This window comes from Crinia signifera, chromosome 4 (assembly GCF_055691185.1).
Source record: "Crinia signifera chromosome 4, ASM5569118v1, whole genome shotgun sequence".
NCBI classification, from domain to species: domain Eukaryota; kingdom Metazoa; phylum Chordata; class Amphibia; order Anura; family Myobatrachidae; genus Crinia; species Crinia signifera.
The window spans coordinates 276,058,478-276,130,566 of NC_139220.1; the positions used below are offsets into that span (position 1 = coordinate 276,058,478).

At 44.8% G+C, this 72,089-nt stretch overlaps 1 protein-coding gene and 1 long non-coding RNA gene across 5 annotated transcripts; one reads left to right on the forward strand and one right to left on the reverse strand.

The window, feature by feature from the left end:
- Nucleotides 1-2,010: 2,010 nt before the first annotated feature.
- SEMA4C (semaphorin 4C) lies at nucleotides 2,011-31,237 on the reverse strand. 4 transcript variants are annotated; one of them, XM_083184625.1, is made up of 15 exons: nucleotides 30,943-31,237; nucleotides 11,761-11,890; nucleotides 11,317-11,468; nucleotides 11,151-11,213; nucleotides 10,940-11,038; nucleotides 9,623-9,719; nucleotides 8,568-8,684; nucleotides 8,206-8,357; nucleotides 6,876-7,051; nucleotides 5,599-5,743; nucleotides 5,162-5,384; nucleotides 4,898-5,013; nucleotides 4,625-4,782; nucleotides 4,477-4,544; nucleotides 2,011-4,349 (listed from the first exon to the last, which is right to left on the reverse strand). In XM_083184625.1, exons 2-15 carry the CDS (start codon nucleotides 11,852-11,854, stop codon nucleotides 3,505-3,507), a joined length of 2,505 nt encoding a protein of 834 aa, XP_083040751.1. In that variant the 5' UTR covers nucleotides 11,855-11,890; nucleotides 30,943-31,237; the 3' UTR covers nucleotides 2,011-3,504. The 4 variants fall into 4 exon arrangements, with proteins under 4 accessions (XP_083040751.1, XP_083040748.1, XP_083040750.1 ...); XM_083184622.1 differs by lacking the exon at nucleotides 30,943-31,237 and adding an exon at nucleotides 24,674-24,814; XM_083184624.1 differs by lacking the exon at nucleotides 30,943-31,237 and adding an exon at nucleotides 24,408-24,806.
- Nucleotides 31,224-48,506, forward strand: LOC146075417 (uncharacterized). Its single transcript, XR_014473570.1, has 3 exons — nucleotides 31,224-31,676; nucleotides 32,860-33,064; nucleotides 48,232-48,506. It is a non-coding gene; the product is annotated as an uncharacterized LOC146075417 (long non-coding RNA).
- Nucleotides 48,507-72,089: the final 23,583 nt, after the last annotated feature.

The following is a 72,089-nucleotide window of genomic DNA, read 5'->3' on the forward strand; positions in this document are numbered from 1 at the left end:
GATAGTCCAGCACTGGGGTGTAAATTCACACCAGGCACCCAGAGACTGTTGCCGCTGGATACAAGCTCATGATTATAAGAGGATAGGGCTGGTGTTAATGGGATTATGGGCTATTGATATTGTACATCTAGCACAACATTAATATGGGAGGATAACAGTACCTTCATACCAATCCCTGCACCCCAATGAGCAGCCGCTGTGCCCAGTTACACTGTAGCTATGACACCACATATAGGCAGCTGCGTAATGTGACCAGCACCAGTGAGGACGGTTCTCAGTGCCCCCATTACCTACTCCTCCTCCCAGCCTGCTCTTTGCCTCAGCTCTGTCATCTCACAGTACAGGGTCTCCCTGTAGTAGGTACAGCCACAGCATCTGCACAAGACGTCATCTTACTATGCCACTCCTCTATTAATATATTGCGCCAGCGCTGCCTCTCCCCCTGCCAGTTTTGTATAATTCCTCTTCAGACTCATCCCCACCCTTGTGTCTCTCCAGCCTCATCTCCCATGTTGTTGTAGCTCCAGCACCCAACCCCCTTCTGTCTTCAGCCCTGCATTGCCTATCCAGAATAAGCTAGCCCCTTTCCATCACTCACCAACAGTATGCTCTCTCTCCAGATCCAGCTTTCCATCTTCAAAATCTCCCCAATGTCTCTCGAGCCTTGCTCTATATCACCCAGGCAGCCATTCAGCCCTGCACAGTGTCTCCAAATTTAGCCTATCCCCTACCTCTGCATCAAGCCCCCTGGCTTATAGCCGACAAAAACCATCATCTTTGGTGTCTTGTGGGCTGCTGCTCCCCCCCTCTTCATGCCGGCGGCTCCTATATAAGTAGTGCATGTATCATTAATTCACACCTGCTGGGTCACAATGAAAAACAAACAGAGCTTCTGCAATGACAAGCAGAATGCATGCATAGGTAATCGATACAGCTCTGTGCCTTCCCGACAGCTGGCATCCAATCTGACCTATACCCTTGGTTCCAGTTTTTCTATTTTGCCAGGTTATTGGTGGTGCATACAGCGGTATCCCGGGGTTTTACCCTCTTACACCTCCACTGCCTAAACTTCCAACAGTAGGACTCCAGACTCTCGCAGCTTTACTGACCCTTCCCGCATACTAACCCAGCCCAGCAGCTCCTAAACCTCCCCCCAGTGCCTGAACCAGTAGTAGCCAAATCCAGTCGTCCTCGAGAGCTGCCAACAGGTCACATTTTCCAGACAACCTAGCTGCTGCACAGGCGCACTCACTGACACATTTTAGAAGATCCACAGGTGGAGCCAATTGCTTCACTTGTGAGGAGATCTGGAAAACATTAACTGTTGGTAGCTCCTGAGGACTGGAGTTGGCTACCCCAGGTCTAGACCAGTGGTTCTCAAATGTTTTAGAATCACGGCACCTGATAGGCTCAGAATTTTATCCACGGCACTCCTAGGCCAAAAGTTTTTTATAGAGTAATTCCAAAAAATGTATACGAAATTAAATAACATCTTTAGGTTTATTTATGTAGTGAGGGACAAGTTTTGCTTAATGTTTGTCCACATAATTTATGTTTGGCAGCCACAAACACTGGTTTTGCCTATTACATTGACAATAATTAAACTGAATTGGTCCTAGCCCACCAACTCAGGCCACCCTAAGGTGCCCAAATAGTTTGGGAACCACTGGTCTAGACTAAAAGATGTGCCGGACCATCTACAATCTGTACTTAATACAGACACTTACCCATAAAAAATTATTGTAAAATGATTGGCAAATATTAACTATTATTAAAAGGCCAACAGGACTTTTTCATAAAAACAACCTAATTACTTAAATATTTTATAGAACACTAAAAGTATAAAAGAAAAATAAATACATAATTTAATAAGGTGACTGAAGTGCAATTACCATATATTATATAATATATATTGGACACAGTGCTCCAAATCACAAAGCGAAAGAACAGTGTTTTGACGGTATTAAGTTATATACAGTATTTAAAAAAAAAAAAAGGAATAAAATGGCGCTTGTTTAAATTTTCTTTTTATTTTCTCAATATAAAAATACTTATTTACAGGAAATAAATATATTTTAAAAACAGACAAATAAATTACACAGTGAACTAACGAAGGGAGAAGAGATTCGGGAAAGAGCGTGAGAACAGAGAAAGTTATTTACAGAATTGAATGGAAAAAAAAGATATTTTTAGCGTGCAGATCCCAAAAACAGTGAAACGGATATGTATATACAGAGCATGGCTCTCGTCCCTCCCTTCGGCCACTCGCAGACACACAAAGAACAAGAACAAGGCATTTGGCAGAGGGTATAAACCACACAACTTCTGGCCTTCCTGAAATGTTGAGTGACTGCAGTATTGTAAAGTGTGTGTGTGTGTGTGTGTGTGTATAGGGGGGTTGGGCTTAAAAAAAAGGCAGACCATTCTGTTGTAAGTGTTACTGGAATGACACGGATTCACAAAGAAAAAAACAAAAAAAAAAATGTTTTATAGGATTGTCCCAGCTTTCAGAACTATGGAATAAAACATTGCAAGTGGCAATAAGAAAGTTTATGTATATATAAATATTAATACATCCTCACATTCATTTTCATATGTCCAAAGACAAGTCATTTACACGAACACTCAGCAACCAGGCTGGGCTGCATCAAAATGACGTGATAGCGGTCATTTCGGATGTGGAGGCAGGAAGAGGAGGGGTATCGCTGGGTCTGGAAGGGGAGCAGAGACAATGTAATTATATACAGCAAGAATTGGACTTTCTTTAGCTTTGCCACAAACATGGAACCGCTCTCTCTCTCCACACAGGCTTTGGGCAATGTCTACAGAAGTTGTAGACTTACAACTTAGAGTTTAGCACAGTATGCTGGGTCTTGTAGTTCCACACCAGCTTGTAGGGCCTCAGGTTTCCAGCCTCTTTTCAAATACACAGAAATTGGTCATGCCACAAAAGAGGTTATGTGGGGTTGGTCTCTCAGGTCATTGTAAACGTTAAGCATACAGATGCTATATAAAACAGTAACTTTTTTCACTGCCCGACACCGTAAAACCAGCTGTAAAGAAAGACTGGCAACCAATTGGTTAAGGATTGATCCCCGCACCAGCTTCGGCAGGAAGAGTAAACAGGCTGCCAAGACATCTATCTTATTGCTGCTCTGGCAGAGGATTACAGGAACAGGAAGCTGGGCCGGTCCTCCTATCGCCTCTGCCGTTGCCCATGTGCGCGCCACTTCTTGCAGGAAAGATTCCCCCATACTGATCGCTTTCTGGAGTCTCAGAAATGGGACGTAGAGGTAATGTGACCTGGCACGTTGGGGCAAAGGGGTAGCCACTTAAGTATTCACCTCACTTTCATTATGTCTGTAAGTGGAGATGGTGGGGGAGAGAAAATAAGTTTTGGCTGCATCCCTCCCCCAAACCTCCATTCCCTGAGGTAGTTCAGAATAGTAGGAAAAAAATAAAATAAAAACCAGTGCAAACGTTGCATTGTGGTAAGAGGGTGTGTCAGACAGAGGATTCCTCTGGATTGGAGTCCGGCAGAGCCTGTCTCTGCTTTAGCTTCCACCTCAGTTCTTCATTGAGTTCTCCTAGTGGTGGCCGTTCTTCACTCGCTACCCCACCCAGTGTAAGCCGTATATACCCATTGCTGTTGGAGCCTCGGACTCCTGACAGAAGCATGTGGTTAGGGGAGAGAAGTGGCGGGGATGGCAGTGGCTGGCCAGGAATCCCATTGCCCGACGGAGAGGAGGAACCAGTGCTGTTCTGACACAGTGCATGACCTGGAACAATCTTCAGTGAACCATCAGAATAGTAAAAAGAGGAGGGGTCCCATAGTTTCTCATCGGAATCTGCACTTGGCAGGCATTTAGCCATTTTGGGTTGTGACGGCAACTGGATGGGATACACAAGTGTGTTCTCCAATGACTTAGAACCTTTGTCCATCTCATCCTGTAATTTCCTCCGTAGATAGACAACAGCCAGAAACAGGACCAAGCACACAGCTCCAAGGCCTATTACCATCATCCAAACCAAACCCAAACCATCCATGGGAGCACGAGATTCTAAAGTGAGGGATGGGGAAGCCACCACGCTGAGCTGGTAATGCTCAGAGGCCATGCGGGAACCCTGTTCAGCTGAATAGCAACAATACATGCCGGAATGGTGAGCAGCGACTCCAAGGATGACCAGAGCCTGCAGGGTAAGGTCATAAAGCACAGAGTCGTTTTCATCCTGTGCCAACTCACGACCATTCAAGGTCCATATGGGTTGTGCCAGATTGGAGGTCAGCTCGCAAGGGAGAACAACATTTGTGCCAATGGCCACTGTCAGGTTCTTCGAGGATGGCTTCGCTGGAAGAAAAAAAAAATAGAAAGATTTAAAAGCCATTCAACATTTCTAGCAATTCAACATTTCTAGCAATACTTTATTTATAGTAACTTATCATGGTCATTTAACCAAGAAAGCCAATTTACTTACCAGCTTTCTTACTCTGGAAGTTGCACATTGAGTTGCTGGTGCCTTGCAAGTCCTGAAGCAACACATACCTATGGCGAACATGGGTAAATGTCAGTACATGCCGCAAACACAACCATTCCAAAACGTAAGCATTCCAACCATAACTTACTCAGTGGGCTCGTCAGAATGAACACAGCGACTGATGTTGCGGTTCCAGGCACAGAAAGGGTCACGGGCGAGCACACAATCTGCACAGGAGCGATATTTACTGCAGTCTGCCATGGCAAGCTGTACCAACCCCGACTGAGAACCAGCAAAGAGCACAGACTGGAAGAGAGAGAGAGAGAGAGAAGTCAGACAAAGGAGGAGTAAGCAACCACAATATAAGTGGTCAAGGAAAACACGAGGGCGATGGAGGTAGAAGCTTGGCAAAAGCTCTCACCGTTTGGGTAGAGAGGGCCAAACTGTGCACGGGATATGGTTTATCGAACAATTGAAGTTCTTCAATCAAATGTACAGTGGATCCATAACGAACAGCTTTGTTTAGCCAACCATTCCCTAAAATAAAACAAAAAACACACACAATGGAAGAGGAACTTCAGCTACATACATGGAAGTCAAAGCATCTCTCATTACAAACACATGGTCACACAGGTCAGGGTACAGCAATTGCCCCAGTGAGTGAAGAGCTCTAGTTAAGGCTGACCTGTTCCTATGAATAGGACATCATACAGCTCCCCATTTAGCCCTTGGGTCCGGTGTACTGCAAGTGTTGTGAAGTTGACTCCTTTCCTGACCAGCAAAGGACGCCCATGGACAGGCTGGACCAACTCATCCATAAGTGGGTGTTTCTTGGCAAAGTTGAGCACATTATCAGGTAGGGCCAACGAGCTGTGCATTCCGAGCTGCTTGTGGTAATCTGCGATGCACTGGAAGAGGAGATTACATTCATTATCAAATCCGAAATGGAGCTGGAAAAATATCTATTATATAATGAGAAACCCGGTTATCAATATGTTTATAACTTTCGAGGTCATCAGGAGATGACCAGAGCGGGCCCTCCGTGTCTGTAGTCTCATTGGAGGTCAGAACTGCAAACTATTTAGGTCCCCCCAAAAAATAACATTATTTCACCACACTTACCGATCCAGGTCGAGGGTCTGGCACCTTGTCCGAATAACGGCCCCACTTCTGGGCTTGTTCACGGTATTCCTTGTAGGGGCCATCAAAAACCTTTTGGATGTCTTGGATTGAGTACTGGCAGACTGCGGAGACAGCCACATCACCCCTAAAGCAGAGGGAGAGTATGTAAGTAAGGGAGCACACAACTACACCCAATTGTAATTATTTATAGGTCTTAAAAGAATCATTAAAAAAAACCCTAACGAGAAAAAGACATGTATATACACAAAGGAAAAAACTTTTTTTTTTTTTTTTAACATAAATGAATCCCAAATATACAATTACCAATACAGGTCTACATAGTTTCCTATAATATGTACTAACAGCTATGTACACCTGTATTGTAAATTGTAGATTTGGGATTCATTTATGTAAAAAAAAAATATTCAGTACTGCCCTAACTAAATATGGTAAGCGGATACCCAGATAAACTATCTAACCCGGTGGGTTTAATAGACATAAATTGGAGTATTTGATTATGTGTTCTAGGTTGGATATTCTAGGTTGTATATCCTTGATTATATATTCATGTTTTTAACAATGTTTATTTAATATTTGTAGATTTTTCTCTTCAGCTTATGCACAGTGATTTTTTGTTGTCACGTTGCTATGCCAACGGAAGCGGACCTGAGGGCGGCTGGTGATGTGGTCTCTACGTCATAGGGATTCAGGAGCACGCTGATTGATGGAGGAGGTGGCCCAGATGCACAGGTAAGCGCCATCTGTTGGCAGTAAGTTAAACTACATCTACTAGCTTTCGAAGGATTTGCTTCCAGCGTGCTTACTGGTATAATACATTTGGTGCCCAGCCAAGCAGAAGTATGTGGGCCATAAGGGGGCAGCACAGACCAATCTAAGCTACACTTCAGGAAATAAAATCTGAAAGTGAATTTGCTTCCATGGAATAGATATTGCAGATGTGAGGGCAGTAGCTTCACAGCACAATTTCCAGGCATTTCCAAAGGGTAACGTAACTACAATGGATTGTTTCCTGGCAGTCACACTCCAGATGCACATACATTAATGGAATATGTTGAACGGGCTGTCCCAATTTTCCATCGTTTAAATAGGTCTCTACATGGCAAATCGTTAAATCAGAAAGATGGTTCTTGCAAATTGATCTGTATTTCTTCAATGCTTGTTAAAATGGAAAGGGCTCACTACGCCTTCTGTTTTAGCATATACAATTTCCCGGTGACTGGAAGATCTTTATATAGTGGATAATAATGCAGACTCACCATCGTGCTTGGAAGACAGCGTAGAACTCTGTGGATTTCCAGTGCCCAGTTCTCAGTGTGAAGACCGACTGCAACAGGTTAAAATTAAGCTTTATTTCTGGAATGGAGCACACTAGCCGTGCCTTCAGGAAACTGGTCCACTTTCTCTGCAGAGTGCGAGCCCCTCCTAAATCCCCCTGTAAGACAATTATTACCCTGTTTAGAGGCAGCTCGATGAAAAAAAAAAAAAAAAACAAGCCCCACACCCCCCCCACCCCAAAAAAAGGAATCTGTAATTATAAAATGGGATTACAATTTAACAAATCCAGACAAGTATTAATGTGTGGAGTTTGTATTGTCTCCCCGTACTTGTGTAGGTTTCCTCCCACAATCCAAAAATGAACCCTAGAATGTCTGTGCGTGCATGTACATGTGGTGGGGAATATAGATTGTAAGCTCCACTGGGGCAGGGACTGATGTGAATGTTCAACTATACTCTGTAAAGCGCTGCGGAATATGTGTGCGCTATATAAATAACTGGTAATAAATATATACGAGGAGCAATATTGTGGAAAAGTTTCAAGACATAATAAATAATAATTAAAACAAAAATAAATAAAATCAGTGGGGGCATACATGAGTCTACACGGACCTGAATCCCACAAAACCATAACTGTACCTAAACTAAATAAAAAAATAAATAAAAAAACAAGTTTTAAAATGGTTCTAAAAATGAAAAGTGCAGCCAAAAGGTGTAGATTTTTGTAAAGAAATATACATATTTCCATTCTTCCCCTCAATCCCGTTTGCAACTTGATTTCCTTAAGTATAATTATGTGGCGGAATATTTGGTGCCAATCTGGACTTTGTGAAAGCTGAGGAACAAGTCAGCCAATTACTGTGAGCCCATCTGGTCTATGCCAACAGAGCAAGACCTAGAACTAATCAGTGCACCAGCACAAGTGCATCAGCAGCCTTCCCTAGACTCAATAATTAGAGGTCGGGGCGACATTTATCAGCGGATGATTGGGCGCAGAGCACATTCCCCTGCATCAGCCAACACCCAGGAGCATGGTTACACTAATATTGAATGTAAGCCAGCAAAACTCTCTCATAGTCTGTATATGTAAGGGGGTCCATTCCAGCGGGCCACGCCATCAACGGTGCATGGATAGTATGAAGCTGTTAATATATAAATATGCCTAAACTCGCAGATATAAAGGCAGCAGACAGACTAATAAAAAGTAACAATGCAGAGAGTTCCATCCACCCCCTAAAAGCTTACTGTAAAGATTCTAGATAGAACTTCCTTAAAGTCACCAACTACTTGTCATATTCAGAGGTCACTAACCTTACAGACTCGGGCCACCCGTGACACCACCTGCTCACTGGAGCAGTCATACTCTAGTGCCCGCTCGGTGAAGAAGAAATAGATCTTGTCATCGTCTCCAAATTCATTATCCAGGCTCTCAGGAACATGAGCAGAGCTGACAAAGTTTGCCTCTAGAAAGGAGAAAGGAGTAGGGATATAACAGTGTGCATATATTACCAGGGGAGGAAGAATGATGGTAGCAGGGGGCAGCCGGGAGCACGTTAAAGGGAACAAACGAAAAGTTATGGAGTGCGAATAAAATAATGAAAAATCAGGATATGAGGGGACAATGGCCAAGGTGTAGAAGGAGGGAAATGAGGTATAGGATTGTGGATCCTCACCATTTAGCCATGTTGCCAAATATTCTGTCTTTATACTGTTTTGCTGCCCCGCACTCCGTTGGATCACTGGCTCTGTTCCCAGAAAGTTGAATAATGTAGCCGAGTACAAAACCCCATCTGAAAAAAAAAAAATATTAAATGATATATATACAGAAGTACCAACACACTCACCATTCCTAAGAATGAGGTGCAAACAGCACCCACTTCCCAGGATGGGGTGCAGTGGCCTGTGACCACACACTCTAGTAAATACCCCCCAAGTATAAACGTGAACCCGAAGCGTGGCGAGGGGCAGCGGTACACGTCCTACTACCTTTTCATACCCCCACTATCCACGTCGGCATGGAGTTGATTTTATAAAGTGTGGCAAGCGCAGCGAGACCCGCGAGGGGACGCGGATACCTTCACAGGTATCCGCGTCTCCTCGCGGGCTTCACAGGTATCCGCGTCCGCTTGCCACGCTTCGGGCTCGGTGGCTCGCTGCTCTCGCCACACTTTATAAAATTAACTCCACGCCGACGTGGATAGTGCGGGTATGAAAAGGCCGTAGGACGCGTACCGCCGCCGCTCGCCACGCTTCGTGTTCACGCTTATACTTGGGGGGTGGCGTGGGGGTGCATTTAAGCATTGTAAGCACCCATTAGGGTGCTTATACAATTTATAATCGCATCCCATCGCATTGTATGCCATACAATTTAAAAATTGTATGACATTGTAGAACATCGGCCGATATCGCATGCCATCGGGTGTATGGCATGCGATGAAAAAAATCGGGCGACTAATTATCGTGGGCGCCGTGCTAGAGATAGAGAGATTATATATATATATATATATATATATAGATAGATAGATAGATAGATAGAGAGATAGAGAGATATATATATATTTATTTAAAGCTATGGATGACAAAGCATAAGCAATAATAATAATAATAATAACAATAAAAAGGAGGTGTAAAGTGAAATTTCACTAAAATAAAACAAAAGATTTTACAGAGCACCACCATAGAGCAAAACGGGCAATTCTCCAATTCATACTTTCAGACTCCTACTCACCTACGACGAGACCAGTGTGGCCAGTTGATGGATCGTATGGACACTTCCCCCTCCCATCCTCCAAGTTAACACTATCCAGAGTGTAGGATGACAGCTCCTGAGTAGGAGTAAAGAATATTTGCATGAGGCAGAGTAGAACGCCTGCCGAAATACTATGGCATGGGCATAATGGCTGGAAGACGTGCGCATTTGTGGAGGCTAATACAAATAAAACACAACTTGTAAAAATTGACTTCATTTCTATGTTTATATGAAGGAGTGTGCAAGCCAGGTAGCCTTAATATCATATGTGATAAGGACTGGGCAAGGAGACCTTTTGTAAGAGGTGGTGGAAAAAGACAGAGACCATTGCCTGTGTAAATAAATAGGATACATGGTGGCTTAACTGCAGCTACCTAGAATGGTCTACAGTCCCTTGGCCCCACCCACTGCAGTGGCACATGTCGCCGGTCCCTGTCATTCTGTAGGTGTAAACCCAGAGAACTGTAAAACATGTGTATGAATATATTTAGAGCAGCACATAAAGTCTGCAGCAATTACCATGGCTAAAAGTGGGATATTCACGGTACAGTATGCCGACTTGTAAAACTCTATGCAACCAGCCTTACCATAAGCTTCACTTCCTGCCCATCATTATCAGCATGCACTACACCAGCCCTGTGCTTGGTGAAAGTAGTGCATCTAAAAACAGACCGCTGTGCGCCCACACACACACACAAAAAAACTCTAATTCTGTGTACATGCCCTCGCTAAGCACCACTGCCACCCTGTTATCCCTCACACAACCACAAGGATTGCCATACTCTCCACTAGGGCCAGATGTATCAAGCTTCAAAAAAGTGATAAAATATGATCTGATTGGCTGGTTGTTCATCACTCTCTAACTGCCATGTTACAGGCTGGGTATGAAAAATGAGAGATAGGAGCTGATTGGCTGGTTGTTTATCACTTTTTAAAGCTTGATACATCTGTAAAACCAATCCACATAACGATGCCCCTCCTCATCATCCCAATAAAGAGGATATGGCTCTTATGGATACCTGACACCTTAGACAGTTTCACCCAATAATATAAATGAATACATTAAAAAATTGAGGGGTAGATTTATTAAGCTAGATGAAGTGATAAAGTAACTGGTTTTTATCACCGGCCAATGAGCTCCTACCTGTCATTTTCAAACCAAGCCTGTAACTTCACAGTTAGGAGCTGATTGGCCGGTGATAAATACCAGACACTTTATCACTTCACCAAGCTTAATAAATCTGCCCCTTAGATTTTATCCCGCTGCAACAGTTCAGGAGTAAATTTAGGACTCACTATGTAAGTACACTTGGGCTGGAAGGCGTAGGTCCCGCAGCTGAGGAGGTGAGTCTCATTATATTCTTGTAGGATTCGGATATAATTGAAACATTCCGTCTGCAATAAAGACCATAGTAACGTTAGAAGAAAGAGGGTCTCCGGCTAATAATACTATGCCTAGGGCAGGAGATACAATGTGCAGGTCTCCTCCCATCTTATCCCCTTTTACCTGATTGCTCTTTCCTTTATAGAAGCATTCCGCCTTCCTGTCTCTTGGGGCCTCCCATAAAATCTAGCGGAGACAGAAGCCAGGCATGATACAGTGATTTATGCCACATGGGAACAGGAGGATGGATACAAGTGCCGAAGAATAGTAGTATACTGCATTTTCTTACCGGTGGCCGCAGCTCCCTGCCTATGTTATTCATGTCCAGGGTAAATATGAGCTCTCGTGCACCCACATATAGTGCCCCCCTTTTTTCATCCAATGTTAGAGTCAGATAGTGGGATATGCCACTGTGCCAGGACTGGTGGAGTTCAGCGACACCTAAAATGTATACAGGAGGGGCAATTACTGAACAGCAGTCATCAGAAACACAGTATCCTTGCTTAATACCGCTCCCACCCATGTCTGCTGCAGGACACGTGACTTGTCACACGGGGGTAAATGTAGAATTACAGCATGACAATTACAGCATGACATCACCTCCCAGTGGAATATGAAGCACAAACATATGACATCAGCCATAAAACAGAGTGTGTTCCAATGTAACCGTTAAATCAATCTGCACGCTTCAGGAACGTTTGGCAGAGGGTGCGATTGTGGTGGCCAGTCTCACCTGAATAGCGCACAGTTTTTCGTGGCACCTGATTCCATCCTTGTACTTCTATACTTGAGAATAGGGCCACAATACACAACCACCGTGGAATCATCCCCTTGCCCGGTCCTCTGTTCCTGGGTGCGGGAGTCTGCAAAATGAAGAAAAAAAAAACAGGAGACGTTAATGGCTAAAAATACACAAGCACAAAACACAACACATCCGAAAGTGTTCTGCGGGATCAATTTTCTGAAGATATTAATGGTTGCTTCAATTCCATGGCTCTTTTCAATGGTGAGCTTGGAGCCAAGATCAGCCCAAATGCCTTCCGGTTTCACACATACGGGGAAATGAGATGTGAGTTCTATTGTACATGAGATGTTGCTATGTGAAACCAATCCGATACTATCTATTATCTTTTAGAACAGTGGTTCTCAACCTCGGTCCTCAGACCCTCCGAACAGCTCACATTTTCCAGGTCTCCACACAGAATCACAAGTGACGTAATTAGCTCCCCCTGTGGATCTTTTAAAATGTATCAGTGATTAATGAGTGCACCTGTAGGGTAACCTGGAAAACGTGAACTGTTGGGCGGGTCCTGAGGACCAAAGTTGAGAACCACTGTTCTAGAAGGTGCTATATAAATAAGTAGTCGGGTGCGTCAATAATAAATGATAAATAATAAGTGGGGTCAGGTAAGATTTCCCCCATAAAATCTCTAAAGCAACCAGAGAGATTTTTAGAGCGGATAGTTGGAGGAGTGGATGGGGACCAGATTATGCGCACATACAAATCAGGGAGAGCGGCAGTATCATTAGAGGCTTCCGCAGTGTCTCATCTTTGGCCAAATATAGCCCAGAAGTCCCAACTGATGGTGGTCAGCTTACGATCAGATAGATAGAGCACACGGGGACAGTAGCCATATACGGGGACAGTAGCCATATTACTGAGGGGAGCAGACCAGAAATCCTATGCACAAACTGGTTGCATTTTAAGAAACCAAATGTTACAGTTAAGGCGTTTTAATAAAGTTACTGGCTCAATGTTTGAGTGCTTTAGGTTTATAAGAGCATAAAATATTACAGAAGTCACTGCAGACTTGGTGAGAGGTTTATCCACGCCCCAATGTGGCCGGACACTGACCTGGGTGGGAGTGATTAGAAGAACACAACCTTGGCCCAGACATTGAAAGTGAATTAGTCGCTGGCAAAAAGCCTAATCCACTAAGAAAAAAAGCAAATGTGCATATCTGTTTAAAACGAACTTCTGTGTACATCAACATGTAAACTCAGGTCACTGCCATAGTTTAATTCCATGGTGCAGAATGGAAAATGAGGTAAACGCTTGAGATAAATGGAACAGTGTGCCGTATTCGCTTTCCAATGACACAATGATATTCACCATCTCACGCACACACACAGAAACACACAATTCAGCTCTGTAATAAGCCGTTTCTGGTGCTACGGTGTAATAAGCCACTTCTGACAGCTGCGGGACACGGTGACTCCACTTGATAACCGTGTTAAATTACAATTTGAATTAAAGAGATTAACCATTGCTTGCAACGCTGATCGGTTGCAGAATCACTGGTCTTGCTCGCCATAGATGCAGGGAAGAGTTAACAGAATGACTCAATCTACGGTACAAAAATCAAGGAAAATAAAAAATCACTTTGTTGTGCCAAATGTGTGGAGGAGGAAAGAGCAGCAGAAAAGGGATGAGGGTGGGAGTTAAAACAGGATATATTTCCTGGGATCTAGCTAGCAGGCTGAAGAAAGACACTTCCTCCTGTTATATAGAGGAAGGGGGTGGGGTGTCCTTATGATACAGGCATACAGCAAAAAAAAGGGGGTAGCAAAGTTTGTGATGCTGCCTGTGACTCAGGGGTTAACCCGACTGTTACCTCTATTATTGCCTGAGGCTTGCAAGAAAGTGCGAACCTTCTAGTTCTTGGGAAATTTCAATTGGTTATCATTTGGGAAGCGAGACTCAGACGAGCACAGTCACCAGGCTCCCAACAGCGCAGTCTTCATTACAAGAAAAAGCCAATATACTTTGTTTATAGCTGGTTTTAGTGGAAATAATAAACCTTACTCATGAAGTAAAGTACAATATCCCTTTATATATCTACGGCTGTAATTATTTCCGTTCATGTAATACACTCGTATAAAATATTCATACACTGAGCTGGGTTACACACTGAGCCAACATCATCCTGCTCTGCAAAACAATCACCCTATGGTCAGAGTGGTGTCACAGCCTAGAGGGAAGTTTACTTAAGCTTCTTTAAAAAAAAAAAAAAAAAAAAAAAAGGAGGTGATGTTGCCCGTAGCAACCAGATTCTTAAATATATTTTTTTTAAGGAAGAAATTGAAAAATTATAAATTGATTAGTTGCTATGCACAACATCACATCTGCATATTAGATGCTTTAGTAAATGGACCCCCCCGAAGAGGTACTGTTCCCGGGAAATAGAGGACAAACCATTGCTGCTCATAAACCCCATGGGACATACAGCATTAGATCACAACTTAACGGTTACTTAGTGGCTTTGCTCATAATAAGTAATATCGGTTTCAGACCACAAACGCCGGGTCGCACCTGGGATTAGGACACGGAGATTTGTGCTGCCGGGGTGCCGGGTTGGTGATGTCACACAGGGTGGAGCTGAGCGGTGGTGCGTCAACAAGGGACTTGGGTGGAGGCAGCGTTTGGAGTTGACAGCGCTGCCTCCTCCTCCATACTGTGAACAGGACCTGGGTTGCTCGACCCAGGCTAACCATTCACACTGTATTTGACACCGGTCAGAGCTGTGTTCAACCCTGGTCATTACCAGGGTTGAACTCCTGTGTTGCTCGTCCCGAGGTATCCCTTTCAGACCTCACCTCGACCCGTGTTGGGACCGCAAGGACTCTGCAATAACCCGGGTCTAGAGTGCGGTCTGAAAGCGGTATAAATGGGACCTACACACTAACTAGATCACTTAGAAAATGCCCATACATTGCTTCGTGTGTAGGGGCCATAGGCAATTAATATCCAGCATGCTGGATAAATCTAGTAAATCTCCAGTGTCAGGGCCAGTGTCCTCACTGCAGAACACGGTCCCTGACAGATTATTCAGTAGCACATCGCTATGAAGCGATGTTTGCTGAGCGATCTAGCATCACTCAGAAGGCTCTAGCACGTCTCCCCGTGTGTAGATTCCATAAGAGTCCAGCCCTGATCTTGTCCCAGGTATGGGATCTGCATGCTGGCTGACAGAAATCAGGTACATACAGGGAAGAGTCTGCGGTGACAACAGAGCAGCACCATCCTATCCTACAGTATCACTAAGTCCATACGGACTGCTAGGTGCAGGGCATGTCTAGGGCATCCTAGCTGCTGTTTATGCCAAGTTAGCAGGAGTTTAAGTAATTTCTGAAATCAATGAAGAAGTCTTTTAATGTGGAACACAATAAGTGTGAGATGTACAAAGCCTTCAATAGTGATAAAATGGAGTTCTAAGCCACCAGCCAATCAGCTCCTGTCATTTTTCAAACACTGCCTGTGACATGGCAGGTAGGAGCTGATTTGCTGGTGGTTTATCTCTCTCCATTTTATCACTTTTCAAGCTTGGTACATCTGGCCCTAAGACAATAGAATTATTTTCAAGAGCACATAACCAGACATGTAAAAGCAGGTACATACAATAAAAACATACCACAAATAGCAACGGAAATGGTTTGTCATTAATATGCCTATGTCTGTACAAAACATGCCAAAGCCACCTGTCAGGGGTGCAGTTCTCACAGCATGAGAGACACTGGGTAGCAAAAGCGTACATGTAAACATGAGTATGAACATATTAGGCCACATCAAAATCACTCGAGACTGTTGTTCCAAACCCCCTAGAAGACAACTCATCCCATAATGCCACTAGAACATAACTCCTCAGGTGTGGGGTCCTATTACACTTTGTGCCACTGGTCTGTAAACGCCTCAGCTGCGTGGTCCCTAGTATAATACAGGTGTGGTATGCCGTTCCGATAGTCGGGATCCCGACTGGCCAGACTAATGCTGGGTACACACCAGGACGACAAGGGCCCGATCCCCACAATCTAGATCCAATTCCGATCAATTGGATCTAGATTGTGTGCTGATTGGGCCCTTTTCTGACCTGGTGTGGGCCGATCCGATGCGCGGTCCCGCCGGTCGGTCGTTATTGAGATCCTACCTGCTGCAGGTAGGATCTCAATGACGACCATACAGCCGGGTGCGGGTCGCCATCGGATCGGACCCGCTCACGGTGCACATCGTGAGCCGGTCGTGCCCCCCCGCGTCACCGTGAGCGGGTCGGACGAGACACTGACGACCCGCTCACGATGTGCCTCGTGAGCGGGTCATCCTGTGTGTACCCTACATTAGACAGCGTGGCCAGCTCAACAAAGCCCCTTGTGGGCTCGCTATGCTCGCCACCTATTCTATTCTCCCTCTATGGGGGTCGTGGACCCCCACAAGGGAGAATAGCTAACGGCCGTCTGTTTTAAAAGTCGGGATCCCGTTCGGCACCCGGATAATACAGTATGAATGGCTTCCCCGGTGTGAGGTGCTATATCTCCATTATGAGATGATGACCTATCCCATCATACCGCTGGTCTGTAAGCTTCTCGGTATTGTGGTACCCATTATACCTGCAATATGCAGGGATGTCTCCCAACGTACCACTGGTTGTGTTGTGGTACCATTACAGCTGCAGTATGAGGGGAGGTCTCCCTTCATACCGCCGGTATGTAAGCTTCTAAATTGTGTGGTATCCCCTTATATCAGATATCTGCAATATGAGGGGGATGTCTCCCATTGTACCGCTTGTCGTGTTGTGGTACCATTATAGCTGCAGTATGAGGGGATGTCTCCTATCTTACCGCTGTTGTATAAATATCCAGATTATCAGCCTTGCAAGTACACCAGACGCCGCCCCTGCGAATGCTGATATGCACGCCCCCTCCCCTTGTATGCTGCATTCTTAACATGAACATCCATTCACAGGCAGTGGGGAAACACCCACTTCATTTGATTGTTGCCGACCATCAAATGATGTGGAAGGCACACGCACATCTGAAGCTGTGTACACACAGGCAAAAATCACTGGCAATATGGTCGCTGAGCGACCATATTGGCAGCGATTGGAGTGTGCACCGGCGATAAATCGCTGGGTGTGAGCTCCAGTTTTCAGCCCAATAATGGTCGATGGTCAGAGGAGCATGCTGCGTCTTCCCCTGTCTCTTCTCCCGGCAGTGTGTCATTTTCATCAGCGACCATCCCTGGTTGCTGATGAAAACAGGACACTGAGCAATGTGATTGCTGAGCAATATATTGTCAGCGATCATATTGCTCCGTGTGTACGCACCTTAAGGTTACTCTGAGGTAACCTTAGACGTGCATGGGCATTCAGGAGGAAGTGGGCGGGCAGCTGACATCCGGTGAGGTCAGCTGCCCGCCCCCGGCACCCAAGTCACCGGGCGATTTCCATGGGAACGCCCATGAAACGCTGGGTGTTCCCATGGGCCCAACTATCCTCCGCTGCCCAACGGCCACAGCCTTGGGTACATGCACCCAGCAAACAGTTTGTTCGCCATGGCCACACGTACCCGGCGTATACACATGCGCAGAAGAGCGACTGCGCAAAATATCGGAAATTAGTGATTATCGGGGTGACCGTGCAGTAAGATAAATAGCAACCATGTAAGCACGGCACTTCATGCGTCTTCTTGCGATAAAAACGGCTTTATTTTGCAACGTTTCAATACACGTTAGGTATTTTCATCATACTGCCTGATGAAAATACCTAACGTGTATTGAAACGTTGCAAAATAAAGCCGTTTTCATCGCAAGACGACGCGTGGAGTGCCGTGCTTACATGGTTGAAATATATATATATATATATATATATATATATATATATATATATATATATATATATATATATATATATATATATATCTATATATCTATATATCTATATATCTATCTTATTAAGATCCAAAACCGACTGCTAAAAAAAAAATTAAACGAGAAACAATTATGCTGGAGGTGCCCCATTCCGAACGTGTCACAAGCATCCTCCTCCCTGGTATTCAAACCAACAAATGTATCTCCATTTGCTCACGCTGAGCATATACCACACACACACACACACACACACACACACACACACACACACACACACACCAAATTTCCTCTAACAGAGCACACTGATCTAGTCAGTGCATGTGCTATGTAGAGACATATTACAATTCTTTTGAATGAAGCATAATAAGAAGTATTTAAGATATTGTCATTGGCACACACCATCCTTCATTAGAAATGCTCTAAGGTAAGTCTCCAGCCATGGAGATAGGAATTTCTGCACTGCCATATTAATACAGATTCTGTACAGAAAGGTCTTGTACACTAGCATATGCGGCAGCAAGCATCTCAATAATACCCTTTATACTGTTTTCAGACCGCATATGCCGTATCGCACCCGGGATTAGGACACGGGTCCCGTCCTCAGAGCGACACGGCATATGTGGTCTGAAACCCGCCTTATTGCAGTGTCGGTGATGTCACCCTGGGCTTGGGAGGAGGCAGCACTTGGAGATGACAGTGCTGCCTCCTCCATACTGTGAGCAGAACTAGGGTCGCTCGATCCAGGCACCCATTCACACTGCACTTGACACGGGTAAGAGCTGTGTTCAACCCTGGTCATTACCAGGGTTACACTCCCGTGTTGCTCGACCCGTGGTGGCTCTTTCATACCGCACCTAGCCCCGTGTTGGGGCCGCTAGGACACTGCAATAACCCGGGTCTAGAGTGCGGTCTGAAAGCGGTATTATCCACCTAAAACCCTGGTACAACCCAGGAAACTGAACACAAGGGGTGTGGTATCATGACCCGACAGTTGGTATTCCGACGGACAGTATACAGACATCGGAATCCTGACCGCCGGTACTCCGACAGGGGGGCGAGCCCTTAAGGGCTCACTGCGCTCACCTAGAGGCGGGTCGGTGGCTCGCTGCGCTTGCCATAGGTTCTATTCTCTCTCTCTATATGGACTGGGGACTCCTACTAGGAAAAATTTCCATCAGTCGGGATCCTATCCTAAACATTCGGGCTGTCATCTGGCACCCTAACACGTTTCAGGCTCTGTCACAGTGGCTGGAAACCCTGCTCACCCCACAGGCTGGCCTTGGGTTTGTGGTGAGTCTTCCCTCTGCTGGCACTTAGAGGTAACTTCATCTCCAAGTAGTGGTGAGGCAGCTCCCCCTAACATTTTACTGGGATACAGGTCATTCGTTAGCATTGCACCCTTATTCTGCTCCTTCCCTTATTTTTCAGGGACCTTTTCCGAATAGGTCACAATCCCTTTCCACTAAGCCACAGCCCTGGGTAGACCCAGCAATAACCTAAGTTATTGTGGCACTGGAAGAAGGGTAAAAAATCATATTGCAATTTACACAGAACAAATTTGCAAAAAAAAAAAAAAGGAAAAATGACAGCCAGACATTGCTTTAATTGGAAAAAATATCACTAAATGAAAGCTCATTGGTTGCTATTGGTTTCTGCATACAGTTCATGTTCAGAGTGGGATACAAGCAGTTCTGGAGGGGAGAGATTTTCAGACCTTGGTACATATAAGAAAAGTGGCCAAATTCCAAGGCAGGGCCTCTTAAGTAGAGCGGCTCTTGATAAAAGGCACCAGCCAGCAAACAGAACACACAACAAAATGGCATATACGGCTTCTCTGTCACACAGGAAAACATTTCCCATTTAATGTGAAACTAGGTGCACACTGTCATCCATTGTGTACGCACTAGGTCGCTGACGCTGCATGTTCCCCCACAACATCACCATCATCCTCCGTCGCAGGAAGACTGAGGATATTTCTAGTGAAAACCATGAATCACTACAATGCAACATGCCCCCGCTACTGTCCCCCCCCCCCCCCCCCTCGTCACAGCTTGCATCAGCTATTGTGTATGCACTTACCAATACAGACACCTTTACAGTCTTAACTACAGGAAAGCTCAATAAGATTCTGTGGTTACCCATTCAGCTAATTGTAGTTCTTCCCATGCCATTATCCCCAAAACTGTACCAATAGCCAGGTACACAGTTGTCCAACCCTGCCGGAATGTACACCACACAGATCTCCGATCTGCACTCTTCCAATCTCTGACAGACCAAGTGATACACACACACACATATGAATCAGTATAACTGGACAAACCAGTCTCCGAAACATGCACTCTACTATATTGGTCGGGTGATTCTCTTTTTTTTTTTTTTTTTTTTTTAGCAGGTTGTTTATAAAAAAAAAAAAAAAAAAAAAACACACAACACACCCCAACACACCTTTGACAAGACCAGGAAACCAGAGGTTGTGCGAGTGTACATGCTCTACCAATATCTGGTAAGTCAGAGGTTAAGGTAGATGAAAACTTGACAAGTGTGTACCCACACAGGGATGTTGAAGTCCCTCCTACCTACTGCTTCCCTGTTTTACAAACTTTAGGATAAAGTTGTTGTTGGAAACATTTTTTTATTTCACAATAAATAAACACCAAACCAAACAGAAAACCGGTAAAAATAAATGAAAAATTAAGCCTGAGGTATTGTGATGGTAAAGGGGCAGTATTCAAAACTTGTGGTGTCCACAGGCCTATTGAACACATCTATTTGTCCGCCATGGTTTTGTTCTGTAAATCGGTTTTTTCCTTGTTTTGCTTATCTGTTTATGTTCTTTGTTTGGTCTCAAAAAATTATAGGGATGCCACATAAAATAAGGAAAAGGGAACTTATTATCATGCCTTATTTCCAGTATTCCACGACTGGTCCGTTAAAAGTGTGGCCTTAATAGTGATGGAATCCTACCCAGCCAATCAGAGCGCAGGACTTTCCCCTATTGTCCCTTCATGCACAAACCTCTCACCCCACGTACAATATAGAAGTTGCATAGTGTTACTCAATGCAACCGCAGTGCTGCAGGAAGCAAGGTGGTGGGATTTTACTGCCAGGAAGACACACAGACACCCCCCTCAATAAAGGGAATATCTCACAACAACAAGAAATCTGACACAAGACCTGCAAGACTGACGTCATCCCTGTGGACTAGACAACGCTCAAATCCTGAAACCACGACTATCACAGCACAGAAGTGTGTGTTACTGTACAGGAGCAGAAAGCCTGCAAAATCCCTCCACTCTATCATAAATAATCCCCAGACTGTACTCCCATTGCAGCTGTGCATTAGTCACTCAGATTTCCACAGAATATAAACAGAATACACACAGCATACATCATACCTGTAACAGGTCACCTCAGTCTGCATCATTATATATTAATCCAGCAACAAAAAAACGCACTTACAAAGACCATCCCAGTTGTATTTGTCTGGAAAATCTGTTTCACCTAAACACAGTGGCAATAAGATGTGGGATCTTCGTGACTGGGCCGGAGAAATCTTTACCATACATTTCCCATCCGCATATCGAGATGTTTAGTGTCATCTACATTACACAGAAGTGACACATTAATGGAGGCAGAGGGTTTGTGTGGCCTCGTCTGGCCTGAGGGTTGTCAGTCTCACAGCCTAGATCCAGACATAGAAATGCAGATTAGTGATCACACTGCTTCGTGATACAACAGTTTGACCATGCATAACAGCATTTGGGGAGTTTAAAAGGTTCTTTTCTACTGCAGTGATAAGCCTCTGTAATAAAATTGTATATAGAGATTTATCTGTGTCCTGTATAGCAAAAATGTTCTTATAAGCAACAGCTGTTTTCCCAATCGCCTCCATCTTGAATCCCGTCTGCCTGATCCAACCTTCTGTAATTATATTTTTTCCTTATATCTCCCCGGATAAGTTAAAGATTATCTGTTTTAAATCAGCAATTTCACCTATGGCAATTTGCATGGCAGCCCAGCAAAACCTTGTTTACTGTAGTTGCAAAAAAATTATATTTCTGTCATTTTTATTCCCCTCAGTTTGCAACAAAAAATAAATTCACGTTTTGTGATTCCAACTAATCTCCATTTACTAGAAGACCACAAATGTGGGGGATGGGAGCTATCTTTATAAACAAACTAAAGAAGGTCAGTCATGATCAGATTACTAAATACAGAATTTCCTTCCACATTAATGAGCATTTTTTTCAACATGGGTTACACATTTCCAGTTAACTAGGCCAGCCATTTTCCAGTGTACCACTTCCTGGTACACTTACAAATGCAAACCACATCTATATATTCTTACACAATATAGGCAGGCAGGGGAAGAGCATACTTCCTGCAGTCCAGCCAATCAATAAGGGAGTGTTGCCTTTATTGATCCTGATGGAAAAACAAAAAAAAAATCCATTCATGTTACTTAGGCGAATTGATACTCAGGAGGGGTCACTGTTGGCTCTTGGGATTGAACCGTATTAGCGATGCTATATTTCAACCAAGTAAGAAACCTCTAGGAAAAAAACCTCAATTTCATTATTACTATAGTTCAATTTACTTTATCACATGAAGAGGACATAATTGTTCGTTTCTGATTATATGCAAGGGGGGAGAATTGCTGTTTCAATGGAGTAGAAACACAAAACTCATCTCTCCTCATCCCCTGTACGATCACGTTCATGATTCTGGATTTTTGAATGCAGCCCCAAAATCCACAGGTCCGGTGGTACTGCAAGAGTGACTTATAACCGCATCCAAGTGCGGGCGTGTCACGCCTAGCTAGTGACCCCTTATGTATTTAAAAACACATTGCTTACGCCACTGATTATATGGCACACTTGTTTCTTACCTACAACCTCCCACAGCCTAACTCTATCCCATGAAATTAGCACTTCTGCAGGTTAAAGCCCCCCACACACACACTAGGCGATCTTGTGAACAATATCACTCACAATATCTTCTCAATATTGTTAACGACTCCCTCCCTTGTCTTGCATGTCCAGGTGAGGGAGGTCCTTGTTACCAAGGGCTGCTGCATGGCCATTGCGTCCCTTCACCGCCAGCAGTGTTTCCACTTGCCAATGCTGTAACTAATATCGATGTCGTGGGACATCATCTTCACTCTCCCTTGGCACCTGATGTGTCTGGATTATCAGTGGAGTACCTGTATATACATTTCTGAGAGATCAGCAACATATTGCCCAGAAAAGCCCTGCCATACTACTGTCAACACACCAACTACATAAAATCACTGCATTATAGGCCTGTGAAAACTGGGCTCAATACTCACTGCAAATACCGCCCAAAAGGGATAGAGCACAACCCTCAAAACAAAGAGCTGTGCAATAAAAGACATTACTGTCAATTAAACAAACATATCCCCTGCAAACACTATATAACACCTATATTTCACTATAAATGTGTGTGTATGTAATATAGATCACACACACACACACACACACACACACACACACACAATAGTGGGAGAACTTCATGTGCTGGCTCCATGCCGGACCATCTTCATTAAACTAATTACATGAATGAGGTAATGGTTGTGTAAAGGAATAGAAGTAACGTCTGAGAGCTCTCATTGGACCAATGTCATTGACCAGTAACAGATGCCAGAGGGAAGGCTGCGCAGTGTAATCTGATGATAATTCACCATCCCATCTGGAAAATGAGTTACATGATCTGTCAGTGACATCAGATGGCTGCTGCTACTGATTGTGAGGCCTGAGGCCTGAGGCCTTGGACCTGGGCAGTGAGAGTCAGCGCAGCAGCATCCACACCAAGCCTCCCTGCCATGAATATGACTGGTTTGTATTATACCCAAGAGCAGTGGTGGGCAACATCGCAGCAGACCAGTTCTTTTCTGCTTTGTGACCATATTTATGCGGGACAGATATGCCTATTAAAAATTACATTTATTTAACTTACTTTAGAACACAAGAAACGTGGCCCTTTTGAAGGTTCTGGGGCCATCCAATGTGGCCCCAGAAGTGCTAATCAGTGCCCTAAAAACTGGCAGCGTCCCAATGATCTCCATCATAACAAGGCACCACCCTGCATGTGCATTGTGTGCTGATATTAGGTGCAGATTGCCAGCAGGTCAGGTTGCAGCTTGTTTGGAAGGTTTAATAACCAGCCTAAGGGTAAATCAAGTCTCTTCTCAGTAACCACAGTGTAAATGCAACGTTAGCAGTGCAGGGTCTAACCCAAATAATCCAGAGTAGGGGGATGATGCCTTGCAGAGGCACACATCACCCCCACCCCTAACACACACGTGCAAACCTTTCCCCTCCACACAAACACTAAGCTCCCCTCCCCCTTACACTATATACAAACCTCCCCTCTTTATACTGTCCAGACTTCTGCTAGTCAGCTAGAAATCCCTGCCCCCAGAACTGCACACACAGTACAGTGCAGTGCCACAACCTCCACACACACACAGTGTGCAGGACCACAATACAAAATGCACGGTACCAGAACCACAACCTCCACACAGTGTGCAGGACCCACAACATAGAGGGCACGGCAGAACCACAACCTCCACAGTGTGCAGGACCCACAACATAGAGGGCACGGTGCAGAACCACAACCTCCACAGTGTGCAGGACTCACAACATAGAGGGCACGGTGCAGAACCACAACCTCCACAGTGTGCAGGACCCACAACATACAGTGCACGTTGCAACACGCACCCAGGATAATGTTAGGCTCACCTGCTCCCAGGGATCTCAGTAGGATAATGCTGCTTCGATCCCCTTAACCCCAGTGAAATCCCAGCTCAGTGATATCCGGCAGGCTGCACTCCTTGTGCTAGATTCCCTCCACTGTCCACACAATCTGCACAGCCAGCACTTGTATAGTCACACAGCGCTATGCACCAGGTCCAGTGAGGATGCACAGCCGGCACTAGTATAGCCACACCAGGTCCAAGTGCCAGCACTACTATAGTCCCACGCACCATGCGCTGCTGCAGTCACTGTATCCCCGGGTCCCGATCTGCTGCTGTAGCCAGCTGGAGGCGCGTCCTGTCCCGGTCTCCCTGCACTGCATACACTAGAAGCGCTGCTGCTCCTCCTCTACTCCCTTCTCATCTTTCCATCGCCTTATTCCCAGCCCCGTCCTCCTGACGTCAGGGTGGGGGATGGAGCCTCCTAGGGGCAGAGTTCCGTCTATAGTGCATTATAAATGCCTCTATTGTCCCGTGTATAGTGAATTTTAAGGTCTGGGCGTCTCGGGAGATCCCAGCGCTTCAGTTATAGAACAATAACTACAGTGCTGTGTCCTGCCTCTTATAATTTCTATAGAAAGTCCCGATTTTTAATTATCTGACCGGCATTAAAATTGTCCCTTCCATAGATCTTTGCTGTCCCTACTGTCCTTATTCACTTCCAGATGTCGAATTATGTGCTGAGAGATCTGTATGGAAGAGCAGCGAGTTAGCTCTAATAAAGCTTTCCCGTTCAATATGGATTATGATGGGGTTTGGGGGGCAGATGTACTAAGCCTGGAGTAGTGATAAAGTCTAAGATGATAATGCAACAGTCTGTCAGTTCCTAACTGTCAAGTAACAGGTTGGGTTCGAAAATAATAATAATTTAATAGATATAGCACTCTTTCTCCAACAGGACTCAAGGTGCATTACAATTTGCCAGCTGCATTATCACCTTTATGCTGCACATGCCTATTGTTAGTAACTTCTTCTGCCAAGTTTGCTGTGTCCTCAGTCAGTGCACTGTACCAGAGAGCAGCTGCCAGAAAGAAGAGACAGGAGCCTTACCATGAGGTGGGAGAATACTGTTACTAGGCTCTACTAGCCCTCCCCCAAACTTCTGCTCTTGCTTCAATGTTCCAGTGAGGGGCAGATTTATTAAGCTCGGTGAAGTGATAATGTGTCTGGTTTTTATCACTGGCCAAACAGCTCCTAACTGTGAAGTTACAGGCTTGGTTTGAAAAATGACAGGTAGGAGCTGATTGGCTGGTGATAAAAACCAGACACTTTGGGGGAAATTTACTAAAGGAAATTTGTAAAAAAAATAGGTGTATTTGTATCCAGAAATTCACTTATTTTGGACATTTACTATCCCGAAAATACGGCAATTCGTATTCGTATTGATATGCTATCAATACGAATATGAATTGCCGTATTTTCGGGATAGTAAATGTCAAAAATAAGTGTATTTCTGGATACAAATCACCTTTATCACTTCACCGAGCTTAGTAAATTTACCCCTCAATTTGGAAACCCCCCTCTAGAAATCCTGCATTTCCCACTGACTTTATCACTTCACCAAACTTAATACATCTGGTCCATTGTATAGAAAACTTATTTTCTTGACTGGACAACTTCTCTCACTCTGGGGCAGATGTATTAAAATGTGTTTTACATTTTAAATATAATGGGTCCCGCTTCTCCTGTATAACGAGGAGAAGCGGGCACCGTTACAGCCATATGCATTAAACCCCCCCTGCCGATAAGGAGAGCCACTATGTCCAGTGTCCACAGCTCTCCGTATCGGCGCTCATGAAGTGCTGCGCATGTGCATTAAAAAACCCTCTCTCCCCCCAGCCGCCTCACTGGGCATGTGCAAGATCTCGTAAGTATCGCAAGATCTTGTGCGCAACTCTTTTGCACCCCCCCAGCTCGACACCGACACCCCCCCCACATCGACCCCCCCAACCCCCTTACCCCACCACATAGTGCCACTGCGTCTGCCCCGGGACCTTTCGTCGGCGAATCAGTCTGCGCTGCGGCTCTCCGTCTCCCTGCTCTCCCGGCTCCTGCTGTCATAAAAAACATGTCACTCAGAAAATGGCTGCCCCTGTACAGAAGACCGTTTTTAAGGATGCTAGAGGAGGCCTCCGCCTCCTCTAGCATCCTCAAAAACGGTCTGCATTAAGGGGGCAGCCATTTTCTGTGTTTCACATTTTTTATTGCAGACGGAGCTGGGAGAGCAGGTAGACGGAGACAGAGAGCCGGCGAAAGGTCCCGGGGCAGACTCAGTGGGTAACAATAGCCCCGCAGCCCTCCCCCCCTCCGGAGCCCTCACCTTCCAAGCGCCTCCCCGCCACCGCGGGGGCTGCGGGGCAATAGTTACGCCACTGTGCGCAGCCTGGACCCAGCAGCAGGGCTAGAGTTGTGCCTGCAGTGGGGATAGGACAACGCTAGCCCTAAACCGCTAATTGCTAGAGGTATTGCAGGGGACAGCCCCACCGAGCATTACTCGGCGGGCTGTCCCTAGAGCTGTTCATACAATTTTAAAAACGTAATCCCCCCAGTGAACTAGTGTTAAGTGCAGCATATGCACTTTACACTGGTTAATACATCTGCCCCTCTGTATGGTATCAGTTACATTCACTGTGAAGGGTGCAAAGTGCTATTGGCGCGGCATGCAATGGCACTCAATCTTGCCCTACTTACTGCATCTTTTATGGCCCAACTTATATATTAGTAAGCCCACTCGAAGCAAATGCTGTGAGAGCTAGTAAGGTAACTAATGTGAGAGAGAGAAAGAGATGTAGTTTCACTTGCTGCCAACAGCAAAAGCTTCGAAAGCTAGTCTGCTACCTTCTGTGTTTGTGCATGTGTGAGAAAGAGATGTAGTTTCAATCTCTGCCAACAGATGGCAGTGTTTCGGAGACTCACGGACGCTAGACATACAGTATATATATATATATATATAATGGTAGGTAGATCCGCACACTAGTAAATCACGAGGCAACAGGGAGGTGCTCCACTTTAGAGGAATCGATATCCCAAATACAGCTTTGTTGTTGGAAGCAGGCACTCACCAAACAGCATCAGAGCAAGTTGAAAAGGATTTTTAATCAATTATCATGTAGGTCGACGTTTCGATCCGCCACAGGGATCTTTGTCAAGACAGGACAGGGGCTGGCTGGCAACTTTTAGCCTGGGGGGCAAGTCTAGAGCACTGGCCCATAAGTAGCGCATAAGTGGCCCATAAGTAGCGCATTGTTAAATGCAGGTTTTTAATTAAAAAAATTAAAAGCCTAATATATGATGCAGGGGGACTAGTGACACTACCCCCTGGCCTAGCACATTATTGTCATGTTGCTCCAGGTTAACTGAGATTTTGCGCAAGTGCAGAAGCTCCGATTGTGGCAGCCGAGGTTTTGTATGTATCAGCCCGGCTTTGTAGGAGAATGGCCAATGAGAGGGGTGTGGGACATGGCACACTGAAAATTTGCCTGGCTTCCCACCATCCCACTCCGCCCCTGCCACAGGCTGCTCACCTGCATAAAAAATAGAAGAGGACACCACTGGCTGTTCTCCTGCATAAATAACGATCTGGACACCACAGTCTGCTCTCCTGCATAAATAAATAACAGGACACCACAGGCTGCTCTCCTGCATATATAAAGAACAGGACACCACAGGCTGTTCTCCTGCATAAATAAATAACAGGACACCACAGGCAGCTCTCCTGCATAAATAAATAACAGGACACCACAGGCTGCTCTCCTGCATATGAAAAGAACAGGACACCACAGTCTGCTCTCCTGCATAAATAAATAAAAGGACACCACAGGCTGCTCTCCTGCATATATAAAGAACAGGACACCACAGGCTGCTCTCCTGCATAAATAAAGAACAGGACACCACAGGCTGCACCCCTGCGTAAAAGACAGGACACCACAGGCTGCTCCCCCTGTATAATAATAATGCCATGATGCCACAGGCTGCTCCCCCTGTATAATAATAATGCCATGATGCCACAGGCTGCTCCCCCTGTATAATAATAATGCCATGATGCCACAGGCTGCTCCCCCTGTATAATAATTTGTGTCATGGCATTACAATTATTATATTATACTGAGGGAGCAGCCTGTGGTGTCATGGCATTATTATTATACAGGGGGAGCAGCCTGTGGTGTCATGCCATTATTATTATACAGAGGGAGCAGCCTGTGGTGTCATGGCATAATGCCATGACACTACAGGCTGCTCCCCCTGTACAATAATAATTATGACACCACAGGTTCCTCCCGCTGTATAATAATAATGCAATGACACCACAGGCTGCTCCCGCTGTATAATAATAATGCAATGACACCACAGGCTGCTCCCGCTGTATAATAATAATGCAATGACACCACAGGCTGCTCCCGCTGTATAATAATAATTCAATGACACCACAGGCAGCTCTCCTGCATAAATAAATAACAGGACACCATAGGCTGCTCTCCTGCATATGAAAAGAACAGGACACCACAGTCTGCACTCCTGCATAAATAAATAACAGGACAACACAGGCTGCTCTCCTGCATATATAAAGAACAGGACACCACAGGCTGCACCCCTGCGTAAAAGACAGGACACCACAGGCTGCTCCCCCTGTATAATAATAATGCCATGATGCCACAGGCTGCTCCCCCTGTATAATAATTTGTGTCATGGCATTACTATTATTATATTATACAGAGGGAGCAGCCTGTGGTGTCATGGCATTATTATTGTACAGGGGGAGCAGCCTGTGGTGTCATGCCTTTATTATTATACAGGGGGAGCAGCCTGTGGTGTCATGGCATAATGCCATGACACCACAGTCTGCTCCCCCTGTACAATAATAATTATGACACCACAGGTTCCTCCCACTGTATAATATAAAAGTAATACCATGACACCACTGGCTGCTCCCTCTGTATAATAATAATGCAATGACACCACAGGCTGCTCCCGCTGTATAATAATAATGCAAAGACACCACAGGCTGCTCCTGCTGTATAATATAACAATTGTAATGCCATGACACAAATTATTATACAGGGGGAGCAGCCTGTGGTGTCATTGCATTATTATTATACAGAGGGAGCAGCCTGTGGTGCCATTGCATTACTTTTATATTATACAGGGGGAGCAGCCTGTGCTGTCATGACATTATTATTATACAGAGGGAGCAGCCTGTGGTGTCATGGCATTATTATTATACAGAGGGAGCAGCCTGTGGTGTCATGGCATAATGCAATGACACCACAGGCTGCTCCCGCTGTATAATAATAATGCAATGACACCACAGGCTGCTCCCCCTGTATAATATAAAAGTAATGCCATGACACCACAGGCTGCTCCCCCTGTATAATAATTTGTGCCATGGCATTACTATTATTAATAGTAATGCCATGACACAAATTATTATACAGGGGGAGCAGCCTGTGGTGTCATTGCATTATTATTATACAGGGGGAGCAGCCTGTGGTGTCATTGCATTATTATTATACAGAGGGAGCAGCCTGTGGTGTCATTGCATTATTATTAATATACATGAAACAGCAGATATGTCGTTTTAGGTGTTTAATGTTAACTTACTGTTTTATCCCTCAGGCAGCTCCACGAATTTCAATTCCCCTTTCTGCTCTCTGAGGCCTCCTGAAGCGGCCCCCACGACTTGTCCTGCGGCCCCTGTCTTACTCCAGTCTCTGCAGACGCGTGGGTGGGAGGTGTCATCGTCATGACGTCCCCACCCAGCGTCTGCCTGCAGTGGTGTAGCTACGTGCCACGGTGCCCGGAGCAAGGGCTCCCCCCCCCCCTGAGTAGTAGGTGGGCTCTTGCGCATATAACCCACCCTCATTCTTTTGGCATGACGGGTTAAAAAATACATATTGGTCCCCATATGAATAAAAAACATACCCAGAACTCCTAGACTATCACATTGTAGTGCAGTGATCAGTATAGTTATGTGGATGTTTTGGTGGTATGGTTTTTCACGCTTTTTTATTGTGTACTGTCTCTTTAAAGTTACAGTATATTTCTTGTTCAAACTTTTTCTAGCCTCCATTATATACATCTACGTAGTCCCTATAGTCTACACAACTACTAGCACCCAGTTACACACATATTATTAATACATTGTCCAGGATGTGATATCTGTATAGACGCACCACCATCCCACCATCAGCTTGCCTCGGCAGGTTCATGGTCGCTGAATTGCATTATGCCCATAACCAGCATGCTATGCATTTCAGCGCCCTAATCATTATTGGTACCTTACTGTTGGTATTTAAGGCGCTTGTGTAAATAAAAAAAGGTGCGGGTATCAAACATAAAATATGTGAAAACAATGTGCTTGCCTGTAAGGAAAAAGGGGGGGTTAGTGAACCCCCTTTTTCCTTACAGGCAAGCACATTGTTTTCACGTATTTTATGTTTGATACCCGCACCTTTCTTTATTTACACAAGCGCCTTACATATCCCTATTTAAATAATTGGTACCTTATTCTCACAACAGTGGCCGGGACTCCTTCTGACGCTTACAAGCGTCTCCTTGGGGACATGCGGGAGAGCACTGCCGGACACCACGCACTAGCTAACAGCCGGCAGCTAGAGTAGGATGCGCAGGGCCCCCGGAAGAGGCGGCCAGCGACGGGCACAGCAAGGAGTCCGGGGGGGGGGTTTAGTAGTGTTTCGGCGGGGGAGCTGGCGAGCAGGGCAGGGGAGCCGGTGTCAGAGTGCACGGCTCCGGCGCCAGGTGACATCTTGTCGCCCGGAGTGTGCGCTCCGCCCTAGCTACGCCTCTGTCTGCCTGCCTCTGCCACTGCCGTCGGGGATAATAGGGAACAGGCTGCCGGGGCCCTCCTCCACGTAGCCGTGGAGGCCGGCGGCCATGTTCCTGTGGCCGGAGACATAATTTAATAGACCACAGGAACATGGCCGCCGGCAGTGAAAAACAAAAACCGGTACGGCGGCCTCGGACACGGCCGCGACGGCGCGGCCCGCAGCACACCGGCCAGAGCGGCCTGGGGGGCAGATGGCACCCTGCCCCCCGGCCCAGCCCGCCCCTGAGACAGGATATGTCACAAACAGGACAAGCAGCACCAGGAAGTGTGGTGCTGCTTGTCCTGTTTGTGACATATCCTGTCTTGACAAAGATCCCTGTGGCGGATCGAAACGTCGACCTACATGATGATTGATTAAAAATCCTTTTCAACTTGCTCTGATGCTGTTTGGTGAGTGCCTGCTTCCAACAACAAAGCTATATATATATATATATATATATATATATATATATATATATATATATATATATATATATATATATATATATATATATATATATATATATATATATATATATGATATTTTATTTATTAATTTGGCCCTACAGCACCATGAGGGCTAGCAGAGGCCAGCACACCAATATATCTGCAAACAAATCTCAATCTATTTATTTAAAAAAAGCAGATACAGAAGTAGCATGAATAGATTTCAAGTCCCATAAAGCATAGTAATGAGCCCCAGTCCGACGGCCATTTCAGTGTCTGTATCACACCTGCCTTGAGAGTCTAGAACAGCACACACTGTGGGACGACTCACCTGACTCATCTGTCCAAAGGACACACAGAAGCATTGTGTCAATATGCCTTTAACAAAGTCCAGTCTGGCTTTTTATGTTGTCACTTAAAAAGTCAGGGCAGGATTAGGGTCTGTGGGAGCCCTCATCAATAAAGGTGATGTCATGGAGATGTTATAAAGCAAAAGCATAAATCATCAATCAGCATTGTAACTGTGTTCAATCCCTTAAGGAATCATTGTGTGACAACATAACGGGTATTGAATCAATTGGTAATTTCCTTATAAATGCAAAAAAACCTTATTAATATTGGGGTTATTGTGGTTACGTGCACATGCAATAATGAATTCATCCTGGTTTAGCTGCAAAATCATTATTAATGAACCAGCCAATCTTCCCGATAATCTGAAAACACTTTAGGTAGAATGAACTGATTCAATATTAATTACAATTTTACATCTTAGACAAGGGTAAATTTGAGCGGTATACGGTCACTAGGTCGACATGCATTGGTTCGACCACTGAAGGTCGACATGCGGGTAGGTTGACAGGGTCATTAGGTCTACACATTCATAAGGTAGAAATGGGGGAGGTCGACAGTCAAAAGGTTGACATGAAATTGTTCACGTTTATCGAGCCGACATGTGTCGACAGGCGGTATTTCATGCCCTTTCATCCATTAGGGCGTGGTGGGAGAATAAAATAGTGTGCCGAGCGTAGTGAGGCACCGCGCCCAAAGCATGTCGAGCGCAGCGAGCCATGCAAGGGGACAATGTGCAACGTTTCCATGTCGACTGTGTCAACATTCACTGAGATTTTGTTACCATTTCTGTTTCCAGGGGAGTCGAAGACAGAGTGGGAGCCCCCAGGATGAAGGCCCCCAACACCCTTCCTTTAATCTGGCCATACAAAAGGTGTCTAAAGCTGTATACCCGCTGGGCATATAAGGGCTATTTAATAGAGCAGCAGGCAGAGGCCCAGTCCACTCTCTCTCCCCCTTCTTACCTGTCAGCTTCAGCAGCCTCTGTCCCTAGCCCAGCTGTGGTGAGTATAACTAGTCTCCTGCCTACACTATTAACCCCCTGCAATCTGCCCCTGGCTGAGGGTATCATGGCAACCCGCTGTGCTGTGCCACACATACTATCTCCTATATATTTGGCTACATCTGTCACTCAAAGTGGGTGTCTGTGTCTATAACGCTCTGTTCCTGGACTTTCCTCTTAATGTGTGATTGCCTTCATCTGTGCTGAACACCTTTCTGAGAAATTAACCTGTTTAAAACAGGTGATGGCAATCATACATTAAGGGGAAGTCTAGAAACAGAGCATTGTGTCCCTCCTGGAGAGGGTCATGTTGGGAGGTATGTGACAGAGAACCAGCCCAGTGAGCCCACAGACAGTGCCAGACACCCACTGCCTTCCCATGTTGCCCAGCACTGCTACTCCACAGCCACCAGGTGAGCGCCCCCCTCCCGCGATTTGCGGCAAAACCTCCCCCCCGCGCCCCCCCTAGGGTTACCACCTAGTCCCTTTAATTCCGGACACATGTTAATTACACAGGTTCTGTGGCAGTTTAAAATCAGGTGAAGTGGAGTCTTGAAGTCAGCCAGCCACAGAACCTGTGTAATTAATATGTGTCCGGAATTAAAGGGACTAGGTGGTAACCCTAGCCCCCCCCCTCCCGCGATTCGCGGCAAAAACACCCGCTCCCCCGCGACCCCCCCTACCGCGATTCGCAGCAAAAACACCCCCGCGACCCCCCCTCCCGCGATTCGCTGCAAAAAGAACCCCCCCACGACCCCTCCCGCAATTCGCGGCATAACCACCACCCCGCGACCCCCCCGATTCGCGGAAAAAACACCCGCCCCCGCGACCTCCCTCCCGCGATTCGCGGCAAAAAGAACCCCCCGCGACCCCCCCTTGCACGATTGGCGGCACCCCCCCTGCGACCCCCCTCCCGCGATTCGCGGCACCCCCCCCCTGCAATTCGCAGCAGCCCCAGGATTAAATGGCACATGCAAAACACTGACATGGCTATGGTCGACAATGAAAAAGGTTGACATGAGTTTTTGAAGATTTATTTTTAATTTTTTTAATTTTTTCATATTCATTGTCATGTGTCGACATGGACACCAATGAAGTGGCACACTTATGTCAACATTTACATGTGTTGACCTTTCTGTGTTGATTTTTTCTTGTGGCGATTCGCGTCACACCCCCCAGCAACCCCCCCTCCCGCGATTCGCGGCACCCCCCGTGACCCCCCACCTCCCACAATTCGCGGCAACCCCCCACCGGAACCCCTGTGAACCCCGCCCTCCCGCGATTCCCGCCACCCACCCCCGCGACCCCCCCTCCCGCAATTCGCGGCACCCCCCCCCCCCCCCGTGATTCGCGGCAGCTCCAGAATTAAATTGCACATGGAAAACACTGACATGGCTATGGTCGACAATGAAAAAGGTTGACATGAGTTTTTTAAGTTTTTTTGTCATCTTTTGAATATTTTCATATTCATTCTCATGTGTCGACATGGACACCAATGAAGTGCCACACTTATGTCAACATTTACATGTGTTGACCTTTCTGTGTTGATTTTTTTCTTGTGGCGATTCGCGTCACACCCCCCCGCAACCCCCCCTCCGGTGATTCGCGGCACCCCCCCGCGACCCCCCCCCTCCCGCAATTCGCGGCAACCCCCCACCGGAACCCCCATGAACCCCGCTCTCCCGCGATTCGCAGCACCCACCCCCCGCAACCCCCCCCCTTCCCGCAAATCGCGGCACCCCCCGCGATTCGCGGCAGCCCCAGGATTAAAAGGCACATGGAAAACACTGACATGGCTATGGTCGACAATGAGAAAGGTTGACATGAGTTTTTGAAGTTTTTTTTTCATTTTTTGAATATTTTCATATTCATTCTCATGTGTCGACATGGACACCAATAAAGTGCCACACTTATGTCACCATTTACATGTGTTGACCTTTCTGTGTTGATTTTTTCTTGTGGCGATTTGCGTCACACCCCCCCCCACCCCCCCACAACCCCCACTCCTGCGATTCACGGCACACACACACACACCTCCCCCGCGATTCTCGGCACCCCACCCCGTGACCCCCCCTCCTGTGATTCACGGCACACCCCCGTGACCCCCCCTCCCATGATTCGCCGCAACCCCCGCCCCGTAACCCCCCCTCCCGCGATTCGCGGCACCCACCCCCGCGACCCCCCCTCCCGCAATTCGCGGCACCCCCCCGCGATTCGCGGCAGCTCCAGAATTAAATTGCACATGGAAAACACTGACATGGCTATGGTCGATAATGAAAAAGGTTGACATGAGTTTTTGAAGTTTTTTTTTTCATTTTTTGAATGTTTTCATATTCATTCTCATGTGTCGACATGGACACCAATGAAGTGCCACACTTATGTCAACATTTACATGTGTTGACCTTTCTGTGTTGATTTTTTCTTGTGGCGATTCGCGTCACACCCCCCCCACCCCCCCCCCCCCGCAACCCCCACTCCCGCGATTCACGGCACACACACACCCCCCGCGATTCTCGGCACACCCCCCGCGACCCCCCCTACCATGATTCGCCGCAACCCCCGCCCCCGTAACCCCCCTCCCGCGATTTGCGGCAACCCACCCCGCGACCCCCCTCCCGCGATTCTCTGCAATCCCTCCCCTCCCGCGATTCGCAGCATCCACCCCCCCACAACCCCCCCTCCTGCAATTCGCGCACCCCCCGCGACCCCCCCTCCTGCAATTCGCGGCACCCTCCGCGACCCCCCCTCCCGCGATTCGCGGACACCTAAGTTGCAATACAGGGCATCTTTCATACAATTCTAACCATATTTCTCATATACAAACATTCACAAATTAAGGGGGCGCAGCCCCTTACGACGGTGTGAAGAGCGCCCGTAGGGCGCGATGAATCACCTAGTTTCTTTATATTTCTTTTATAGGGGACATGACAACGCCTCCACAAATAGGCCATGCCCCCTATATTACTTAGCCCTGGCCCTGCATATTCTGCTATGATGGGGTATTTTTTACTAAAGCTTCTAAAGAAATGATGTTGCCCATAGCAAATTTTGTCTAGGATGCAACAGATAAATGATAGAATCTGATTGGTCACTAATTTCTTTATTTATTAACGGTTTCTTATATAGCGCACAGATTCCGCACATATACATACATATTTACAGAGAATATTTGACCACTCACATCAGTCCCTGCCCCCAGTGGAGCCTACAATCTATTTTCCCTATCACATAAACGTGCACACGGACATTATAGGGTTAATTTTTTGGGAGCCTACCAGTATACTTTTGGATTGTTGGAGGAAACCGGAGTACCCGGAGGAAACCCACACAAGTACGGGTAGAATATACAAACTCCACACAGTTAGGGCCATGGTGGGAATTGAACCCATGACCTCAGTGCTGTGAGGCAGTAATGCTAACCAATACACCATCTGTACCACTAATTGCAACATGACCACTTTAGAAGCATGAGCACATTTACCTCACAAATTTAAGGAAATGCTTTAAATTTAAACTGTAAAAGTATCACCTTTGCAGGATATGCGCCTGGTTTCGACACACATTCACCTATCTTCATCCATTTAACTATTTATTCTCCCTGAAAGAGTCACATTTGCTATAATCCATCAATTACACTTCTAAAACCTCTCTAATTTAGCAGAAACAAGACTAAACCAAGTACACCGAACATAATATATGATCAAACAACATAGCCTGCACTTACCAATGTCAGAGGTGCATCAACAAACAGCAAATCTTCGTATTTTACAACTTAATTTAATTGCAACTCTACTAAATGACCGTTGTCGCTTTCAAGAGGAATCCCAATAGCAGTTCTGAGTGCTGGGTTGGGCTTCTTCACCTTGCCAACCGTACATGTATTATTAATCCTTTCTGTGGCTCATTCTGACCCACACAATATAACACAAACCCAAGTGACATGCTGGATGTTGGCCAATCTAGTAAACATAACAATGTCAACACCCAGGGTTGACATTGGCACAGCAATGTACTTTTTATTATTATTATAATTTATTTAGATAGTGCCACCAATTACACAGCACTGTAATGCGAGCGTTTGTGAGGGACATGTAGGTAACCTTTAGCCACCAACTACTTATTTACTAAGTGCCGGAGGAACCAGGAGCATCCAGGGAAACTCAAGCAGATACAGGGAGACTAGGCACGGATAAGGCAGCACGGATGGTCTAATGGTTAGCATTACTGCCTCACAGCGCTGAGGTCATGGGATCAAATCCTTCCATGTCCATGTCCCTAACTGTATGGAGTTTGTATATTCTCCCAATGCTTGCGTGGGATTCCTCCGGGTACTCTGGTTTCCTCCCACGTTCCAAAAATATACTGGTAGGTTAAATGGCTCCCAATAAATTAACCATGAATGTCTGTCCATGTCTGTGAATGAATGCGTGTGTACATGTGGTAGGGGATATAGATTGTAAGCTCCACTGTGGCAGGGATTGATGTGAATGTTCAAATATTCTCTGTAAAGCGCTGCGGAATATGTGTGTGCTATTTAAAAAACTAGTAATAAATAATAAGTGCCTGATCACCACATGAATGTGTTGCTCCAGTGCTGTGAGGCAGCAGTGATAACCTAACCACTGTGCCACCATTTTGCCGAACTGCAAATATCTGAGCTTTTTTGAGACTTACCATTATAAATGGCAGATCAGATTGGAGTCTGTCTGGAGAGGGCTCTATAAGCAAAACCGCACTTGACGGGCAAAACATGGAAGTACTAACAGGTTGGGACTAACATTTGGCTAAATCCCCAGTTATAATCTGGGAGAGTTTTATCAAAACTTTCATAAAGTGGAGAGATAAAGTACTAACCAATCATCTTCTGTCATTTTAGAGGCTTTGGGGCAGATGCATTAACCCCTTCCCGACATTTGACGTACATTTACGTCATGGTCGGGAAGCACTTCCCGACACATGGCGTAAATGTACGTCATGGATTTAAACTGTCACCGCGTCTATAGACGCGGTGACAGTTTCAACATGTCTGCTGTCCCTGACAGCAGACATGTCCGTGCATGCCCAGGGGGGGCTGCGATGCCGCCCCCCCCGTCGGCGATCGCTGTGATTGGCTGTTCAGTGTGAACAGCCATTCACAGCGTTTTCCTGTGTCACCGGCGAATAACGTTCGCCGGTGACACGGGATCAGAGGTGATTGGTGCTGTAAAGTACAGCACCAATCACCGCGGGGTGTAAGGGTGACACTGGTGTCACCCCACCTTACCCCGCCCGCCCCCAAAGGCCGTGATTGGTCCGTCGGACCGACGGACCAATCACAGCCAAGGAGGGGGATTTAAACTAACGGTGACTGCACTGCAGACGCCATTCCGGTCTGGAATAGCGTGCAGTGAGGTCACCGTACCCCCCTGCCGCCATACTGACCAGAACCTTGCTCCATACTTGCTCCATACTTACCTGATCGCTGCTTCATCACTGCTTCCTGGATCCTGTTGCTACTTGTGCCTTCCTGTGAAATTGTGCTGCTGCAGTGTACTAGCTAGATAGAGAGATAGAGAGAGATAGAGAGATAGAGAGAGATAGAGAGAGATAGAGAGAGATAGAGAGAGAGATAGTGTCAGAGAGTGCTATATTTTGTGCTGCTGCAGTGTGATATAGTTATAGATAGAGAGAGAGAGATAGAGAGAGAGATAGATAGAGAGGCCTAGTGACAGAGTGCTATATTTTGTGCTGCTGCAGTGTGATAGTTATAGAGAGATAGAGAGAGATAGAGAGAGAGAGATAGAGAGAGATAGTGACAGATTGTGCTATATATTTTTTATATAACTGACTGCTGCCCCCTCCTTTTGTGCTGATCAGTATAAATTAACTGATCAGCAACTTTTTGGGGGCGCAGGTTTTTTTTTATATATAGATATACCTGTCAGTGCTGCTGCTGCAGTGTCATAGAGTGATAGATAGTGAGAGATAGAGAGATAGAGAGAGATAGTGACAGAGAGTGATAGAGAGTGCTAAATTTTGTGTCTGCTGCCCCCGCCTTTTGTGCTGATCACTATATCTGAGGTGATCAGCAACTTTTTTGGGGGTACAGAGGTTTTTTTTTTTTTTATATATACCTGTCAGTTGCACCAAAGGTTGTGCACCTGCTGCACCTCACTGGTAATCAGTGTCGCATCACTGATCACCTTTTTTTTTTTGTGTGTGTGCTGTGGGGTCTTTTTTTAATTTTTTTTTTACACACACTGTGATTTTGTGGGTGTCCTGTGGCCGCTGTGCGCTGATCAGTGACGTACATCACTGATCATCTTTTTCGGCACAGGGTTGATCTATTTTTTTTTTTTTTTGATCAAATTCCTGTTGCCTTTGAGCGCTGTTCAGTGACAGACGTTACTGACCAACATCTGTGCTCAATTTTTGGCGCAGGACCTTTTTTTTTTTTTTTAACCCCTTCAATTTTTTATTTTTAACCCCTTCATTTTTTTTTTTTTTATTGGTATAAAGTATTTTTTTTTTTCTGCACTACATACACACTACATACCCCCCGGATTGAAATAAAGTTTGTACCCCCCCCTACACTATACACGTGTTGAAACATTTCACTACCAGTAACACAAAAATAAAAATGGCATCCCAAATGTCCTCCCAAATGTCCTCCCAAATGTCCTCCCAGTCATCCAGGAGAATGTATTCAGTGGAGGAGGCATATGCCATGCTTGCTTCTGACTCTGACACAGCCAGTGATGCAAGCGGGGAATTTAAAGGATTTGCCTTAAGCTCCTCTTCATCCTCTGGTGATGAGGGACCCCCTCAAAGACGCCCCCGTAGAGCAGCTGAGACCCCCCCCCAATAATTGATCTCGTATGGACCCCACCACCAGACAATTTTGAGCCCCAGGTTCCTGAGTTTTTGGCCATGCCAGGAATCCAATTTGATTCCACAGGTCTCAGAGAAATTGACTTTTTCAAATTATTTTTCTCTGATGATTTTATAAATTTAATGGTGGACCAAACTAATTTATATGCCCAGCAGTTTATTGCTCAAAACCCCACGTCATCATTTGCTAGGTGGACCCCTGTAGATGCAGTAGAGATGATGACGTTTTGGGGTCTGGTGTTTCATATGGGCATAGTAAAAAAGCCAGAAATTAGGCAATATTGGAGTACAGATGTTCTGTACAGTAATCCATTTTACCGTATGGCCATGACCCGGACTCGATTTGAGACAATTCTTAAATTTATACATTACACCGATAATGCACAGTGCCCACCCAGAGATGATCCCACCTTTGACTGGCTATTCAAAGTCAGGCCGGTCATTGATCATTTCAGTGCCAAATTTGAAGAGGTGTACATCCCTGAAAAATTTATTTGTATCGACGAGTCCCTTATACATTTTAAAGGAAGGGTTAAATTCCGCCAGTACCTTCCCAGTAAGAGGGCAAGGTATGGCATAAAAATGTATAAACTGTGTGAAAGCACCTCAGGGTACACCCACAGGTTTAGGGTTTATGAAGGGAAGGATTCAAGAATTGAACCGCCAGAATGCCCCCCCTCCCTCGTAGGTGTTAGTGGGAAAATTGTCTGGGATTTAGTGCACCCCTTCCTGGATAAAGGTTATCACCTCTATGTGGATAACTTTTACACCAGCATCCCCCTGTTTAAGGCCCTTGGTTCAAGAGGTACAGCAGCTTGCGGTACTGTGCGCAAGAACCAAAGAGGCCTCCCAAAAACGCACATTGCCCAAGTAATGAGAAGGGGTGAAAGCAGGGGAATATGCAACGAAAATATGTTGTTGGTCAAATATAAGGACATAAGGGATGTCCTTATACTGACAACAATTCACGGAGACAGTACCACCTCCATCCCTGTACGAGGTACCAGTACCCACACCTCCAAACCTAATTGTATCCTGGATTACAATAGGTACATGGGCGGAGTTGATCTTTCAGATCAGGTACTGAAGCCGTACAGTGCCCTGCGGAAAACAAAAATCTGGTACAAGAAGGTGGCCGTGTATATCATCCAGATGGCACTGTATAACGCTTACGTGCTATTCCGTTCTACCGGCCAGAGGGGGACATTTATGCACTTTCAAGAGGAAGTCATAAAGGGCCTAATATTTGGGAACCAGCAGGCAGAGGGCCCCAGTACTTCTAGTACTGGTCCCCGTATTGTACCAGGGCAGCATTTTCCTGATGAAATCCCCTCCACTGGAAAAAAGGGCAGGACACAAAAAAGGTGCAAAGTTTGCTATAAAAAGGGAATAAGAAAGCAAACTATTTTCCAGTGTGACACTTGCCCCGACAAACCCGGCCTATGTATAAAGGACTGTTTTAAAATATACCACACATCTACGGAATATTAGGTTCATAATTTCACCGTGCTTCGGGGGTCTTGCTAATGCCACATAGCACCCACCATTCATTCCACCAGAATCTGAGCCGCAAAATCCAAAAATCACTCCTTCCCTTCTGAGTCCTGCCATGCACCCAACTGGTATTTTTTGGTCACATGTGAGGCATTGCCGTACTTGGGAGAAATTGGGGCACAGATTTTGGGGTGCTTTTTCTCCTTCATTCCTTGTGAAAATGAAAAATTTTGAGCCAGAACTGCATTTTTGTGTAAAAAAATGTAATTTTTCATGTTCACTGCCCACTTGTATCAAAATTGGTGAAACCCCTGGGGGTTTGAAATGTACACTATACCCCTAGATGAATTCCCTGAGGGGTGTAGTTTGCAAAATGGGGTGACTTGTGGGGGGGTTCCACTGTATTGGTGCAACATAGCACCCACCATTCATTCCACCAAAATCTGTGCTGCAAAATCCAAAAATCACTCCTTCCCTTCTGAGTCCTGCCATGCACCCAACTGGTACTTTTTGGTCACATGTGAGGCATTGCCGTACTTGGGAGAAATTGGGGCACATATTTTGGGGTGCTTTGTCTCCTTCATACCTTGTGAAAATTAAAAATTTTGAGCCAGAACTGCATTTTTGTGTAAAAAAATGTAATTTTTCATGTTCACTGCCCACTTGTATCAAAATTGGTGAAACCCCTGGGGGTTTGAAATGTACACTATACCCCTAGATGAATTCCCTGAGGGGTGTAGTTTGCAAAATGGGGTCACTTGTGTGGGGGTTCCACTGTATTGGTGCTTTGGGGGTCTTGCTAATGCGACATAGCACCCACCATCATTCCACCAGAATTTGTGCTGCAAAATCCAAATATCACTCCTTCCCTTCTGAGTCCTGCCACTTTTTGGTCACACATGAGGCATTGCCGTACTCGGGAGAAATTGGGGCACAGATTTTGGGGTGCTTTGTCTCCTTCATACCTTCTGAAAATGAAAAATTTTGAGCCAGAACTGCATTTTTGTGTAAAAAAATGTAATTTTTCATTTTCACTGCCCACTTGTATCAAAATTGGTGAAACCCCTGGGGGTTTGAAATGTACACTATACCCCTAGATGAATTCCCTGAGGGGTGTACTTTGCAAAATGGGGTGACTTGTGGGGGGGTTCCACTGTATTGGTGCAACATAGCACCCACCATTCATTCCACCAAAATCTGTGCTGCAAAATCCAAAAATCACTCCTTCCCTTCTGAGTCCTGCCATGTACCCAACTGGTACTTTTTGGTCACATGTGAGGCATTGCCGTACTTGGGAGAAATTGGGGCACATATTTTGGGGTGCTTTGTCTCCTTCATACCTTGTGAAAATTAAAAATTTTGAGCCAGAACTGCATTTTTGTGTAAAAAAATGTAATTGTTCATGTTCACTGCCCACTTGTATCAAAATTGGTGAAACCCCTGGGGGTTTGAAATGTACACTATACCCCTAGATGAATTCCCTGAGGGGTGTAGTTTGCAAAATGGGGTCACTTGTGGGGGGGTTCCACTGTATTGGTGCAACATAGCACCCACCATTCATTCCACCAAAATCTGTGCTGCAAAATCCAAAAATCACTCCTTCCCTTCTGAGTCCTGCCATGCACCCAACTGGTACTTTTTGGTCACATGTGAGGCATTGCCGTACTCGGGAGAAATTGGGGCACAGATTTTGGGGTGCTTTTTCTCCTTCATACCTTCTGAAAATGAAAAATTTTGAGCCAGAACTGCATTTTTGTGTAAAAAAATGTAATTTTTCATTTTCACTGCCCACTTGTATCAAAATTGGTGAAACCCCTGGGGGTTTGAAATGTACACTATACCCCTAGATGAATTCCCTGAGGGGTGTAGTTTGCAAAATGGGGTCACTTGTGGGGGGGTTCCACTGTCTTGGTGCTTGGGGGGTCTTGCTAATGCGACATAGCACCCACCAAAATTCCACCAGAATCTGAGCTGCAAAATCCAAAAATCACTCCTTCCCTTCTGAGTCCTGCCATGCACCCAACTGGTATTTTTTGGTCACATGTGAGGCATTGCCGTACTCGGGAGAAATTGGGGCACAGATTTTGGGGTGCTTTTTCTCCTTCATTCCTTGTGAAAATGAAAAATTTTGAGCCAGAACTGCATTTTTGTGTAAAAAAATGTAATTTTTCATGTTCACTGCCCACTTGTATCAAAATTGGTGAAACCCCTGGGGGTTTGAAATGTACACTATACCCCTAGATGAATTCCCTGAGGGGTGTAGTTTGCAAAATGGGGTCACTTGTGGGGGGGTTCCACTGTATTGGTGCTTGGGGGGTCTTGCTAATGCGACATAGCACCCACCAAAATTCCACCAGAATCTGAGCTGCAAAATCCAAAAATCACTCCTTCCCTTCTGAGTCCTGTCATGCACCCAACTGGTATTTTTTGGTCACATGTGAGGCATTGCCGTACTCGGGAGAAATTGGGGCACAGATTTTGGGGTGCTTTTTCTCCTTCATTCCTTGTGAAAATGAAAAATATTGAGCCAGAACTGCATTTTTGTGTAAAAAAATGTAATTTTTCATGTTCACTGCCCACTTGTATCAAAATTGGTGAAACCCCTGGGGGTTTGAAATGTACACTATACCCCTAGATGAATTCCCTGAGGGGTGTAGTTTGCAAAATGGGGTGACTTGTGGGGGGGTTCCACTGTATTGGTGCAACATAGCACCCACCATTCATTCCACCAAAATCTGTGCTGCAAAATCCAAAAATCACTCCTTCCCTTCTGAGTCCTGCCATGCACCCAACTGGTACTTTTTGGTCACATGTGAGGCATTGCCGTACTCGGGAGAAATTGGGGCACAGATTTTGGGGTGCTTTTTCTCCTTCATACCTTCTGAAAATGAAAAATTTTGAGCCAGAACTGCATTTTTGTGTAAAAAAATGTAATTTTTCATTTTCACTGCCCACTTGTATCAAAATTGGTGAAACCCCTGGGGGTTTAAAATGTACACTATACCCCTAGATGAATTCCCTGAGGGGTGTAGTTTGCAAAATGGGGTCACTTGTGGGGGGTTCCACTGTATTGGTGCTTGGGGGGTCTTGCTAATGCGACATAGCACCCACCAAAATTCCACCAGAATCTGAGCTGCAAAATCCAAAAATCACTCCTTCCCTTCTGAGTCCTGCCATGCACCCAACTGGTATTTTTTGGTCACATGTGAGGCATTGCCGTACTCGGTAGAAATTGGGGCACAGATTTTGGGGGGCTTTGTCTCCTTCATTCCTTGTGAAAATGAAAAATTTTGAGCCAGAACTGCATTTTTGTGTAAAAAATTTAATTTTTCATTTTCACTGCCCAGTTGGACCACAATTGGTGAAACCCCTGGGGGTTTGAAATGTACACTATACCCCTAGATGAATTCCCTGAGGGGTGTAGTTTGCAAAATGGGGTCACTTGTGGGGGGGTTCCTAAATTTTAGCATCTTATGGTGCCTAGAAACCTACATGGTGCCTAAAAAATAATCTCATAAAAAGGAGGCTCCAAAATCAAGTAGGTGCTCCTTCTATTATGAAGCCTGTGGTTTGGTCAACGTGCACACTAGGGCCACATATAGGATATTTATGAAAACAAAAGATTTGGGGGAATCAATTTTTAGTCACATTTCTCTAGTAAAATGTACTGTGTTCCTTAGAAAAATGTATTAAAATTGCAAATCTGCAAAAAAAATGAAATTTTGAAATTTCACCTACACTTTGTTTTAATTCCTGTGAAACACCTAAAGGGTTAACAAACTTCCAAAATGCTGTTTTGAATACTGTGAGGGGTGCAGTTTTTGAAATGGCATCATTTATGGGGGTGTCTCACATACAAGTCCCTCAAAGTCACATCAGAACTGAACTGGTCCCTAAAAAAATCAGTGTTTGAAATTTTCTTGAAAATTTGAGAATTTGCTATTCATATTGTAAGCCTCCTAGTGTCCAAAAAAATTAAAAGGAAGTTGAAATAATGATGGAAACATAAAGTAGACATATGGTCTATGTTAGTTATTAACTATTTTGAGTGGTAAGATTATTTGTCTCACAAGCAGAAAATTTAACATTTTGCAAATCGCTAAATTTTCCATTTTTTCACGACATTTTGGTATTTTTCACAAAAAAACACAGACTGTATCGACCCAAATTTACCACTAATTTGAAGTACAATGTGTCACGAAAAAACAATCTCAAAATCACTGGGATAAGTAAAAGCAAAAAAAAGTTATCCCCACTTAAGTGATGTCAGATTTGAAAAAAATGGCTCTGTCAGGAACGCAAAAACTAGCTCTGTCAGGAAGGGGTTAAGCCTGGAGAAGAGATAAACTGGAGATGAAGTAAAAGGAGATAAAACACCAACCAAACAACTCCCAACTGTCATTTTTAAACTCAGTTCATTGGCTGGTGCTTTATCTTTTTTTCACTTTATCTCCAGTTTATCTCTTCTCCAGGCTTAATACATCTGCCCCATTGTATGAACAATGTCACTTATGAGCTGATTGGTTGGTACTTTTTCTCTCTGTGCCTTTGATTAATCCCCTCTTTTTTCTATATCTTTATTGGTGCTAATTTTGATATGTTATGTTTCCATAACAGGAGCAACTGTATGTAGAAATAAAAGATCAGAACAATATTATACCCCTTTCACACCGCACTTGTTAAACGGTACATTGCTGTTTTTTTCCCATTTCAAAACGTTTAAGGCTGCAGTGGGAAAGCGCCAGAGTTGATTTACTGGTTAAAGATAACCAGTATTTCAAACCATTTAAAAAGCAGAGTCCTACACGTTTAAGAGCCGTTTTTAATGCAGTGATAATGGCTCTGAAACGGTATTTAGTAAAATAAACAGACTACAGACCTGTGATAGGCTGGCCCCTGCATTCTGCCTTGAAACGTGTTCAGGGGATTAAACGGGTTGACTGATGTGACTGGTATTTAAAACGGTAATCTACTGCAATGTGAAGGCTCAGACCCGTTTTAAATACCGTTTAAAAATACCGTTTTTAAAAACGTTTTGGCAGTGTGAAAGCGGTATATGTATAGTCATCTGTGCTTCTAAAGGAGGATATGGATATAAACCCCAATATGAAAATAGTTGGAAGCGAGGACATTATTAATATCATAATTTCATGCAGGAACAGTTCCATAAAATAAACGCTATACACCATTATATGTTAGCAAATGTTATTAGTAAATATTGTTTACATTTTACCGAGATGAGCCAGAAAGATTGTTTATGTGTCCTATATATATGGGAGAAAAGAATTCAAGAACCCGGCGACTGAGTGGACAAGGATATGCAAAATGGTACGGGTATGAAAAATTTATTTTCACATACAAGACATATAAAACGTATATAAAAAATATCTATTAAAAAAGGGGGGGGGATGTATCACTATAAGATGAAGGGGAACAACACGTATGGTAGCACAATGGAAAAAGATGACACAGTGAAAAACTTATTGACTATGTAGGTAAAAAACTACTATGTTAAAAACCACATAAAAGTCATAAGAATGGATGAAATGAGGTACCGTAAAACAAGTATTATAAAAAATGTGATATAAAAAGAGGCTTAACTTAGTGCAATGAGGTAGGATTTCAGAAGCTGCCCAACATGTTTCGTCGCAAAAGGACTTCCTCAGGAAGTCCTTTTGCGACGAAACATGTTGGGCAGCTTCTGAAATCCTACCTCAGGAAGTCCTTTTGCGACGAAACATGTTGGGCAGCTTCTGAAATCCTACCTCATTGCACTAAGTTAAGCCTCTTTTTATATCACATTTTTTATAATACTTGTTTTACGGTACCTCATTTCATCCATTCTTATGACTTTTATGTGGTTTTTAACATAGTAGTTTTTTACCTACATAGTCAATAAGTTTTTCACTGTGTCATCTTTTTCCATTGTGCTACCATACGTGTTGTTCCCCTTCATCTTATAGTGATACATCCCCCCCCTTTTTTAATAGATATTTTTTATATACGTTTTATATGTCTTGTATGTGAAAATAAATTTTTCATACCCGTACCATTTTGCATATCCTTGTCCACTCAGTCGCCGGGTTCTCGAATTCTTTTTTCCCATACCTATGCTCTAGAAGGCGGTACACCACCGTTTCTTAACAAGACCTGTGCTGACACCCCGTATACTTAGGGGGAGTTAGTGTGTCAAGTACCCATTTAACTATCCGTCTCCCCTGTTTACTAGTACCTGGCGCTGACTACCCTTATCTTTTTTGTATCCATGTCCTATATATATACACGTGTTTTTCATATCACAGCAGTAAGAAAACAGTAGCGGAAAATTTCCGTTTTCTTTCCAAAGTAAACAAGGAAGATCCATCCGTCACGCAGCAAACTTCACATGGGTGTAAACAGACATGGGAAAATATGGAAAGACAAATAATGATATCCAGTACTATCTGATCCACAGCTAGGCTCTTTCCTCTTAGTGATCAGCCATTGTAACACGACTGCTATGGAAATAAACAGAACACATATCTTAAGTTAATAACGTTTATGAAGAGTCCTCGTTTCAGACATAGAGGGGAATTTACTAAGATGGGAGTCCTATTTCAAATGGGATGTTGCTATGGGCAACTAATCAGTTACCATTATCTTCTAGAAGGTGCTAAATTAGAAGTCGATTCTGATTGGTTGCCCATAGCAATATCCCCAATAAAGCAGCAATAGTACTGTACAGCCTGAATAAAAGCCTAATTGAAACATACAATTGTGTACACAAGATTGTCAAAATAAAATCCACTGCTGCTTCCTCCTCAGGCATTAATTAAATGTGCAGTTCGCTTGTGCAGAAGATCCTTCAGGGCCAGTCAGGAGCCTGCACTGAGAACTGGAATATTCCTTGTCACGGAAAATGTGTAAGCAGCCAGAATATGGAATAAGTGCTGTCACATAACTGCTCCTGATCGCATACCTAGAACCAACTTCATACAGAAATATTGACATTTAGAAGAAACTAAAGAGATTCAACACACAGGAAAAATAACATCTGTTTAATGTACAATTGTCTATAAATGGTCGTAGGTCTGTTTAAACTCAGCAGTGTTCCTGATTGCAGTAATAATACAAGGCAAGCAACGAAAGGAGCAAATGACAATTTAGAGAAAAATAATATACATTATCATATACCAGTGGTTCCCAAACGGTGTGCCTCGGGTTGGTGGTCCAGAACCAATTATAATTAAAAATAATAGGCAAAAACAGTTCTGGTGGCCGCCAATCATAAAATATGTGGTCAACGGAAGCAATTCCTAAGTTTAAGTATGATACTGTATCAATCAACTTAATATAATATATCTTTTTACATTCTTCAAATAAGAAACTTTTAGCCTAGTGGTGCTGTAAAAAAAAAAAAAACTGATACTCTAGGGCAGTGGTTCTCAACCTCCCCCAACAGTGCACGTTTTGCAGGTCTCCTCACAGAATCACAGTTGATATAATTAGCTCCACTTGTGATCTTTTAAAATGTGCCAGTGAGTAATTATTGCACCTGTGTATCTGTGAGGTGACCTGGAAAACGTGCACCGTTGGGGGGCTTTGAGGACCGAGGTTGAGAACCACTGCTCTAGGGTGCAGTGATTCAAAAAAGTTTGGGAACCACTGGAATATACAATAGACTCTAGTAAATGCCATAGAGATGATAAAAAAAACTTCTGGCCCAATGTCATCAAAGTCCTTTGTTATATTCAGAGCATAAAAAAAAAAAAAAAAAAAATCAGAACACTAATCCCTCTCCCACCTGCCCCATCACGGGCAGCAGTGCCCCACGGAGATGGGGGTGTCAGTTGGGAGGCCCTCTGTCACAGCGGTGTGTAGATGCTCTGCGCACAGCATCTATACATGGCAGACAGAGGGACTGGGGGCATGGCCAGCGGCTCATAGATCGCTGGGCATGCCCCCACAGATGGGAAGCGTGGCTCAAATGGCATCATTCCTGAGATGCCACACCCTTTTTAAAGGGTCACACTCATATGTGAGTGTGCCCCGCTTCACCATGTAGGTACACAGGCGGGATGTATGGACATCTGTTTTTGTCAGCAAAGTAGTGGTAAGGCGGGAATGGGTCATAGGGTTGACCAATATTAGGTCGACATAAGTTCTTTCACATTTGTTTTGCCCCGAATGTTGACATGGTCCACATGGACACAGACTCGGTGTACTGCATCCCCTTGCATGGATCGCTGCGCTTGGCACACTATTCTATTACCCCCTTACCAAGCCATGTCCACCTATTTCATGTGGACATTCAGTGGTCGACCCAATACATGTCGACCTAACAAATAGGTCAACATAGAAAGTGTCGACATGCGTTTTTCACATATCTTCTTTCAAAAAAGTTTTTTTATACTTAACCATTCAAGTGGAGATAGAGTTCGATTATAATAGTGTGTCAACGCAGCAAGGTTCCGTGGCCAAAAGCATTGCGAGCGAAGCCGACATATACACCAAAAAACCCAGTGAAAACTCATGTCGATCTATTGCTTGTGTCGATCTTTTGACCATGGCGACGTAAGGTATATCAACTTTTTCCTGTGTCAAACCTTTTGACTGTTGACCTTGTCACTGCTGAGCCAATGACCCCATACCCTACACAACAGCATATTCTACTGGGTTCCTCGCATCTGACAGTTGATAGTTCTGCTTTTAACACTATTTTTCCCTGGTATCTAAATTGCTCTATTTGGGTCTACCCAGGGCATGTTAAACTCGCAGCTTGCGGGACTATTTTTGCAGCCCAGTGTTACTATGTGAAAACAAGTGGAATACAGCTTGACAGAAACTTTCCCATCAATGTCACTTTTCTCTGACCTCCTGCATGTGTCTCTTCCCTTGGATGCTCCTCACTGACCCAGCAAACGCGACTGTGAGAGTTCGGTAGTGAGTGAGGTGAGGGATGTGTGTGTGGGCACCTTGTGCTGTGCAGGGCAGTGTGTGTGTGTGTATAACCCACTGAGCATGGTGTGGGGGTCACTGATGCTGGATGTATAAGTCGGTCCCGCTCCACGCCGCTGCCCCTCATTCCTTTCTAGGGACCCGATGTCTGCAGAATTCATTGACAGGCGCCGGGCCCAGGGCATGTGCAGTATCAGAAAAAGAGGGGGGTGTCAGTCGCACAAGACTTTAATTAATTTTGAGGACCCCCTTATATTAATTCCATCAAGTATCAGTATAGGATAGGGGGTGTGCAACCCTTGGACACGAAAATGTATAGTAGAAAGACACAAGAGAAAGAATGTCCTCTTATTTGGGTGTACCTAATTAATTTCTTAAAAATTAACTTTTATTAATCATAATGATTAAAAACTGTGAAATATAAAATTGACAAGCACAAACAGTAGTTATAGTAGGAAAATACACATAATTAAAACGAACGTGGCAGGCAAATAGCACTCTCTATTTCACCGCTGGTTTCACAATTCATGTATGTGTAATCTGGGCTGTTTCTTTATTAAAGTGTAACATGTGGTGTTTCACAATTCACCCTGTTATAACTGCCTAGGATGTAACACAAGTGCCGGATCAGGAAAATCCGCACCATAGTCCAAGACTGACCAAGTAATAAATACTTAGGTACTCTTTACTTAGTTGGGCGCCCATCGCGGTGATCGCGGGCATCGCGGCCAGTACATTAACGGCCGCGACGCGATGCCCGCGATCACCGCGATTTCCCATAGGGTTCAATGTTAAATTTAGTGCTGCCCGCGATTTTACATTCAATGCTTCAATGGCCGCGATTTGGCCATAGGAATCAATGTTAAATGGGCTACAGAGCCCAAATAGGCACAATTAACACTTAAATGTCCCCCCAAATTTGTAACGCCACCCCACGATCCACGCCAACCCGAAGCGCCGAGGGGTGGCGTGAAGTGTCCTCCGACCTTTTCATACCCCCACTATCCACGTCGGCGTCGAGTTGAGAATAGAATAGTGTGGCGAGCGCAGCGAGCCACCGAGCCCGAAGCGTGGCGAGCGCAGCGAGCCCCGCGGGGTGACGTGGATACCTGTGAAGCCCGCGTAGGGCCACGTTTACCTGTGAAGGTATCCGTGTCCGCTCGCCACGCTTCGGGCTCGGTGGCTCGCTGCGCTCGCCACACTATTCTATTCTCAACTCCACGCCGACGTGGATAGTGGGGGTATGAAAAGGTCGGAGGACACGTACCGCCGCCCCTCGCGGGCTCGCTGCGCTCGCCACGCTTTGGGTTGGCGTGGATCATGGGGTGGCGTTACAAATTTGGGGGGACATTTAAGTGTTAATTGTGCCTATTTGGGCTCTGTAGCCCATTTAACATTGATTCCTATGGCCAAATCGCGGCCATTGAAGCATTGAATGTAAAATCGCGGGCAGCACTAAATTTAACATTGAACCCTATGGGAAATCGCGGTGATCGCGGGCATCGCGTCGCGGCCGTTAATGTACTGGCCGCGATGCCCGCGATCACCGCGATTTCTTTACCCACGACGCCCGCGATGGAGATCGTGGGCGCCGTGATAGGTAAAGAGTACCAATACTTATTCCCTACATTTGGTTCCCACAGGTATTCAATGCTGTGGCTGAGCGGCGACAGCGAGCAGAGCTTCCTGCTCGCTGTCACCACTCACCCTGACAGTATTCAACGCACCCCCCTCATACGCCAATTCCCCCTCACTCCATTTTTTGAGCAAGGGGGAATTGGCGTATGCGGCTCCAGAAGCAGCGAGACTCGCGGCTAAATAAAGCGAGTTTCCTGCATTAGCCGCGGGTCTCGCTGTCTTGGGGAATTCTCCCCGTCCTGTGACGACGAGGATTTCCCCAGAACATTGAATAGAGCGAGCAGCCGGCGCAGGGGTTAAACAGCGAGGATCGCTGGTTTTCTGCAATCCTCGCTGTTTAACCCCTTCGCTGGCCGCTCGCCGCGGCATTGAATACACCATGGGGTAATTAATATCAGTCAGTCTGGACACACAATAATGGTAGTAAGGATTCACCCACTGCGAGCCCGCACGTGGGGATAAGCAATCAGCTGGTAGAACCACCGGCCGCCCGACAGTCAACTATGCTTCAATAGTCTGCACGGTGCCGTCCGGACGCAGTACTTTTGTATGTCATGGGTTTACACAGCACCGTAATGTACCAACTACCCTTACAAGGGCTGAATGGTTCGGTCCGCTCGTGAACACATAATTGAAAAATACATTAGTATGAAAAATAATAAAGTGATGAGAGTGCTGAATCTGCCTGCGCACCTCTAACCGGCACACGCGTAACACTAGGCAGTTCTAACAGGGTGAATTGTGAAACACCACACGTTACACTTTAATAAAGAAACAGCCCAGATGACACATACATGAATTGTGAAACCAGCAGTGAAATAGAGAGTGCTATTTGCCTGCCACGTTCCTTTTAATTATGTTTATTTTCCTACTATAACTACTGTTTGTGCTTGTCAATTTTATATTTCGCAGTTTTTAGCATTATGAGTAATAAATTAATTTTTAAGAAATTAATTAGGTACACCCAAATAAGAGGACATTCTTTCTCTTGTCTTTCTACCATGTGCAGTATCAGCAATGTGCATACCCCTGGCTTTTATGGGCTGCAGCCCACTGGAGCCAACTAGGGCTGCACGGCGTGGAAGAGAGTGGCTTCCTACAGGAAGCCACTCTCTGCCTATAGTACACTGGACTGGCAGTCCTAGAGGGAGGGAACGCTTCCCAATGGTACTGCCTCTTTGCGGGTGACTGGCCGGTTGGGCTTCCAATACGAAGTCACTGCCTGTCACAGTGAAGCCATTGCAGTCTCACGGATTGCAACTGGCTTCACTAGAGCTGAGCAAGGTGGCAGATTTTACATAGGTAAAAACCATCATAGATTGCGAGCCAACCCCACAATCAGTTAAGAACATAAGGTTTGCAGATGGCACTGGTATGATAAGCAATCCTTGTGTGGAGTAGGAGGAATTGTTTTTTTTTTAATATGTCAAACTAAGGAGAAGGTAATGATACGAGAAAGAGAACTGGTGTCCCAAATTTACTTGTACTTTTAGAGGATTTTTGAGCAGGTGGATTCTTTTAAATTTTTAGGGACTCTTTTACCAAATACTCCGTCATGGTCCTCGATTTCCATCACCTCTTTTTATCAGATTAAAATATGCTTGTGTGCGTAAAGGGTCCTTGTGGGTAGCATCCTAACCTTGTGCAGAACTCTTTTCCCTACCCCCTCCCCCTATTCCAGCACTAGCATCCTAACCTACAAGATTACTGTATAGTACAGTAACTATACTGTTGCAGAACATAAGGCCCTATATAGGTAGTTAGGACTCCCGGTACAGCGATTGGTGTTGTGTTGCCACAAATTCAGGAAATCTATGATAAAAGATTATTTAACCCCTTCCCGACATTTGACGTACATTTACGTCATGGTCGGGAAGTACTTCCCGACACATGGCATAAATGTACGTCATGCCATTTAACTGCCACCGCGTCTATAGACGCGGTGACAGTTTAAACATGTCTGCTGTCCCTGACAGCAGACATGTCCCTGCATGCCCAGGGGGGGCTGCGATGCCGCCCCCCCGTCGGCGATCGCTGTGATTGGCTGTTCAGTGTGAACAGCCATTCACAGCGTTTTCTGTGTCACCGGCGAATAACGTTCGCCGGTGACACAGGGATCGGAGGTGATTGGTGCTGTAAAGTACAGCACCAATCACCGCGGGGTGTAAGGGTGACACTGGTGTCACCCCACCTCACCCCGCCCGCCCCCAAAGGCCGTGATTGGTTCGTCGGACCGACGAACCAATCACAGCCATGGAGGGGGGTTTAAACTAACGGTGACTGCACTGCAGACGCCATTCCGGTCTGGAATTGCGTGCAGTGCGGTCACCGTGCCTAGCTGCCGCAGTATACTGACCTGAACCTTGCAAAATACTTACCTGATCACTGCCTGGATCTTGCTACTTCTTGTGACTTCCTGTGCTGTGTTGTGCTGGGTTGTGCTGCTGCAGTGTCATCGAGTTATAGATAGAGAGATAGAGAGAGAGAAATAGAGAGAGATAGAGAGGGCTAGTGACAGAGAGTGCTATATTTTGTGCTGCTGCAGTGTGATAGAGTTATAGATAGAGAGAGATAGAGAGAGATAGAGAGAGATAGAGAGATAGTGACAGATTGTGCTATATATTTTTTATATAACTGACTGCTGCCCCCCCTTTTGTGCTGATCAGTATAAATTAACTGATCAGCAACTTTTTGGGGGCGCAGGTTTTTTTTTTTATATATATATACCTGTCAGTGCTGCTGCTGCAGTGTCATAGAGGGCCTTATTTTGGTTCATTCTTTCTGACAAAATCCTTCTTAGATGGGCAAAACCATGTGCACTGCAGGGGGGCAGGTGTTACTTGTGCAGAGATAATTAGATTTGGGTGGGGTTTTACTTCAAAGTGAGATCTATATTGCAGTGTAAAAATAAAGCAGTCAGTATTTTCCCTGCACAGAAACAAAATTACTCACCCAAATCTAATTCTCTCTGCACATGTTACATCTGCCCCCCTGCAGTGCACATGGTTTTGTCCATCTAAGAAGGATTTTGTCAGAAAGAATGAACCAAAATAAGGCCCAGAGTGATAGATAGTGAGAGATAGAGAGATAGAGAGATAGAGAGAGATAGTGACAGAGAGTGATAGAGAATGCTATATTTTGTGTCTGCTGCCCCCCTTTTGTGCACCCCCAGCAACTTTTTGGGGGTGCAGGGGTTATTTTTCATATATATAACTGTCAGTGCTGCTGCTGCAGTGTCATAGAGTGATAGATAGTGAGAGATAGAGAGATAGAGAGAGATAGTGACAGAGAGTGATAGAGAGTGCTATATTTTGTGTCTGCTGCCCCCGCCTTTTGTGCTGATCACTATATCTGAGGTGATCAGCAACTTTTTGGGGGTGCAGAGGTTTTTTTTTTATATATATATACCTGTCAGTTGCACTGTCAGTTGCACCAAAGGTTGTGCACCTGCTGCCCCTCACTGGTAATCAGTGTCGCATCACTGATCACCTTTTTTTTTTTTGAGGGTGCTGTGGGGTCTTTTTTAATTTTTTTTTTACACACACTGTGATTTTGTGGGTGTCCTGTGGCCACTGTGCGCTGATCAGTGACGTACATCACTGATCAGCTTTTTCGGCACAGGGTTGATCTATTTTTTTTTTTTTTGATCAAATTCCTGTTGCCTTTGAGCGCTGTTCAGTGACGGACGTTACTGACCAACATCTGTGCTCAATTTTTGGCGCAGGACCTTTTTTTTTTTTTTTTTAACCCCTTCAATTTTTTTTTTTTTAACCCCTTCAATTTTTTTTTTTTTTTATTGGGATCAAATTCCTGTATAAAGTATTTTTTTTTTTCTGCACTACATACACACTACACACTACATACCCCCCGGGTTGAAATAAAGTTTGTACCCCCCCCTACACTATACACGTGTTGAAACATTTCACTACCAGTAACACAAAAATAAAAATGGCATCCCAAATGTCATCCCAAATGTCATCCCAAATGTCATCCCAGTCATCCAGAAGAATGTATTCAGCGGAGGAGGCATATGCCATGCTTGCCTCTGACTCTGACACAGCCAGTGAGGCAAGCGGGGAATTTGAAGGATTCGTCTTAAGCTCCTCTTCCTCCTCTGGTGATGAGGGACCCCCTCAAAGATGCCCCCGTAGAGCAGCTGAGACCCCCCCCCAATAATTGATCTCGTATGGACCCCACCACCAGACAATTTTGAGCCCCAGGTTCCTGAGTTTTTGGCCATGCCAGGAATCCAATTTGATTCCACAGGTCTCAGAGAAATTGACTTTTTCAAATTATTTTTCTCTGATGATTTTATAAATTTAATGGTGGACCAAACTAATTTATATGCCCAGCAGTTTATTGCTCAAAACCCCACGTCATCATTTGCTAGGTGGACCCCTGTAGATGCAGTAGAGATGATGACGTTTTGGGGTCTGGTGTTTCATATGGGCATAGTAAAAAAGCCAGAAATTAGGCAATATTGGAGTACAGATGTTCTGTACAGCACCCCATTTTACCGTATGGCCATGACTCAGGCTCGTTTTGAGATGATCCTTAAATTTTTGCATTACAACGATAATGCACAGTGCCCACCCAGAGATGATCCCACCTTTGACCGGCTATTCAAAGTCAGGCCGGTCATTGATCATTTCAGTGCCAAATTTGCAGAGATGTACATCCCTGAAAAATTTATTTGTATTGACGAGTCCCTTATACATTTTAAAGGAAGGGTTAAATTCCGCCAGTACCTTCCCAGTAAGAGGGCAAGGTATGGCATAAAAATGTATAAGCTGTGTGAAAGCACCTCAGGGGACACCCACATGTTTAGGGTATATGAAGGGAAGGATTCAAGAATTGAACCGCCAGAATGCCCCCCCTCCCTCGTAGGTGTTAGTGGAAAAATTGTCTGGGATTTAGTGCACCCCTTCCTGGATAAAGGTTATCACCTCTATGTGGATAACTTTTACACTAGCATCCCCCTGTTTAAGGCCCTTGGTTCAAGAGGTACAGCAGCTTGCGGTACTGTGCGCAAGAACCAAAGAGGCCTCCCAAAAACGCACATTGCCCAAGTAATGAGAAGGGGTGAAAGCAGGGGAATATGCACCGAAAATATGTTGTTGGTCAAATATAAGGACAAGAGGGATGTCCTTATACTGAAAACAATTCACGGAGACAGTACCACCTCCGTCCCTGTACAAGGTACCAGTACCCACACCTCAAAACCTAATTGTATCCTGGATTACAATAGGTACATGGGCGGAGTGGATCTTTCAGATCAGGTACTGAAGCCGTACAGTGCCCTGCGGAAAACAAAAATCTGGTACAAGAAGCTGGCCGTGTATATCATCCAGATGGCACTGTATAACGCTTACGTGCTATTCCGTTCTACCGGCCAGAGGGGGACATTTATGTACTTTCAAGAGGAAGTCATAAAGGGCCTAATATTTGGGAACCAGCAGGCAGAGGGCCCCAGTACTTCTAGTACTGGCCCCCGTATTGTACCAGGGCAGCATTTTCCTGATGAAATCCCCTCCACTGGAAAAAAGTGCAGTACACAAAAAAGGTGCAAAGTTTGCTATAAAAAGGGAATAAGAAAGCAAACTATTTTCCAGTGTGACACTTGCCCCGACAAACCCGGCCTATGTATAAAGGAGTGTTTTAAAATATACCACACATCTATGGATTATTAGGTTCATCATTTCACCGTGCTTCGGGGGTCTTGCTAATGCCACATAGCACCCACCATTCATTCCACCAGAATCTGAGCCGCAAAATCCAAAAATCACTCCTTCCCTTCTGAGTCCTGCCATGCACCCAACTGGTATTTTTTGGTCACATGTGAGGCATTGCCGTACTCGGGAGAAATTGGGGCACAGATTTTGGGGTGCTTTTTCTCCTTCATACCTTATGAAAATGAAAAATTTTGAGCCAGAACTGCATTTTTGTGTAAAAAAATGTAATTTTTCATTTTCACTGCCCAGTTGTATCAAAATTGGTGAAACCCCTGGGGGTTTGAAATGTACACTATACCCCAAGATGAATTCCCTGAGGGGTGTAGTTTGCAAAATGGGGTCACTTGTGGGGGGGTTCCACTGTATTGGTGCTTTGGGGGTCTTGCTAATGCGACATAGCACCCACCAACATTCCACCAGAATCTGTGCTGCAAAATCCAAATATCACTCCTTCCCTTCTGAGTCCTGCCACTTTTTGGTCACACATGAGGCATTGCCGTACTCGGGAGAAATTGGGGCAAAGATTTTGGGGTGTTTTTTCTCCTTCATACCTTCTGAAAATGAAAAATTTTGAGCCAGAACTGCATTTTTGTGTAAAAAAATGTAATTTTTCATTTTCACTGCCCAGTTGTATAAAAATTGGTGAAACCCCTGGGGGTTTGAAATGTACACTATACCCCTAGATGAATTCCCTGAGGGGTGTAGTTTGCAAAATGGGGTCACTTGTGGGGGGGTTCCACTGTATTGGTGCTTTGGGGGTCTTGCTAATGTGACATAGCACCCACCAACATTCCACCAGAATCTGTGCTGCAAAATCCAAAAATCACTCCTTCCCTTCTGAGTCCTGCCATGCACCCAAATGGTATTTTATGGTCACATGTGAGGCATTGCCGTACTCGGGAGAAATTGGGGCACAGATTTTGGGGTGCTTTGTCTCCTTCATTCCTTGTGAAAATGAAAAATTTTGAGCCAGAACTGCATTTTTGTGTAAAAAATGTAATTTTTCATTTGCACAGCCCAGTTGTATCAAAATTGGTGAAACCCCTGGGGGTTTGAAATGTACACTATACCCCTAGATGAATTCCCTGAGGGGTGTAGTTTGCAAAATGGGGTCACTTGTGGGGGGGTTCCACTGTATTGGTGCTTTGGGGGTCTTGCTAATGCGACATAGCACCCACCAACATTCCACCAGAATCTGTGCTGCAAAATCCAAAAATCACTCCTTCCCTTCTGAGTCCTGCCATGCACCCAAATGGTATTATTTGGTCACATGTGAGGCATTGCCGTACTCGGGAGAAATTGGGGCACAGATTTTGGGGTGCTTTTTCTCCTTCATACCTTCTGAAAATGAAAAATTTTGAGCCAGAACTGCATTTTTGTGTAAAAAAATGTAATTTTTCATTTTCACTGCCCAGTTGTATCAAAATTGGTGAAACCCCTGGGGGTTTGAAATGTACACTATACCCCTAGATGAATTCCCTGAGGGGTGTAGTTTGCAAAATGGGGTCACTTGTGGGGGGCTTCCACTGTATTGGTGCTTTGGGGGTCTTGCTAATGCGACATAGCACCCACCAACATTCCACCAGAATCTGTGCTGCAAAATCCAAATATCACTCCTTCCCTTCTGAGTCCTGCCACTTTTTGGTCACACATGAGGCAATGCCGTACTCGTGAGAAATTGGGGCACATATTTTGGGGTGCTTTTTCTCCTTCATACCTTCTGAAAATGAAAAATTTTGAGCCAGAACTGCATTTTTGTGTAAAAAAATGTAATTTTTCATTTTCACTGCCCAGTTGTATAAAAATTGGTGAAACCCCTGGGGGTTTGAAATGTACACTATACCCCTAGATGAATTCCCTGAGGGGTGTAGTTTGCAAAATGGGGTCACTTGTGGGGGGGTTCCACTGTATTGGTGCTTTGGGGGTCTTGCTAATGTGACATAGCACCCACCAACATTCCACCAGAATCTGTGCTGCAAAATCCAAAAATCACTCCTTCCCTTCTGAGTCCTGCCATGCACCCAAATGGTATTTTATGGTCACATGTGAGGCATTGCCGTACTCGGGAGAAATTGGGGCACAGATTTTGGGGTGCTTTGTCTCCTTCATTCCTTGTGAAAATGAAAAATTTTGAGCCAGAACTGCATTTTTGTGTAAAAAATGTAATTTTTCATTTGCACAGCCCAGTTGTATCAAAATTGGTGAAACCCCTGGGGGTTTGAAATGTACACTATACCCCTAGATGAATTCCCTGAGGGGTGTAGTTTGCAAAATGGGGTCACTTGTGGGGGGGGTTCCACTGTATTGGTGCTTTGGGGGTCTTGCTAATGCGACATAGCACCCACCAACATTCCACCAGAATCTGTGCTGCAAAATCCAAAAATCACTCCTTCCCTTCTGAGTCCTGCCATGCACCCAAATGGTATTATTTGGTCACATGTGAGGCATTGCCGTACTCGGGAGAAATTGGGGCACAGATTTTGGGGTGCTTTTTCTCCTTCATACCTTCTGAAAATGAAAAATTTTGAGCCAGAACTGCATTTTTGTGTAAAAAAATGTAATTTTTCATTTTCACTGCCCAGTTGTATCAAAATTGGTGAAACCCCTGGGGGTTTGAAATGTACACTATACCCCTAGATGAATTCCCTGAGGGGTGTAGTTTGCAAAATGGGGTCACTTGTGGGGGGCTTCCACTGTATTGGTGCTTTGGGGGTCTTGCTAATGTGACATAGCACCCACCAACATTCCACCAGAATCTGTGCTGCAAAATCCAAAAATCACTCCTTCCCTTCTGAGTCCTGCCATGCACCCAAATGGTATTTTTTGGTCACATGTGAGGCATTGCCGTACTCGGGAGAAATTGGGGCACAGATTTTGGGGTGCTTTGTCTCCTTCATTCCTTGTGAAAATGAAAAATTTTGAGCCAGAACTGCATTTTTGTGTAAAAAATGTAATTTTTCATTTGCACAGCCCAGTTGTATCAAAATTGGTGAAACCCCTGGGGGTTTGAAATGTACACTATACCCCTAGATGAATTCCCTGAGGGGTATAGTTTGCAAAATGGGGTCACTTGTGGGGGGGTTCCACTGTATTGGTGCTTGGGGGGTCTTGCTAATGCGACATAGCACCCACCAACATTCCACCAGAATCTGAGCTGCAAAATCCAAAAATCACTCCTTCCCTTCTGAGTCCTGCCATGCACCCAAATGGTATTTTTTGGTCACATGTGAGGCATTGCCGTACTCAGGAGAAATTGGGGCACAGATTTTGGGGTGCTTTTTCTCCTTCATACCTTCTGAAAATGAAAAATTTTGAGCCAGAACTGCATTTTTGTGTAAAAAAAATGTAATTTTTCATTTTCACTGCCCAGTTATATCAAAATTGGTGAAACCCCTGGGGGTTTGAAATGTACACTATACCCCTAGATGAATTCCCTGAGGGGTGTAGTTTGCAAAATGGGGTCACTTGTGGGGGGGTTCCACTGTATTGGTGCTTGGGGGGTCTTGCTAATGCGACATAGCACCCACCAACATTCCACCAGAATCTGAGCTGCAAAATCCAAAAATCACTCCTTCCCTTCTGAGTCCTGCCATGCACCCAAATGGTATTTTTTGGTCACATGTGAGGCATTGCCGTACTCGGGAGAAATTGGGGCACAGATGTTGGGGTGCTTTGTCTCCTTCATTCCTTGTGAAAATGAAAAATTTTGAGCCAGAACTGCATTTTTGTGTAAAAAATTTAATTTTTCATTTTCACAGCCCAGTTGTACCACAATTGGTGAAACCCCTGGGGGTTTGAAATGTACACTATACCCCTAGATGAATTCCCTGAGGGGTGTAGTTTGCAAAATGGGGTCACTTGTGGGGGGGTTCCTAAATTTTAGCATCTTATGGTGCCTAGAAACCTACATGGTGCCTAAAAAATAATCTCATAAAAAGGAGGCTCCAAAATCAAGTAGGTGCTCCTTCTATTATGAAGCCTGTGGTTTGGTCAACGTGCACACTAGGGCCACATATAGGATATTTATGAAAACAAAAGAATTGGGGGAATCAATTTTTAGTCACATTTCTCTAGTAAAATCTACTGTGTTCCTTAGAAAAATGTATTAAAATTGCAAATCTGCAAAAAAAATGAAATTTTGAAATTTCACCTACACTTTGTTTTAATTCCTGTGAAACACCTAAAGGGTTAACAAACTTCCAAAATGCTGTTTTGAATACTGTGAGGGGTGCAGTTTTTGAAATGGCATCATTTATGGGGGTGTCTCACATACAAGTCCCTCAAAGTCACATCAGAACTGAACTGGTCCCTAAAAAAATCAGTGTTTGAAATTTTCTTGAAAATTTGAGAATTTGCTATTCATATTGTAAGCCTCCTAGTGTCCAAAAAAATTAAAAGGAAGTTGAAATAATGATGGAAACATAAAGTAGACATATGGTCTATGTTAGTTATTAACTATTTTGAGTGGTATGATTATTTGTCTCACAAGCAGAAAATTTAACATTTTGCAAATTGCTAAATTTTCCATTTTTTTATGACATTTTGGTATTTTTCACAAAAAAACACAGACTGTATCGACCCAAATTTACCACTAATTTGAAGTACAATGTGTCACAAGAAAACAATCTCAAAATCACTGGGATAAGTAAAAGCAAAAAAAAGTTATCCCCACTTAAGTGATACATGTCAGATTTGAAAAAAAGGGCTCTGTCAGGAAGGCAAAAACTGGCTGTGTCAGGAAGGGGTTAAGAGATCAAAGGCTAGTTGAGAAGATCAAGTACTAACTTGGGGCCTTATTCTGGTTCACTCTCAGAGGCAAATTCCTTCTCAAATGGACAAAAGCATGTGCACAGCAAGTGGGGCAGATATAACTTGTGCAGAGAGAATTAGATTTGGGTGAGTTATTTTTTTTCTGTGCAGGGAAAATACTGACTGCTTTATTTCTATACTGCAATATAGATCTCACTTTGAAGAAAACCCCCCACCTAAATCTAATTCTCTCTGCACATGTTATGTCTGCCCCCCCCCCTGCAGTGCACATGGTTTTGTCCATTTGAGAAGGAATTTGCCTCTGAGAGTGAACGAGAATAAGGCCCAATATGATGTTTGAGAGATTACATCCAGCAGATGCTTTAGAGCTGTTTGTAGACATACAAAATGGCGAAATAATAGTTTTCCTATGGCTGTGTGCATGTTAATTTGTTAAAATGTTTTCACTGGAATCTTATTTAGTTTTATGCTGCTTGTCTTATTATGGGTGGGAAGTATTAAAATACATCGCCGCCCCCCCGCCGCGATGCTGCCGCATATGTACTAACATATGCGGCTGGCATCGCGGTGCGGTGACGGAGGCCCCCCGCGATACCTGTACTCTGGTGTGCGGGGGTCTCCGTTACCTCCCTGCCGCCACGCTCTCCCCTCACGCCGGGGACAGCTATGCATGCTGTCCCCGGTGCTTCCTCCTCCCCCCTGCAGCCGGAAGGACATCCGGCTGCTTCACTAGGGGGAGGCAGGGCTTACCTTCCGGGGTCCAGGAGGACCCTTCAGGAAGGTAAGCCGGGGGGGGGGGGGGGGGTCGGCGAGGCGGCGGGTTTGCGTCGGCGGAAAGAAGCCCATAGGCTTCTATAGGGTATCGCCACCCAAAGATGGCGATAGCCTTCAGTGCGGTACCATTTTTGATACATTGGAAAATGCGGTGAAACCGGGGTTTTACCGCATTTTCCATTTGATACATCTCGCCCTATGTGTTTTATTTGATTTTGTTGACATTCCTTGGTGCTTATTAATGATAATATATGTATTCTATTCTAATTCAGGGGTCAAGGGTCTTTTTATTTGCGGATGTGGTATAATATATATATAAAATCCTGTGTACACAAATGTAAATGATTGTGAATAGACCTTGAATTGTAGTGATGTTTTCTTTAATAGGAAATGGGGAGGAACAGGGGTGTAACTAGAACTCTGTAGGCCCCATAGTAAAATTTTGAAAACCCCTCCACCATTGTCACTACATGCACCTTAGGGGGGCAAAAGAAGAGTGAGGGGAGTAATACGGGGGACCCCTAGTCATTTTGTCCCCCGTATTTTGGGAACCAGCCCCGGACCTGGAGCCAGGGGCTGGTTTTAAAAAATCAGCGAAGCCCTATTTGTCGGGTGTCCTGATTTTTTAATACCAGCCCCGGCTCTTCAGCCTGGTGCTGGTTACAGCCGTGGGGGGGACCCCACGTTGTTGTTTTTTTAAATGGGTAAAAGGGTGACTAAAATGTAGAAGCATAACCCATCTATATAGAAGTTTAGTCACCCTGCCGGCTGACTAATTTCGCGTATATAGCGGTTTGCTATAATTATGCCCTAACCCAGCCCATTATGATAATTTTGCTCACATATGACGTGTCAATAGCCTAAATCGAGACAGTGTGTACGGTGGTACAATCTTTTTATTGCGACTGTTTGGATGGGAGTACATCGGACGTCGCAAGTAAAATTGTACAGGTGTGTACGCGTCGGCTGTTGTTTGTGGACGGTCCGACGGGAGTACGGTCGGCCGAACGGTTACAAGAAACAGGGATTGTATATATGTGTACCCAGCTTAAGTGACAAATGCTGGGATAAAATAGAAATGTGTCCACATAAACAGGGGAGTTACATTTATCTTTTTTGCGCTGTTCTGAGGTGGAGGGCAACCCTATATTCTGTTCCCCCATTGTCTCAATGCATTTGAGGGCAATATGTGTATGTGGGTCCAACAATGCATGACCCGATCTGCACATATGAAGTTTAACCAACATTGGAGATGTACGTAAAACATTGGGTTTGCCTACCGGTATATCTCTGAATAAGGATCCAGGTTTCTAGTTAAGAAATGGGTGTCTTATAGTAGGTACACAATGTCTAGGTCAACAATATCTAGGTTGACCCCAAAAGATAAACATGTATATGGTCAACACTGGGAAAAAGTTGACACAAGGAAAATGTCGACCAGTGAAAAGGTGGACATGAGTTTTTCATGTTCTTTTGGTGTCAATATCAACACCTGAGCATGTGGACTCCCAATGAGTTTTCCGAATCCCCTCGTATAGCTTTTAACTGGCCATTCCTTGGGCCAGGTGCCTTGTTCTGCTATCACTGTTCTTGGCACACTTCACCGTTCCCAATCGGAGACCACGTGGTGGTAAAGTATGAAATTGTCTAAAAAATAAAAATCGTGAAAAACTCATGGTAACATTTTCATGTGTCATCCATTGCCCTGTTGTTCATATGTAGTTGACCTATTGACTGTTCACCTAGACCAGGCATGTCCAAAGTCAGGCCTGGGGGCCAAATGCGGCCCGTGCGGTCATTTCAAGCGGCCCAAAGCCTCCAGCTGGAAGCGGGCAGAGCATCAGATGTGGGAAGCACAGCACAGGACAATAAAGGTGGGGCACCGGCGAGCGCGCCTTTACCTTGCTGTCTGCTGCAGTGAGGAGGTGACGGCCGCCACAGTCAGATGTGTTTGGCGTCCTACCCCTGGTACTGCAATCGTATATCACCCTACTCCACAATCACAGTGACATCAGTGTTTGGGGAAGGGGGCAGCAAGGGGGAAGCTTGCTCCCGTAACATGCAGAGTGGAGGAGGGCAGAAGCGGGAGCCCAAGCATCTCCTGTCCTTGCAGTGCCTGCTTTGCCTCTCCATACTCTGGCTCACACAAGGGGCTGTGAAACATAGGGCCTTATTTTGGTTCATTCTTTCTGACAAAATCCTTCTTAGATGGACAAAACCATGTGCACTGCAGGGGGGGCAGATGTAACATGTGCAGAGAGAATTAGATTTGGGTGAGTAATTTTGTTTCTGTGCAGGGAAAATACTGACTGCTTTATTTTTACACTGCAATATAGATCTCACTTTGAAGTAAAACCCCACCCAAATCTAATTCTCTCTGCACAAGTAACACCTGCCCCCCTGCAGTGCACATGGTTTTGCCCATCTAAGAAGGATTTTGTCAGAAAGAATGAACCAAAATAAGGCCCCTACAGAGAAGGGAGGGGGCAGAGTAGGGGACATACAGTGAAGGAGGGTCAGGCTGGGGGACATACAGTGAAGGAGGCAGTGATGGCCATTCAGAGAAGGGGGAGCAGGGCTGGGGGACATACAGTGAATGGGGGCAGAGTGGGGTACATAGTGAATGGGGGTCATACAGTGAATGGGAGTCATACAGTGAAGGAGGGTCAGGCTCAGGGATATACAATGAATGGAGGCACTGATGGACATTAAGAGAAGGGGGCAGGCTGGGGGACAGAGTGAATGGGTGCAGAGTGGGGAACATGCAGTGAATGGGGGACGTACAGTGAAGGGGCAGGCTGGGGGACAGAGTGAATGGGAGCAGAGTGGGGGACCAATATGATGCGATTAATGATTCAAAGAATGTCAGGCTGAATGGTCGGCCCCCACACATTTACATTTCACCAAATCTGTCCCTCGTCGCAAAAAGTTTGGACACCCCTGACCTAGACACTGTCTTTCAGCCATTCGGGTATGAAAATAAACTTGAGCACGACATATAGAGCTGTGTGTGGTCACTACGTGCTTGTTCTGAATGTCGATCTGTACGTAGGCAGAGATTAAATATTTTCCCAGTAAATTATATGCTGTTTATATGAAAATGCCACTTTTTTTTGGGTTTAGTTATTGAAATAGTATATGAAGTGGGAACAGATAATTAACATTTTGTTCAAGGATAATGCGTTCCCTAAAAATAGTGAAGACGTATACTTAAAAATGCTTTGTTCTGGAAGAGGGCTCTCATGAATGCAAGACCTAGAATTAGTAGGTGAGCATCATTTGCAAGGTAAAAGGAAAGAAGTCGAGTGAGTCAAGTGCTCCTTAGTGTGTCCCCAGTCACGCTGTGCATTTCTGTATTTAGGTACACAATAGAGGGGCTTATTGGATATATACTGGCAAAGTCCATGTTTTCCCAACCAAATGCTAGGCGTGCTGTCAGCTCCAGGATGCAGCAAAGGAGGAAGGTTTTTACCAGGCCCAGTGGTATGTAATCCCAGGGAAATCTCTTAAACCAGCTCATTATGTGACAAATGACCACATCAGAAATATGACCCACCCTAGTTAATAACCTCACACAAGTGCAGAGCACGTTGTCATGTAGACTCCCAATAACACACACACTCAAACAGTATTCCGTGTAATGACGGATGCTTGTACATTTGTGCATTCTGGTGTAAAGTAAGGGACACTGGAATATAATGGTAACTCATGACAAAGAATCAAACAGTAAGGGGTATATTTACTAATGTGGTTTTTTTTAGAATTGGAGTTGATGCCAATAGAAACCAATTAGATTCTAGCTATTATCTTCTAGAAGCAGCAAGATGAATGTTAAGTATAATCTAAATGGTTGCCACAGAGCCGGCCTTAGGCATAGGCCAACTAGGCAATTGCCTAGGGCATTTGGAATGCCTAGGGGCATCAGCAGCTTCTGCTGATTAAAATGATATGCAGCATGCCTATATTATGTGTGTGAGTGAGGCTGTATCTGCATATGAAATAGTGTATTCATGGAAATCACTGTAACATAGCATTCCGTATGCAGGTACAGCCACAGTCGCACACAGAATATAGGCATGCTGCATATCAATTTATTCATCAGAAGCTCCTTGTGTGTGCTGGTCATAACATTGCAAATAAGATGAATTTTCAGCAAAAAAGGCACCGAATGGGTGCGCTGGTTCTATTTAAAATATTGCGGGTAGGAGCACCAAAATGATGACTGCTATGATGAGGGTTGATGGTGCTGGGAAAGGGGAGCAGGGTCAGAGACGGAACTAGTGGCGGTGCTAGGGGGCAACAGTCAAAATCTTGCCTAGGACGTAATTTAGGCTAGGGCCGGCTCTGGGTTGCCATGGGCAACATCTGCACTTCTAAAAAAAAACATACTTTAGTAAATTACCCACTAGTGGTTTACATACACTTGTAAACTCTACTCGGAAAAGTAAAAGATAAAATGTAGACAAGATGACATTCTTAGAACTGACAGCTTCAGCACTGAAGACCAGGGCTGTAACTAGGGGTGTGTGTGCGATGCCCAGGGCACGTGGTGCAGCTGCTTCTGACTAGCAGGGTGCCTCTAGCAGTGACGGAATTTGTGGGCGGTGAGCCCAGGTACAAAAATATAATTTGCCCCCCCTCTATTCCAACCCAAGTTCACATTTTGCAACACGGCAGTGGGTGACAGTGGCCCTTATTCTGATCGGTGCGGATATTCCCGCTTGCGTACGGGCCGCCGATGTTTATCGTCTGCGCATGTGCAGAGGTCACTCTGCGCATGTGCAGGCGGTTTCGCCGCATGGATTCTTTATACGCCGCACAGGGGGCGTAGAGGGGCGTGAGGGGCTACTTAGCCTCATTACCCTATGCATACGCCCCGCGTTTCATGGGCGTTCCCATGCAAACGCGGGGCGTATGCATGGTAATGAGGCCGTGACGCGTGGGTACGGGGCGGGCATCTGACATCGCCGGATGTCAGCTGCCCGCCCCCATACAAGATTTCACACGGACAAGTGTCCGTGTGGTCTTGTGTTGCGGGACCTGGTGGAGCGTGCGGCCCTGCATTCGATGTTCAGCGACCATCGAATGCAGGGGCTGCTCCCACCATGGAGGAGGCGTATCCCCGTCCACATTCATGCGGACCGCCACATATCCGCATACGGACGGAGGTGGCGATCCGTATGGAAGGCGGGGATTCGCCAAGACGGACATCACCGCATATTTCTGATCGGCCCGCACCGATCAGAATAAGGGCCAGTGAGAGGTAGAGTGTGACAGGGAAAAACAGTGGGTGACAGGGGAAGCAGTGGGCTCATTAGTCCTCAGGGGCTGCAGCCTGTACAGTATACTGTGGGTGCTCCTGGCAGTGCTGTTCTTACCAGCGCTAGCGGACATGCCACCCTGTCCTAATGTCATTGGGCTTGGGGCACAATGTAGTCCTGTTATGCACACCTCTCCTAGAGGACACATATCACTGATCACTCTGATGGTGTGTTTTCTTGGATTTACTGACATGAATGTTACTATACTTTTCAGCAGACTAGGACCTATTTCCTAAATTCCTATACTTCAGCCTTTAATACATTCTGAGCAAGGTTTCCTTTTGACTCATATATAAGGTTTTACCCCTGATGAAGTCTTTGTGAGATGAAACACGTTGGGTATTTTCGTGTTATCATCATCAAATGCGACAATTGTTGTGATCCAGAAATGACTACTCAGAGATAAGAAATGTCTTCCCCATTGTTTTTACAATGGACTTTTTATTTGAATAAATTCTCTTGAGAAAAGAAAAGTATTGGTTTTATGTACAGTCCTATATTGTTACCAATGTGTGGTGAATAAGGTTTTACACCTAGGGGTGCTTTTTGCTATTGCTACACTATTTCCATTTTCTTTGGCTCCTACTAGCAGGGAGCTTAGTGAATACAGCAGCCCATTATAATCACTATAATTCTAGTGCAACAAGGGGTAACGCTCTAGTCTAGATGATATAAATATAAACAAAGGTTTAATAAAACCGAAACGTTGATCGTTATTGCTGCATCTTTGCTGTGAATTATTATCACTATTGAAGACCGTGGAGTGCCGCTCCCCCTCCCCCGCTTGTCGGAGTACCAGATATATTGTAGCTGTTTAAGCTATTTTGGAGGTGGCACCAGGGCATCTACCTGTCAGTGATGTGGAGTGCCTGATCATCCCTGCACTATATATATATATATATATATATATATATATATATATATATATATATATATATATATATATATATATATATACATGCATACATTTAAAAACCGGTGCTACAAGTATCTAGTAAAAAAAACCTCAATTCCATTGTAGACATTTTAATACATTTATTTAAAACATATGTGTATCTGTACCTTATACTCAACATATAAACAACAATAAAGGTTAAAATGTCTGTCAGACGATCAATAATAGTAGATGTAATTTCGTAGCACAAAGTCTCATGGTAATATATTGAAACATTTGTGATCCCCACAGAGTGTCAGCAGGCGACTACTTGCTCCTGAAGAAGCTGTGGGAATAACCTCGGGGAAACGCGTTGAGCTGCTATTTCTGAGCATATACTACTATCTCTATGGGACGAAGCTGCTGTTTCTGAGCATATACTACTATCTCCACGGGACGGAGCTGCTATTTCTGAGCATATACTACTATTTCTACTGGACGATACTTACCCCAGAATAAACTTTACCATTTGGACTACTCCATTTATCCATATAACCAATATCCGGAGGCTGATCCGAGGCAGCCATACAGAACTGTTAGTTCCTCCAGGTTAAACTACACCGACCCATCTGGGATCATGGACATATCTTTTAACTATACTTACCATTCCCACGAACTCCATTGCGACCGTTGGCCACCTGGTTACTTACCCTGTCCCTTTACAGATACTGGAGCCACAATCTAAGTCCACAATTTCATCCAACAATCCAGTGGTAATATGCTCTATGAATTTTGAGTTTTAATATACAGGTATATGCTTGTATTTTAATGTATGGAATTCTATGTATTGTGAAATGAGGTTTTTTTAAATTATTTTTATGTTGAGAGATTAGTAATAAACTGTATTATTCAGAAGAAACCGTTCAAATGTATTCTTTATACAGCCGGCGCTGGTATTTTCTCTTTTCTCTTACCACTGTGTCTGACCATTGTTCCCCAGTCTTGCTTTATTACTGTGCTATTACTGTTTTTTTCCACTTGTAAAATGCACTAGAATAAGCTGCCGCTACAGAAGTGTTAATAATAAAAATAATAATGACCGAATGGATCAGATCTCAGAGGCAGCAAAAGTACAGTAATTTACCTATTGGAGGCTAATCTTGGGCAACAGAGTTCTAAAATGAATCTCATCCAGGTTTATGTGTTATATTACCTTGCATCCAGGCATGCATTACCATCATAGGGCCACAGGTAATGGACTACGACGTGGCCAACAATGCAAGTTTAGCTCTAAACTCAAAATTTTGGACAAATTGCAAATGAATATGGTATGGAAACATGCAAACTGGCATTGTTCCTGCAATCCTAACACACGCAATTCATAAGGTTTTAGGTGTGAGTTGTAAACTCTTAGCCCATTACGTTTCCGGAGTTGTATGTGTGCAATGACATAACAGCTGCATTCAAGTTTTGGGATTGCAGGAAAATTGCAAGAGTGCATGTTGTACCCCATATAACATATGCGATTTGGCCATTTTGAGTCAAATCGCACTCCATTACATGTGGCCCCAAGTTCTAGAACCAATTTTAATATACAAGAAGATACTCTATATTTATTAAATGTGTAAATTGCATAATTGTATTCTGATTAATTCTGATGGATCTGTGAACCCACCCAGTCTTCTCTTAGGAATCACAAAAGTTTCAATATATTACTGTGAGACTGTGTGCTATTAATCGGTCTAATATCGATTCTTTGCCAGACATTTTTTTTTTCCTTCTTTTTTGTTCTTGAATATTGTGTACATTTATGATAATACCATTTTATTATTTAACTACTAAATTGTCTAGAAAGGTTCTTCTGAGTGATCCAGATTTTCATTAGAAACTTGGAGCATAGATTTTTATATTTATTCATTTGGCTTTGAAAAAGTTCCCCTCTCCTTTGAATCCTTTGAATCTTCTGCCATGCACAACACACACATTTTATAACACTTAGGATATATTGGTAGATCCTTTTGGCCAGAGGCTTTTGCTTACCACTTGCAACAAAGCCCGGTCATGCGAGTTGGAATAATTAACTCGTAAAGCATAGCATTGGTCTGATTTCATTATACAGTATATAGCTTGTTAAGGATCTCTGTGGCGAGCGCAGCGAGCCCCGCGAGGGGACGCGGATACCTTCACAGGTATCCGCGTCCCCTCGCGGGGCTCGCCACGCTTCGGGCTCGGTGGCTCGCTGCGCTTGCCACACTTTCTATTCTCAACTCCACGCCAACGTGGATAGTCAGGGTATGAAAAGGTCAGAGGACGCGTACCACCGCCCCTCGCGGGCTCGCTGCGCTCGCCACGCTTCGGGTTGACGTTGATCGTGGGGTGGGGTTAACAATTGGGGGGGGGGGGGCATTTCACACTTCAGGGTGGCTATTTGGGGTCTGTGAGCCATTTAACATTGTTCCATATGTGAAATCGGGTCAATTGGGCCATTTAACATTGTTCCCTATGTAAATCACGGTAATCGCGTCGGTCGCATCGCATGCGTTTTTTGGCCGCATGCGATGCAACCGACGCAATTTACCTTTTAACATTCATTTCTATGTGAAATCACGGGCATCG

Excerpts from the sequence above, each read along its gene's own strand:
- SEMA4C (XM_083184622.1), bottom strand. Across the intron at positions 11,469-11,760 it reads AAAAACTGTGCGCTATTCAG|GTGTCGCTGAACTCCACCAG; the intron begins GTGAGACTGGCC and ends TATACATTTTAG. Across the intron at positions 4,545-4,624 it reads CATTCTGACGAGCCCACTGA|GTATGTGTTGCTTCAGGACT; the intron begins GTAAGTTATGGT and ends TGTTCGCCATAG.